Genomic DNA, 72,089 nt, shown 5'->3' on the forward strand with positions numbered 1-72,089 from the left:
TTGAACAGGAGTGGATAGTGAAGGCAAAGCTTATCAGGTGTCAGCCCCCCTGCCCGAGACCGCACCGAATCCCATGCTAACCAGGATGCTGGAGGTCGTGCTTTTGGCAGAAGGCGAAGGGGGGAACCAAGGAGCTACCGCACCCGTGAAGGAGGCTGTTAGGAAGGGAAGAATCGAAAATTCCCCCGACCAGGGAAAGAAAAGGACTACCTCTGAAGACCCGGAGGTGATGGCCTCAAAACGGGGGAAGAAATCTTCGCCAGAGGGTTCGGCACCGGAGAACACCCCGGCCGAATCGCCCCTAAAGGGGACCCGCTCTCCCCCGAGATGTAAGTGAAGGGAGGGGTTTCATAATGAATGACACTCCTGTTTTATTTCTGAGGAAGATAACCGAAACATTACCTTGCAGTTCGGATCTCAACCCTTCTCAGCAGAGCTCATCTTCAGGGGATCTTCGTCCGGAGATGATAGAGAGTGAAACGCCTCCCCTTGTTGCACCGTCTCACGAGGCAGGCAACCCCGAGGTGTCGTCTCGGAGGGTTTTTCCAAGTCCGGACCCTGGAAAAGGTCGTCAGGCTAGTCCGGCACCCTCTGGTGCGCGGTCGGAGGGGCTGAAGGATCTACTTGGGAGGGCGTCCATCTCATAAGAACACCGTATGTTGATGAATACGGTGATTGGAAGGATTTCATCCGCGGAAAGCGGATTGTACGAAGCTGCCAGGAGTTTACTAACAGGCTTTGAGGTACGTAAAAAGGTGTACCTTTTGGTAGAGCCGCATATTAAATGCGCCCTATATAAATAGTAGCCCCTGAGACTCTGTGTCTCGTCAAGAGTGACGGCGCACAGATGATCATAACCCCAGGTATAATATGTCACCTTTTATATGAAGGTCGCGAGGTGTTCGGTGGCTAGCCGGACTGATGAATCTGCCGAGCTAAAGCGGCAACTTGATGTAGCAGATGACGACATCGCGCTTGTAAATAAGCGGCTAGACGAGGCACAAGGTATGTTCCAAAGACACCTGGTAATAGGAGCTCGATGCTCGTGCCTTATAAGATATGTGCTTAATGTAGATGGTGCTGCTGTCGTGGAGAACCTTCGGGCGGAGCTTGCCCGAGCCAAGGAGCAAGCAAGGAGAAGTGATGCGGCTGCCGTTAAAGCGGCTGAAGAGCTAAAAGCCAAACAGGCTGCTCACTGCCAGAGCAAGAAGGTAATAGCCGAGATGGCCATAAAATTGAAGGATGCTACTGACCGCTATAAATTTCTTGAACAAGAAGATAGGGCGGCTCAGAAGGACCTTGAAAAGATCACTGCCGAGGCCAAGGATACTCGCTCTGCGATGAGAGCTATGAATGAGGAGCTGCGTCAGGCCAGAGATATCACGGCTGGAAAGCCCTATATGCTATGGATGAAGTTCGGAGACCCCAAGTATGCTCCGTTAGACTGGCAGTGGAGTGCGGAAAACACTTATCTGGATTTGGCAGCTAGTGCGGGGGACGCAACCGAACACTTCCGCGGCCGAGGTGACCATGGATTGAAAGAGCTTTTTTGATCGCAGTTCCACAATCCAGAACACCCACTTTCGGTATCCGACCGTTTGGCCGCCTGGGCGGAGCTAAACAGGTTATCCGGACTCGCCATGAGGTATGTTGCGAGTCGTCTGTGGCCGGAGAAGCCGGAGCCGAAGAGTTATTTTGGCTTGGTGCAGCAGTTCCTTCGTTCGGTGCCGCATGCTGATGCAATGAAGAGGTCGGCATCATAGAGGGCGCAAAGATGGCTCTTTCCCGTGTCAAAACATACTGAGCGGGTATGAAGGCCAGTGTTGTTGCATCCCGGGATTCAGACGAAAGCCGAGTACCTGCCAAGCACTACTTTGAGGAAGTTCTTCATGGCGCTCATTTAATAGAGTCGCAGTGCTCGAAGGATGTTGTGTTCGAATAGCGTGTACTATTGTAAAACGAATATTTTGATGGAATATAAAGGCTTTTTATACTTGTGCTTGCAAGAATTATGATGCCTCCTGTGCGACCGTTTAATGTATATATGTGTATATAACCTAAAAGATGGCAGTCGTTGGCTTCAGCCCCCACGCATAGAATGTGGGGCTGTTCGCAAAAAGGCACCTTTTCACACTTAATCCAATTTCTTGGTCCTATAAAGGAGGTGGTGGCGCGGCGAACTAGGCAACTAGACTATAATGCTTTATCACTTTCACTTAGCCATAGGAGTTTGACAGTGGAGCTACTGAATAGCCCTTGGGGGCACTGCGCTCACCCGAATTCGGGGCGCGAGTGTGCCTGACCGGGAAGCGGCCCTTCGTTAATGCGGAGGAATCCTAAAGATTCCGAAAGTCATCGAGTGGTTGACCAGTCTCTCGCTATATCATGATAGTTAGTTTTCGGCTTTCTCTACTGAGGTGCTCGCCTGGTCGAACCGGGGCACAATCGCAGTAGTTCTCCTGGTGCCGCGTTAGCCGATATAGCAGAACGTAAGGCAGAAAAATACAGGAGCCGGGCAAACCCAACATTTGACCAAAGACATGATTCAGAGCTGATGCATATAAGGCCAAACTCGCGACGCCGAACACTCCCTAAGGTATTCGGTCTTTATGAAGACGGGCCGAAATAGAGCCCTTGGTAAAAAAGCCCCTGGTGTCCAGGTACGCGCAAAAATTCTGGCGTGGCCACATGCCAAGACGCCAACCTCCTCCTCGGTTATAGCGAAAACCGGGGGATGTTGTCAACAAGAGACAGTAAAAAAGGTTTACGCAGGGTCTTAATCTGAAAAGAATCCTTGAAACGGGTCCCTGCTGCACGTCTGCGCCTGTGTCTCCGTTGTGCCATATCCTGGATGGGCGTAGCACGATGTTCGTCTGCGAAAGAGAGGAACTTAGTAAAAAAAATAAGCGTGCGAGAAATCTATATTAAAATAAACAAAATGTAGTTGTAGCAAGAATTGAGCTGTATTGTCTCCTGGCGTGAACACGCGGAGCCCCTTGTACAGGGTTATGCGGCTATTAAGCATATGTACGTTTACACCGGACTCGTCGAGCCATGTCCGGGATGGTAGGGCTAGATGAGTGGGCGGCTGTCCAGGCGGCCGCACCTTTGCCCGTACTTTGGGGGTCAATTTATATTCCCCTGTAACGAAATGATGCCTCGTGGGCCGGGCATTTTAAGTGTAAGGGATGCATAATGCGGTATTGCGTTAAAGCGGGCGAAAGCTTCACGTCCCAGTAGCGCTTGATTGTGACTTACGAATGGGGCGATGTGGAATGCTAGCTTTTCGCTTCGGAAGTTGTCGGGTGAGCCGAACGTGACTTCTAACGAAAGGGAACCCATACTCTGGGTATCTGGACCCGGCGTGACTCCTTGAAAGGAAGTGTTGCCATGGTGGATTATAGTTGGGTTTACCCCTAGTTTGCGGATTGTGTCCTGATATAACAGGTTCAAGTCACTGCCGCCGTCCATAAGGACTTTTGTAAATTGGAGTCCGTCAATAATCGGATTCAAGACCAAGGCAGTCCAGCCTGCGTTCCGGGCTCCTGTGGAGTAATCCTGATGATCAAAGGGGATTGGTTGTAACAACCAGTGGCGGTGCTCCTCTGGGGCTGGCCGTATGGCGCGTGTCTTTGTAAGCGCCGTTCTGTTTTTCCCTTTTGTTATCTGAAGTGAATTTACTGTCTTGACTTCTTGCGGGAACTTCTTTTGTTCTCCTATGTTCTGCTTGTGGGGTGCGTCGTCATCCTCGCTTGGTGTGTCGAGCCCCTTGTGTTCGGCGTTGAGTTTGCCGGACTGCTTGAAGACCCAACAATCTCTGTGGGTATGGTTTGCAGGTCTCCCGGGGGTACTGTGGATTTGACATATTTTGTCCAAGATTTTGTTGAGGTTGGATAGCTCGTCCCGGTCGTCTTTGGGGGGCGGCTTTTTCTAATTTTGCCGAGAGCTGTTGAATCCGGCGTTTACTGCCGTACTCATCGGGCTGTTATCCTTGATTCGGCGCTGTTCTTTGTTACGGCGTGGTTTCCCGTTTCCATCTCTGAGCTTGGATGTGCTCAGGTCGCTGGTACTGCTTCTTGCCAACCAGCTATCTTCTCCTGCGCAAAAGCGGGTCACGAGGCTTGTTAATGCGGCCATTGTTTTTGGCTTTTCTTGGCCGAGGTGTCTGGCGAGCCATTCGTCTCGGACGCTATGTTTGAAAGCTGCTAGGGCCTCGGCGTCCAGACAGTCGACTATCTGATTCTTTTTAGTAAGGAATCTGTTCTAGAGTTTCTGGGCTGACTCTCCGGGCTGCTGAGTTATATGACCCAGATCATCTGCATCCGGAGGTCGGACATAGGTCCCTTGAAAATTTGCCCGAAAAGCATCCTCGAGCGCTTCCCAACTTCCCATGGTGTTTTCGGGAAGGCTTTTAAGCCAATGCCGTGCAGGCCCTTTAAGCTTAAGGGGTAAGTATTTTATGGCGTGGAGGTCATCTCCTCTGGCCATGTGTATGTGGAGGATATAATCCTCGATCCAGACTCCAGGGTCTGTTGTTCCGTCGTATGCTTCTATGTTCACGGGCTTGAATCCTGCTGGAAATTCATGATCCAGCACCTCATCGGTAAAACATAGAGGATGTGCGGCGCCCCTGTAGGTAGGTGTGCCGCGATGTTCAGATATTTTTTGCATTGCATTGCTCACTGGAGCTTGCTTTCTTGGCCCATAGATGGATCTGGTTGGGCCAGTTTTTTGATGCGAATTCTTGGACGGGTCGCGCGCCGTATTGAGGGCGGTGCCCTTTGTCGCTTGAGATCGATCGAGGGGTCGTCTATCCAACCCTGTGGCTTCTTTATTTCTTGACTGTGGGGGCTCTATGGCCTCTTCATGAAATTCCGGTAGTAGTTTCCGGTTCGGATAGCTCTTTGTGTGACGACTATTGCCGTACTTGTGTGCGGTATTGAGTACTTTGCCCCATATGATCCTGAGTGCATCTTCTGCTGTTTTGAGCCTCCGCTTCTGCTTTTTCAGGCTACATGCAGTGGCAACAAGCCTTTGGTGGAGGTTCTGACGTTCCGGCAATTTGTCCGGCGTGAGGTCGTCCGAACTATTATCTTTCCCTGGAATGGGTTGTTCGGATTGTCTGTCCTATTTGGACGGTTGCTCGATGGCATGTTCGTCTTCCGTTGATTCGCCCTGCTCTATGGCTGGGTTTTTGTCGAGGTGGGGCTTGGCGTGGCGCTTACGCCGCCGCTTTGATTGTTTTTTGAGGGAGTGATCCCTGGTTGCACCCTTTTGATCCTCGCTGTTATTTTTGTTAGGTGTGTCCACCATGTATACATCATATGATGAGGTGGCTTTCCAGTGCCCTATAGGTGCTGGTTCTTGGTCGTCTCCTTCATCGGCGTCCATACCGTCGATGTTTTCGGAGTCGAAGTCGAGCATGTCGGTTAGATCGTCGACAGTGGCTACAAAATGGGTGGTGGGTGGGTTTCGAATTTCTTCGTTGTCCGCATCCCAACCCTGCTGACCATAGTCCGGCCAGGGCTCTCCTGACAAAGAGAGAGACTTTAGTAAATCTAGGATATCGCCAAAGGGCGAGTGCTGAAAGACGTCCGCGGCGGTGAACTCCAAGATCGGAGCCCAATCGGGTTCGATCGGAAGGGGTGCGGAATATACGGAGTCCGGAGCGGAGTCCGGCACCTTGGAGTCATGGGCCTTGTGAAGGACTAGGCTGGTATTCGGCTCTATCGCCGTAGAGATTGCGGCTCCCAGGGCAGCGTCCAACCGTCCATCCCCAACTAGCGCAGTCGGCTCCGAGCTAATGATCGGAGAGGACACCTGAGCGGCACTCTGGGCGCTGTCCGGTGGCAGAGTCAGATCGTGCCCATCGAGACAGTGCGGCACGCTCGGCCGTGGCTCGAATCCGTCGGAGATCAAGTCCCCGCGGATGTCGGCCGTGTAATTTAAGCTTCCAAACCTGACCTGATGGCCAGGGGCGTGGCTTTCGATCTGCTCCAGATGGCCAAGCGAGTTGGCCCGCAGTGCGAAGCCGCCGAATACGGAGATCTGTCCGGGAAGAAAGGTCTCACCCTGGACCGCGTCGTGGTTGATGATCGAAGAAGCCATCGGGCCTAAAGGTGACGACACAAAGGAACTCTTAATGAAAGCACCAATGTCGGTGTCAAAACTGGCGGATCTCGGGTAGGGGGTCCCGAACTGTGCGTCTAGGCGGATGGTAACAGGAGACAAGGGACACGACGTTTTTACCCAGGTTTGGGCCCTCTCGATGGAGGTAAAACCCTACTCCTGCTTGATTAATATTGATGATATGGGTAGTACAAGAGTGGATCTACCACGAGATCGGAGAGGCTAAACCCTAGAAGCTAGCCTATGGCATGATTGTTGTTCGTCCTACAGACTAAAACTCTCCGGTTTATATAGACACCGGAGAGGGCTAGGGTTACACAGAGTCGGTTACAATGGGAGGAGATCTTCATATCGTATCGCCAAGCTTGCCTTCCACGCAAAGGAGAGTCCCATCCGGACACGAGACGGAGTCTTCAATCTTGCATCTTCATAGTCTGGGAGTCCGGCCAAAGGTCATAGTCCGGCCATCCGGACACCCCCTAATCCAGGACTCCCTCACTCTCCATCATAGAAGGATGATCGAGTCTCTGGAATCCTCAAATCTGCAGCCAAACTCATCCTTTTGAATCTATATTCATACTCACAGTTTTGATTCTGTAGATCATAAATTTGGGCTTGGAGGTGCTCGATCTTCTCTTGCAGCTTAAAGATAGCCTCCTCGGTACTCTTGACATCCGGTTCGTAGTTGTTGGTGAACTCCGCGAGCATCTTGTGGCTAGCGTTGATTCCACGCTCCACCATTCCCTGACACTTGAAAACTTGTTGCTCCATTGCCTCGAGCCTCGACTCCACACTTCCGGTTCCCTTTGGTCCCTCAACATCACGGATGTGCAGCAACCCATCACTCAATAGTTTGAGGGTGCCGCAGCACCTCCGCGAGGTAAGGGTTAATCACCTTCTCGAAGAACTTGTCCTTGGAAGCACTTGGGGTCGTCATGATGATCTAGGCCTGTCAAAAAAACAGCTCGAAACAAGAACAGAGAATATTTGCGTGATAAAGTGGTCAAAACCTTCGGGAGTATATATAATGAATTTTTACCGACCAAAATACGTATCGTGCAAGGAAACGGAGTCCAGAGGGCACACGAGGTGCTCACGATGTAGGGGGGCGCGCCCAGGGGGGCAGGGCACGCCCTCCACCCTCGTGGAGGCCTCGTGTCCTCCCCGGACTGCTACTTATTTTTCTATTTTTCTAAATATTCCAAAACGGAGAAATATTGCCATAAAAATCGGTTTGGAGTCGGTTTACTTACCGTACCACATACCTATTCCTTTTCGGAGTCTGGAACATTCTGGAAAGTGTCCTTTATGTACTCCTCCGGGGTCACGGTTTCAATAATATTAGTTTCAACATTTATAGGATTACCTGAGATATAGTGTTTAATCCTTTGACCGTTTACCACCTTCGGATTTGTGCCTGTGAAGTTGTTGATTTTTATGGCACCGGAACGATGGACCTCCTCGATAACGTGGTGACCTTCCCATTTAGAGAGAAGTTTTCCTGCAAAAATTCTTAAACGAGAGTTGTATAGCAATACATAATCACCTACATTAAACTCACGCTTTTGTATCCTTTTGTCATGCCATCTTTTAACTTTTTCTTTAAACAACTTGGCATTTTCATAAGCTTGATCTCTCCATTCATGAAGTGAGCTAATATCAAATAACCTCTTCTCACTGGCAAGTTTGAAATCATAGTTGAGCTCTTTAATAGCCCAATATGCCTTATGTTCTAGTTCGAGAGGTAAGTGACAAGCTTTTCCATAGACCATTTTGTACGGAGACATACCCATAGGATTTTTATATGCAGTTCTATAGGCCCATAATGCATCATCAAGTTTCTTGGACCAATTCTTTCTAGACCTATTGACAGTCTTTTGCAAAATTAGTTTGAGTTCTCTATTGCTCAATTCTACTTGACCACTAGACTGAGGGTGATAAGGAGATGCAATCCTATGATTAACGTCATATTTAGCAAGCATCTTACGGAAAGCACCATGAATAAAATGTGAACCACCATCAGTCATTAAGTATCTAGGGACTCCAATCCTCGGAAAAATAACTTCCTTAAGCATTTTAATAGAAGTGTTGTGATCAGCACTACTAGTTGGAATAGCTTCTACCCACTTAGTAACGTAATCAACAGCAACTAAAATATGAGTGTAACCATTAGAGGCAGAAAAAGGTCCCATATAATCAAAGCACCAAACATCAAATGGCTCAACAACAAGTGAATAAGTCATAGGCATTTCTTGGCGTCTACTGATATTACCAATTCTTTGACATTCATCGCAAGACAAAACAAACTTACGGGCATCCTTGAAGAGAGTAGGCCAATAAAAATTGGATTGCAATACCTTATGTGCAGTTCTATCTCCGGCGTGATGTCCTCCATAAGCTTCGGAGTGACACTTGCGTAGGATCTGTTCCTGTTCATGCTCAGGTACACAACGTCTAATAACACCATCTACTCCTTCTTTATAAAGATGTGGGTCATCCCAAAAGTAATGTCGCAAGTCATAGAAAAACTTTTACTTTTGCTGGTATGGGAAGCTAGGCGGTATAAATTTAGCACAATATAATTAGCATAATCAGCATACCATGGCGTGCTACGAGAAGTACTTATGACATTTAATTGCTCATCAGGAAAGCTATCATTAATAGGTAGTGGGTCATCAAGAACATTCTCTAGCCTAGACAAGTTGTCTGCAACGGGGTTCTCAGCTCCCTTTCTATCAACAATATGCAAATCAAATTCTTGAAGCAGGAGAACCCATCTAATAAGTCTAGGTTTTGCATCCTTCTTTTCCATAAGATATTTAATAGCAGCATGATCAGTGTGAATAGTAACTTTGGAATCAACAACATAAGGTCTAAACTTATCACAAGCAAACACCACTGCTAAAAATTCCTTTTTGGTAGTAGCATAATTTCTTTGAGCACTATCTAGAGTCTTACTAGCATAATGGATAACATTTAATTTCTTATCAACTCTCTGCCCTAGAACCGCACCTATAACATATCACTAGCATCACACATAATTTCAAAGGGTAAATTCCATTCAGGTGGCTGAACAACAGGTGCAGAGACTAGTGCTTTCTTAAGTATTTCAAATGCTTCTACACAATCATCATCAAAGACAAATGGTACATCTTTTTGTAATAAATTAGTCAGAGGCCGAGAGATTTTTGAGAAGTCCTTAATGAACCTCCTATAAAATCCGGCGTGACCAAGGAAACTTCTTATACCTTTGATGTCCTTGGGACATGGCATCTTTTCAATAGCATCAACCTTGGCTTTATCAACTTCAATACCTCTTTCAAAAACTTTGTGCCCCAAGACAATACCTTCATTAACCATAAAGTGGCACTTTTCCCAATTCAAGACAAGATTAGTTTCTTCACATCTCTGCAAAACTCGATCAAGAATGCTCAAGCAATCATCAAAAGAGGAACCATAGACGAAAAAATCGTCCATGAAAACCTCACAATTTTTTTCACAAAAATCAGAGAATATAGCCATCATGCATCTTTGAAAGGCAGCAGGTGCATTACATAAACCGAAAGGCATACGTCTATAAGCAAAAGTACCAAAAGGGCATGTAAAAGTAGTCTTTGATTGATCTTTAGCCGACATAGGTATTTGAGAGAAACCAGAATAACCATCTAGAAAGCAATAATGTGTATGTTTGCATAATCTTTCTAGCATTTGATCAATAAAAGGTAAGGGGTAATGATCTTTCTTAGTAGCCTTATTTAATTTGTGGAAATCAATTACCATCCTATAACCTGTGATAATTCTTTGCGGAATCAATTCATCTTTATCATTAGGGACAACAGTAATACCTCCCTTCTTAGGGACACAATGGACAGGATTACCCACTCACTATCAGCAACGGGATAAATTATACCTGCCTCCAGAAGCTTGAGTATTTCTTTTCTTACCACTTCTTTCATTTTAGGATTCAAACGTCATTGAGGATCATGAACTGGTTTGGCATCCGCTTCCAAATTTATCTTATGTTGACATATAGTGGGACTAATGCCCTTAAGATCATCCAGAGTATATCCAATAGCAGCACGCTGCTTCTTCAGAGTTTTCAATAATCTTTCCTCTTCATGCTCTGAAAGGTTAGCGCTAATAATAACAGGAAATATTTTCTTTTCATCAAGATAAGCATATTTAAGATTATCAGGCAACGGTTTAAGCTCAAACACGGGATCACCCTTGGGTGGAGGGGGATCCCCTAGGATTTCAACAAGCAAATTGTGTTGCAGAATAGGTTCCTGTTTAAAGAATACTTCATCTATTTCCCTTCTTTCATTCATAAACATATCATTTTCATGGTCTAGCAAATAGTGTTCTAAAGGATCACTAGGAGGTACAACAATAGAGGCAAGACCAATAATTTCATCCTTACTAGGCAATTCTTCCTCACGATGTTGTTTACTAAATTTAGAGAAATTAAACTCATGAACCATATCATCCAAGCCAACAGTAACAACATTCTTTTGGCAATCTATTGTAGCATTAACAGTATGCAAGAAGGGTCTACCAAATATAATGGGACAAAAGCTATCTTGTGGAGAACCAAGAACAAGAAAATCAGCGGGATATTTGGTTTTCCCACACAAGACTTCAACATCTCTAACAATTCCCATTGGAGATATAGTATCTCTATTGGCAAGTTTAATTGTGACATCAATACCTTCTAACTCAGCAGGTGCAATATCATGCATTATTTCCTTGTATAAGTCAATGGGTATAGCACTAGCACTAGCACCCATATCACACAAGCCATGATAACAATGATCTCCTATTTTGACAGAAATAACAGGCACGCCTACCACAGGTCTATGTTTATCTTTATCACAAGGTTTAGCAATTCTAGCAGTTTCACCCTGGAATTGAATAACATGCCCATCGATATTATCAGACAAGAGATCTTTAACAATGGCAATATTAGGTTCTACTTTGACTTATTCAGGAGGTGTATAAGTCCTAATATTGCTTTTACGAACAATAGTTGAAGCTTTAGCATGATCCTTCATTCTAACAGGGAAAGGAGGTTTCTCAACATAAGAAGTAGGAACAATAGGATCATTATAAGTGACAATCTTTTCTTCAACTTTAATAGGTGCAGCTACTTTTACTTCTATGGGAGGATGATGTTTAAACCACTTCTCCTTGGGGAGATCAACATAAGTAGCAAAAGATTCACAGAGAGAAGCTACTATCTCAGAGTCAAGTCCATATTTAGTGCTAAACTTACGGAAAATATCGGTATCCATAAAAGATTTAACACAATCAAACTTATGTGTCATACCTGACTCCTTACCTTCGTCGAGGTCCCAATCTTCAGAGTTGCATTTAGTTCTGTCCAATAGATTCCATCCAAATTCAATAGACTTCATCATAAAAGAGCCAGCACAAGAAGTATCGAGCATGGTGCGATTATTATCCGAAAGCCGAGCATAAAAATTCTGGAGAATTGTCAATTTTGGGAGCTCATGATTGGGGCATGAATATAACATTGATTTAAGCCTCCCCAAAGCTTGAGCGATGCTTTCTCCTTCGCGAGGCCAAAAATTATATATATAATTGCGATCACAATGAACAAGATGCATAGGGTAATACTTTTGATGAAATTCCAATTTCACTCTTTTATAGTTCCATGATCTCGTATCATCACATAGCCTATACCTTGTCAATGCGTCTCCCTCCAAAGATAAAGGGAAAGCCTTCTTCTTAACAACATCATGGGGTATACCTGCAAGATTAAATAGTCCACAAATATCATCCACAAAGCGTAGATGTTCGTCAGGATGCTTTGTTCCATCTCCTGCGAAAGTGTTAGCTAGCAGTTTTTCCATCATACCCGAAGGAATCTGAAAAGCAGTTTCATCTTCAATAGATTCAGTAGGTTCAGTGGATTGAGGAGCAACTCTTGGCTCAACCGGACGGGGTGAAGATACCCCGAACAGGCCCCTCAAACAATTACTTTCCATAGTAACAAGTGACAGAAAATTTCAGCACAGTAAATAAATTTTTCCTTACCAAATTCCATCTACCAAAGGCACTTCACTCCCCGGCAATGGCGCCAAAAAAGAGTCTTGATGACCCACAAGTATAGGGGATCTATCGTAGTCCTTTCGATAAGTAAAAGTGTCGAACCCAACGAGGAGCAGAAGGAAATGATAAGCAGTTTTCAGCATGGTATTCTCTCCAAGTACTGAAATAAGTGGTAACAGATAGTTTTGTGATAAGATAAATTGTAACGAGCAACAAGTAACAAAAGTAAATAAAGTGCAGCAAGGTGGCCCAATCCTTTTTGTAGCAAAGGACAAGCCTGGACAAACTCTTATAATAGGAAAAGCGCTCCCGAGGACACATGGGAATATCGTCAAGCTAGTTTTCATCACGCTCATATGATTCGCGTTCGGTACTTTGATAATTTGATATGTGGGTGGACCAGTGCTTGGGTATTTCCCTTACTTGGACAAGCATCCCACTTATGATTAACCTCTATTGCAAGCATCCGCAACTACAACAAAAGTATTAAGGTAAACCTAACCATAGCATGAAACATGTGGATCCAAATCAGCCCCTTACGAAGCAACGCATAAACTAGGGTTTAAGCTTCTGTCACTCTAGCAACCCATCATCTACTTATTACTTCCCAATGCCTTACTCTAGGCCCAAATAATTGTGAAGTGTTATGTAGTCAATGTTCACATAACACCACTAGAGGTTAGACAACATACATCTCATCAAAATATCGAACGAATACCAAATTCACATGACTACTAATAGCAAGACTTCTCCCTTGTCCTCAGGAACAAACGTAACTACTCACAAAGCATATTCATGTTCATAATCAGAGGGGTAATAATGTGCATATAGGATCTGAACATATGATCTTCCACCAAATAAACCAACTAGAATCAACTACAAGGAGTAATCAACACTATTAGCAAACTACTAGCACCAATCCCGGACATGGAGACAAGAATTGGATACAAGAGATGAACTAGGGTTTGGAGATGAGATGGTGCTGGTGAAGATGTTGATGGAGATTGCCCTCTCCCGATGAGAGGAGCGTTGGTGATGATGATGGTGATGATTTCCCCCTCCCGGAGGGAAGTGTCCCCGGCAGAAGAGCTCTGCAGGAGCCCTAGATTGGTTCCTCCAAGGTTCCGCCTCGTGGCGGCGGAGTCTCGTCCCGAAAGGTTCTCCCTGATTTTTTTCTCATCGAAAGACTTCATATAGGAGAACATGGGCGTCGGAGAGCCACCAGGAGGCCCACGAGGTAGGGGGGCGCGCCCCAGGGGGGCACCCTCATGAGCAGGGTGTGGGCCCCCTGGCCTTCATCTTTGGTGACGATTTTTCTTTATTTATTTCAAGGTATTCCGTGGAGTTTCGGGACTTTTGGAGTTGCGCAGAATAGTCCTTCAATATTTGCTCCTTTTCCAGCCCAGAATTCCATCTACCGGCATTCTTCCTCTTCATGTAAACCTTGTAAAATAAGAGAGAATAGCCATAAGTATCGTGACATAACATGAAATAACAGCCCATAATGCAATAATTATTGACATAAAAGCATGATGCAAAATGGACGTATCATGGCCCGGCAAGGGTCTTGTCGCGGCACGCTGTCGTCCCCGGCAAGGACCTTGCCGGGTGTCTTGTGGGCTGCCTTGGCAAGAAACCTGCCGAGGATCGTTGGCTTCTAATCCTCATCTAATCTTGAAAATTCTTTGTCTTCACAAAGATCTGCATGCCACCACAGAGGTGCCTCCCGAGCCCTGTCCCAATGCATTTGCTTAGCGTTGGTGGGCTCGAAGGTGGCTCACTCCGTTGGTGTGGGGCGAGCTGCCCCGGCAAGGGTCTTGCCGGGGCCGCTGAGGTTCCCCCGGCAAGGGTCCTTGCCGGGGAAACCTGCTTCCTCCACCCGATCTTTGTGGCCTTGGCCCTTGTCGATGCTTTGTTCGTCTTGTGCCTTTGGTTTCTCTCCGACTTTCCTCTCCTGCCCTGTTATGCGTGGCCGTGGCAGGCAGCTCCGACTACCCATGCATAAGTAAAAGGGGTCAAAAGCAGAGCCCCTACTTTTGTACACCGACAGAAGCCCCCGAGCCTGGGCCATACATGAGCGCGATATGTTGTTGGGCCAGGCCCAGAACGGTGCGCGGGCAGGCGGGACGGATTTTCACCATGGTAACTATTCCGTCCACCGCGCTTCCCCACGACCAGCGTCGAACGCGTGACGTGGGGTCGTGCGGGCGTGTGTGACCGAAGCATGCTAGCGTCATCCTGCTGTGGACAGTAAAGAGGTGGCTAGCGTGTCTCTTCGAGACCGCAGGACTGCTGCTCATTTACTGCCCTTACCCGGGAACCACCGCCCCACGTGTCCCATTGCGCCCGTCCTTCGCGCCACATTCGCTACATGCATGATGCAGGGCGAATGACAGGCGCGCGGGATACAAGAAGTCATGCGCGTGCGGGTCGATTCCCACACGCCTTCAATTGTGTGGGAAGGGTGGTCGATGGCCCCGCCCGTGGTCACTTCAACAGCCGGATTGGTCGAGAGGGGCGGCCGAGCCTCGCCCTTGCCCCTTTATAAAGAGGGGAGCGGGAGGAACGGCGCCTCACAGTTCCCCGTCATCTGCTTCTTCCCATTCTTGCTTTCTCCTTCTTCCTGTCATGGCGAGGGGGCGTGGTGACGCTTCATCTGTGGTGGTGAGGGTCTCGGCTCGACAGCGCATTACTACCTCCCAAGAGCCCACGGCAGCGGAGCCGGCCGTGAGGGGAAGAGGAAGAGGGGGACGGGGCGGTGCGTCGGCCTCGCCTCCGCCAACAGCCCTTCCCCCATGGAGGGCCACGTCGGGGATAACCCCTTCGAATTCTTCGTCAGGCTGCGCCGGCCGGCACACCGTCGTCTCTGTCTCCCGACCCCGTTTGCTCGGGCCATGGAGCTGGATCCACCGCACGCATTGCGGCTGCATATGAGGGGCTGTGGGAACAACGACATATGGGCTGATATCAAGTTCCCTGCCCCTCATGTCATGTATCTCCATTGTGGGTGGAAGACTTTCGCCCGTGTCCACAGCCTGACATCGGGGCTCATTCTTCTCTTCAAGTTGATGGAGGACGGCCTGCTCTCCGTCAAGGTTTTTGGAGACCTTGGCACTCGTCTAAAGTGCTGCATGGAGAGCTCCCCCGACAATGAAGATTCCTCCTTGAGCGAGAGTGACAAGTAGGACAGCGGCAGCGATGACGAGGGTAGCGGGCGGCAGGATGATGGGTCCGACTAGGCGTTGGGCGCGTCGCTCCAGGGCGGCACTAGCGACTCCATCATCCGCGCCGCCGGCTCCTTAAACTTCTTGGGGTCGCCTCCTTGGGCGGCTGGCGTTGGGAGGCTGTGGAAGAGGAAGAGGGCGGGTGGCAAGGCCGTCAAGTCGGAGTACGCAGGCACCGACACCTTCGTAGCATATTGACGGTCCTGCCGCCTCGTCTTCCAGCTCTTCTACCATCATCATCATCACCAGCCTCCCTTCGGGTGGCCGCCGGGATGTTCTCCTGGTGCCTTCTGCTGCTCGTACCTTTCCTAGGCGCCCCTCTTGCCCCTTTGCCTTCTAGGTGCCCCTCTTGCCCCTTTGCCTTCTTGTTCCATTTTCTGAGGAGAGGGACAAGAAAGAGATCACGGGCACCTTATCTCTTTTTAGTCTTGTAAGCCTCTGTGCCTTTGTTAGATTGAGGACTTGTAATCCCCCTGTTCATGTTTTTCATTTCGTATGAACTGTACCTGTACGGGATGTTTTTAATGAAAAAGGGATGTTTGCCGGGTTTTTCGTTCGCGGGGGAAACCCACGACAAGGAACAAATCCTTGTTACTATTTAAGGTAAACGTCTTTCACCCGGCAACGGGCCCTGCTGTCCCCCCATTTCGCTCGACCTTTCTCACGCTCTTGGCGGAGGCAAGGATGAGATGGGGTTAGGCTCCATGTTCGATTCCCTCACTGCCGCGACTACGACCAACTCCGGACCTAGGAGATAATCCTTGGGTGCGGAAGAGGGGAGCATGGTAGCCTAGAGATTTAAACGAGGTTTCACATACCCCAGTCCATAACGAAATGCATGATAGAGGATAAAAGACTTATCTGGACTTGCAGCCCCCGGCAACCTTGGCTTGCCGTGGACAGATCCTTGCATTTGCAGCCCCCGGCAACCTTGGCTTCCCGGGGTCAGGGCACCGGTCCGTTCCTTTCTCCCAAATAGCTCGGCAGAAATACTTACGTGTCCTACGAACCAAACAGGACAGGGAAGAAACAAAGAGATGCACACTCGACCTCTAAGCTAGGCGTTAGCCGCTGCCAAGCACTATCAACCCTAACCAAGGAGGAGACTCGACCTAGCATGCATGCTATAACTTAGGGCGCCAGCGCTTCGTTTATTATTGCTTAGGGTCTGCGCCTGGCTTTGTACAAAGGGTTACATGCCTTGCTGGCAAGGCTTGTACAAAAGGGTGGATTGCCAGGAGGCCCGGCAGCCGCGCTTCATGGGTAAAACTTACGAAGATGCTCGATGTTCCAGGAGTTACTCACTGGAACGACATCTTCAGTCTCCAGGCGGACTGCGTCGGGCCTGGTGACTCGCGTTACCCGATAAGGGCCTTCCCACTTTGGCGTCAACTTGTTGGAATTCTTGGCCGACTGAATGTGCCGAAGAACAAGGTCGCCTTCCTCAAAGCTCCGAGCAGGAACCTTGCGGCTATGGTAGCGGCGCAAGGCTTGCTGGTAGCGTGCTGCTCTCACAGCCGCCCGGAGATGATCTTCCTCAAGGAGCGTTGCGTCATCCTGTCGCAGTTGCTCTTGCTCAAGCTCATCATAAGCGAGCACTCGAGGTGACCCGTATATGAGTTCCGTGGGGAGAACTGCTTCTACCCCATAAACCAGGGCAAAGGGTGTCTGGCCGGTGGATCGATTTGGCAGCGTCCTGATCGACCAAAGAACCGCCGGCAACTCATCAATCCAGCGCCTTCCACTTTTGCACAGCTTGTTGAAAGTCTTTGTTCTTAAGCCTCGCAGAACTTCAGCATTTGCCCTCTCTGCTTGGCCGTTGCTCCGTGGGTGTGCCACGGAAGCAAAACAGACCTTGCTGCCGAGATCCTCAATGTATTGCGTGAAGGCATGGCTTGTGAACTGTGTGATGTTGTCGGTGATGATCCTGTTGGGCACCCCAAAACGGCAAACTAGTCCCTTGAAGAACATGATGGCTGACTGCGCCATCACCTTCCTCACTGCCTCCACCTCCAGCCACTTTGTGAACTTGTCGATCGCAACGTACAAGTACTCAAAGCCCCCGACGGCATGGGGGAAGTGATGTCTACTACACAACCTTCTTCTTGTAGACGTGGTTGGGCCTGCAAGTGCACAGGTTTGTAGGACAGTAGCAAATTTCCCTCAAGTGGATGACCTAAGGTTTATCAATCCATAGGAGGCGTTGGATGAAGATGGTCTCTCTCAAGCAACCCTGCAACCAAATAACAAAGAGTCTCTTGTGTCCCCAACACACCCAATTCAATGGCAAATTGTATAGGTGCACTAGTTCGGCGAAGAGATGGTGATACAAGTGCAAAATAGATAGTAGATAAAGGTAATTGTAATCTGAAATTGTAAAAACAGCAAGGTAACGAATGGTAAAAGTGAGCGTAAATGGTATTGCAATGATAGGAAACAAGGCCTAGGGTTCATACTTTCACTAGTGCAAGTTCTCTCAACAATAATAACATAGATAGATCATATAACAAGCCCTCAACATGCAACAAAGAGTCACTCCAAATCCTAATAGCGTAGCACAAACATAGATATTATGGTAGGGTACGAAACTACCTCAAAGTTATTCTTTCGGATCAATCTATAAAAGAGTTCATACTAGAATAACACCTTAAGACACAAATCAACCAAAACCCTAATGTCACCTAGATACTCCATTGTCACCTCAAGTATCCGTGGGCATGATTATACGATATGCATCACACAATCTCAGATTCATCCAACCAACACAAAGTACTTCAAAGAGTGCCCCAAAGCTACTACTGGAGAGTCAAGAACGTGTGCCAACCCCTATGCATAGGTTCCCAATGTCACGAAACCCGCAAGTTGATCACCAAAACATACATCAAGTGTTCTCATAAAAGAGTCAATCCGATAAGATAACTTCAAAGGGGAAACTCAATTCATCAGAAGAGAGTAGAGGGGGAGAAACATCATAAGATCCAACTACAATAGCAAAGCTCGGGATACATCAAGATCGTGCCATAGAGGGAACATGAGAGAGAGAAAGATAAAACACATAGCTACTGGTACATACCCTCAACCCCGAGGGTGAACTACTCCCTCCTCGTCATGGATAGCGCCAGGATGATGAAGATGGCCACCGGTGATGGGTTCCCCCTCCGGCAGGGTGTCGGAACGGGCTCCCGAGAGGTTTTTGGTGGCTACAGAGGCTTGCAGCGGCCGAACTCCCGATCTATCTTCTGTTCTGGATGTTTTACGATACGTAGGTATATATGGGTGTAGGAGGTACGTCGGTGGACCGAAGAGGGGGGCCACGAGGCAGCGGGGCACGCCCTAGGGGGGTGGGCACGCCCCCCACCCTCGTGAGCACCTCCCTTCTTTCCTGACATGCACTCCAAGTCCATCAGGTGGCTTTCCTTCCAAAAATAACTTCTCCAGTTGATTTCGTTCCGTTTTGACTCCGTCTGATATTCCTTTTCCTCGAAACACTGAAATAGGCATAAAACATCAATATGGGCTGGGCCTCCGGTTAGTAGGTTAGTCCCAAAAGTAATATAAAAGTGTATAATAAAGCCCATAATCATTCAAAACAGATAATAATATAGCATGAATGCTTCATAAATTATAGATACGTTGGAGACGTATCAGCATCCCCAAGCTTAATTCCTACTCGTCCTCGAGTAGGTAAATGATAAAAGAAAGAATTTATGAAGTGTGAATGCTAGAAGGTGCACAAGTTTGATCAATGATAATTTCAATCACCCTTTCTAGCATGATAATATGTCATAACAGTAGTTCATCTCATAAAACTTTTCACGAACTAGTAACAAGCAATTCACATGTCAAAGCATAGACTATAAACTTTCTTGAAAGCTAGCAAACTTCATTCTTAGTCATCAAAACAATTGCAATTCATCTTACTTTCAGGAATAACAAACTCCACATACTCAACTATCATATAGTCTTCTACAATTGCTAACACTCACGCAATACTTGTGGTTATGAAGTTTTAATCAGACACAGAGAAAGATTGGGGCTTACAATGTTGCCTCCAAACGTATTCACCTTTGGCTGATGTCAACAATAATAGTTCATGCTAACGTACATCCAATTGGATATATATATCAGGATCACCCTAACACAGAGTGCTTGCCAAAGGATAAAATGAAAAAAGGGAAAGGTGAAGATCACCTTGACTCTTGCATAAAGTAAAAGACATAAAGTAAAAGATAGGCCCTTCGCAGAGGGAAGCAGAGGTTGTCATGCGCTTTTAGGGTTGGATACACAAAATCTTAATGCGAAAGAACATCACTTTATATTGCCCCTTGTGTATGGACCTTTATTATGCAGTCCGTCGCTTTTATTGCTTCCATAACAAGTTCGTACAAAGCTTATTTTCTCCACACTAATAAGTCATGCATATTTAGAGAGCAATTTTTATTGCTTGCACCGATGACAACTTACTTGAAGGATCTTACTCAATCCATAGGTAGGTATGGTGGACTCTCATGGAAAACTGGGTTTAAGGATATTTGGAAGGACAAGTAGTAACTCTACTTTGTGCTAGGAATTTTTGGCTAGCATGAGGGGGAAAGGCAAGCTCAACATGTTTGAATGATCCATGACAATATACTTTAACTGAGATGCGAGAAAACATAACCCATTACGTTGTCTTCCTTGTCCAACATCAACTCTTTAGCATGTCATACTTAATGAGTGCTCCCAATTATGAAAGATGTCTATGATAATATATTTATATGTGAAATCTCTCTTCCTTTAATATTCTTTCATGAATTGTTCAAATGACCAATACAATGCTTGCTAACCGTCAATAAATTTACAACCTCTACTTCTTAGATGTGAATTAATTACTCCCCATGGAATAAGCAAATGAAACATATATAATTTAAGATTTATGACAATCAACTCATTCAACAAGTTACTCATAGGATATAAGTGAACCACACGAGTAAATGAAAAGCTACTCCAAAAAGATATAAGTGAAGATCAATGACTAGCAAAATAATTATGTAACTAAATGAAGGCTCTCTCTCATTAAAGAATTCAGATCTTGGTATCTTATTCAAGCAGCAAGCAAAACAAAATAAAATGACATTGCAAGGATAGCACAACTCATGTGAAGAGGCAAAAACTTAGGCTCAACCGATACTAACCGATGATTGTCGAAGAAGAAAGGTGGGATGCCTACTGGGGCGTCCCCAAGCCTAGATGCTTGAGACTTATTGAAATATTATATTGGGGTGCCTTGGGCATCCCCAAGCTTGTACTTTTTATGTCTCCTTAATTCCTCTCATATCATGGTTTCTCTATTTCTTATCAAAAGCTTCATTCACAACAAACCCAACAAGAACTCGTGAGATAGGTTAGTATAAACCAATGCAAAACCTTATCATTTTCTACTGTAACATATTACTAACATTATTATTCAACATTGAATACTAAATGTCTCTGCATATTAATACTCCTATCCTCAAATAGAATTATTAAACAAGCAAAGATATGCAAACAATGCAAACATAACAGCAATCTGCCAAAACAGTACAGTCTGTAAAGAATGCAAGAGTATCAATACTTCCCTGACTCCAAAAATTATGAACTAAAATTCCCACTGTAATAAATTTATCAGAGCTTAATATGCAAAAAGATTCAACATTATACCATTCTATTACTTTTCTAGGGAATTTTTGCAACAGCGGTAAACTTTCTGTTTTCAAACAGCAACATGTATACTAGCAAAATAAGCATGGCAAAGGCTATTCTTGACTTTTTTATTGAAACTAAAGATGAAAAACATTATTCTAACTAACAGCAAGCAAAAACTAATAAAAGAAAATGACGCTTCAAGCAAAACACATATCATGTGGCGAATAAAAATATAGCTCCAAATAAAGTTACCGATGAACGAGGACGAAAGAGGGGATGCCTTCCGGGGCATCCCCAAGCTTAGGCTCTTGGTTGTCCTTGAATATTACCTTGGGGTGCCTTGGTCATCCCCAATCTTAGGCTCTTTCCAATCCTTATTCCAAAGTCCATCGAGTCTTTACCCAAAACTTGAAAACTTCAACCACACAAAACTCAAAAACAAAACTCGTAAGCTCCGTTAGTATAAGAAAATAAAAACACCACTTAGGTACTGTAATGAACTCATTATAAATTCATATTGGTGTAATATCTACTGCATTCTAACTTCTCTATGGTTCATACCACTTAATACTAGCCATAGATGCATCAAAATAAGCAAACAATACATAGAAAACAGAATCTGTCAAGAACAGAAAAGTATGTAGTAATCTATATCAAAAATATACTTCTAGAACCCCAAAAATTCTGAAATAAATTTCTGGACCTGAGTAATTTGTCTATTAATCATCTGCAAAAATAATCAACCTAAAATAGCTCTTAAGTAAAAAATGGCAGCTAATCTCGTGAGTGCAAAAGTTTCTGTTTTCTACAGCAAGATCACATAAACTTCACCCAAGTCTTCCCAAAGGTTCTACTTGGCACTTTATTGAAAAAAAAGATATAAAACATGATTACTACAGTAGCATAATCATGTGGACACACAAAAACAGTAAGGATAAATATTGGGTTGTCTCCCAACAAGTGCTTTTCTTTAATGCCTTTCTAGCTAGGCATGATGATGACAATGATGCTCACATAAAAGATAAGAATTGAAACATAACGGGAGCATCATGAAGAATATGGCTAGAACATTTAAGTCTAACCCACTTCCTATGCATATGGATTTTGTGAGCAAACAACTTATGGGAACAATAATCAACTAGCATAGGAAGGTAACACAAGCATAACTTCAAGAATTTAAGCACATAGGGAGGAAACTTGATATTATTGCAATTCCTACAAGCATATGTTCCTCTCTCATAATAATTTTCAGTAGCATCATGAATGAATTCAACAATATAACCAACACCTAAAGAATTATTTTCATGATCTACAAACATAGAATTTTTAATACTCTCCACATAAGCAAAATTCTTCTCATCAATAGTAGTGGGAGCAAACTCAACAAAATAATTATCATGTGAGGCATAATCCAATTGAAAACTAAAATCATGATGACAAGTTTCATGGTTATTATTATCCTTAATAGCATACAAGTCATCGCAATAATCATCATAGATAGCAACTTTGTTCTCATAATCAATTGGAACCTCTCCCGAAATAGTGGAATCATCACTAAATAAAGTTGACACTCTTCCAAATCCACTTTCATGTTCATCACAATAAGATTCAACATCCTCCAAAATAGTGGGATCACTACTTACTAAAGTTGACACTCTTCCAAACCCACTTTCATCAATATAGTCATCATAAATAGGAGGCATGCTTTCATCATAATAAATATTCTCATCAAAACTTGGGGGACAAAAAATATCATATTCATCAAACATAGCTTCCCCAAGCTTGTGGCTTTGCATATCATTAGCATCATGGATATTCAAGGAATTCATACTAACAACATTGCAATCATGCTCATCATTCACATATTTCATGCCAAGCATTCTATGTAATTCTTCTTCTAGCACTTGAGCACAATTTTCCTTTCCATCATACTCACGAAAGATATTAAAAAGACGAAGCATATGAGACAAACTTAACTCCATTTTTTTGTAGTTTTCTTTTATAACTAAACTAGTGATAAAACAAGAAACAAAAAGATTCGATTTCAAGATCTAAATATATACCTTCAAGCACTAGCCTCCCCGTCAACGGCGCCAGAAAAGAGCTTGATGTCTACTACACAACCTTCTTCTTGTAGACGTTGTTGGGCCTGCAAGTGCACATGTTTGTAGGACAGTAGCAAATTTCCCTCAAGTGGATGACCTAAGGTTTATCAATTCGTAGGAGGCATAGGATGAAGATGGTCTCTCTCAAGCAACCCTGCAAAAAAATAACAAAGAGTCTCTTGTGTCCCCAACACACCCAATACAATGGCAAATTGTATAGGTGCACTAGTTCGGCGAAGAGATGGTGCTACAAGTGCAAAATAGATAGTAGATATAGGTAATTGTAATCTGAAATTGTAAAAACAGCAAGGTAACGAGTGGTAAAAGTGAGCGTAAATGGTATTGCAATGATAGGAAACAAGGCCTAGGGTTCATACTTTCACTAGTGCAAGTTCTCTCAACAATAATAACATAGATAGATCATATAACAAGCCCTCAACATGCAAAAAAGAGTCACTCCAAAGCCACTAATAGCGGAGAACAAACGTAGAGATTATGGTAGGGTACTAAACCACCTCAAAGTTATTCTTTCAGATCAATCTATAAAAGAGTTCGTACTAGAATAACACCTTAAGACACAAATCAACCAAAACCCTAATGTCACCTAGATACTCCATTGTCACCTCAAGTATGCGTGGGCATGATTATACGATATGCATCACACAATCTCAGATTCATCCAACCAACACAAAGTACTTCAAAGAGTGCCCCAAAGCTACTACCAGATAGTCAAGAACGTGTGCCAACCCCTATGCATAGGTTCCCAATGTCACGAAACCCGCAAGTTGATCACCAAAACATACATCAAGTGTTCTCATAAAAGAGTCAATCCGATAAGATAACTTCAAAGGGGAAACTCAATTCATCACAAGAGAGTAGAGGGGGATAAACATCATAAGATCCAACTACAATAGCAAAGCTCGGGATACATCAAGATCGTGCCATAGAGGGAACTCGAGAGAGAACACGAGAGAGAGAGAGAGATCAAACACATAGCTACTGGTACATACCCTCAGCCCCGAGGGTGAACTACTCCCTCCTCATCATGGATAGCGCCAGGAGGATGAAGATGGCCACCGGTGATGGGTTCCCCCTCCAGCAGGGGGCCGGAACAGGCTCCCGAGAGGTTTTTGGTGGCTACAGAGTCTTGCGGCGGCGAAACTCCCGATCTATCTTCTGTTCTGGAAGTTTTACGATACGTCGGTATATATGGGTGCAGGGGGTACGTCGGTGGACCGAAGGGGGGCCACGAGGCACGGGGGTGCGCCCCAGGGGGGTGGGCGCGCCCCCCACCCTCATGAGCACCTCCCTTCTTTGCTGACATGCACTCCAAGTCCATCGGGTGGCTTTCCTTCCAAAAATAACTTCTCCAGTTGATTTCGTTCCGTTTTGACTCCGTCATTCATTTTCCTCGAAACACTGAAATAGGCATAAAACAACAATATGGGCTGGGCCTCCGGTTAGTAGGTTAGTCCCAAAAGTAATATAAAAGTGTATAATAAAGCCCATAATCATTCAAAACAGATAATAATATAGCATGAATGCTTCATAAATTATAGATACGTTGGAGACGTATCAGGAAGGGGCCCAATATATCGAGCCCGCAGACCGAGAAGGGCCAGGAGAGAGGGATGGTTTGAAGGGCTTGAGCTGGTTGATGAAGCTTCTTTGAATGGAACTGGCACGCTTCACACTTTGTTACTAGTGCCGTCACATCCTGGAGGGTGGTGGGCCAGAAGAAGCATTGCCGGAAAGCCTTGCCGGCAAGGGCCCTTGACCCAATGTGGGAGCCACATATGCCTCCATTTATCTCCGCCAACAGCTCTAGTCCTTCCTCTCGGGAGATGCACTTCAATTTCACCCCATTTGGTCTCCTTCTGTACAAAACGCTGACAACAAATTGATACAGAGCTGACCGGCAGGCTACTTTTTCCGCTTCTTCCTGCCCCTCAGGAAGCTCTCCTATTTGGAGGAATCGGACGGTATGATGCGCCCATGCCGGAGCCTGTGGCTAGGCGGCAAGGACTAAAGGCATTTCTTCTGCCGCGGGAGCGGCCGTCTCTACGGCCATGGCCTCAGGCCCTGCCAGAGTTGGCAAACCCGCGACAAGGCTAGCATCCGCGGCAGTACCTTTGCCAACGGCCCCGGGAGGCTCGGAGGGGAAGTACTTGCTGGGGCCTAGCTTCCTTCGCTTGTTCTGCCCGGCTGATGGTTCGACGGATGGTTGAGTCAGCTGAAGCACAAAAGTACCTGGTTCCATAGGTAGCTTAAGGGCAGCGCGCTTTGACAAGTAGTCAGCGATGTCGTTCTCCGCCCGAGGGACGTGCTCCGCTTGTATACCGTCAAAGCAGTCCTCTAGATTCCTCACTTCATCCACGTAGGCCTCCATCAATGGGCTTTGGTAATCTTTGTTGACCTGCCTGACAACGAGTTGCGAGTCGCCCCTAACGATGAGCTTGTTGACTCCGAGGTCCACCGCGATCCTAAGACCGGCAAGCAAACCCTCGTACCCGACGGTGTTATTGGTTGACATCTCCCGGGGAAAGTGCATTTGGATGACATACTTGAGGTGCTCTCCGGTGGGTGCAACAAGTAGTACACTAGCACCGGCGCCTTGCAGCGAAAAGGCCCCATCAAAGTAGATGATCCAGTTGCGGCTCGTTTCCTTGCCAGGGAGAGTGGTCTCCTGTACCTCTTAGTCAGGCGTCGAGCTCTATTCTGCAATAAACTCCGCCAAGACCCTGCTGTCAATCGTCGAGGTACTTTCAAACTTTAAACCGAAAGTCGACAGCTCCAGGGCCCATTCCACGATCCTCCCCGTGGCATCTGGGTTATGCAGTATCCGTTGCAATGGGAGGCGGATGACCGCGGTGATCTCGTGCGCTTGGAAGTAATGGCGCAGCTTCCTCGAGGCCATAAGGAGGCCGAAGAGCAATTTTTGCATACCTGAGTACCTCGACCTTGCTACCTGTAAAAAGGGAGCTGACGAATTAAACCAGGTGCTGCACCAGCTTCTTCCTTTGCGCCACTTCATCTGGCCGTGCGGGCCCTGCCGCACCGGCATCAGCCCCTGCCGGGGACTCAGTCTTGCCGGGACCGAGCCCTGTCGGGGACTCAGTCTCGCCGGGACCGAGCCCTGCCGGGGAGGGTTCTGGCCTGCTAACCATTGACTCTGCCGCTGCTATTGTCTCTTCGTCGACCTCTCTTTGCGCCACTAGTGTGGCGCTAACCACTTGATTTGTTGCCGCTAGATATAGTAGCAACAGCTCTTGTGGTTTAGGCGCAACCAGCACCGGGGTAGAGGAGAGGTACTTCTTCAAGTCCTACAACGCCACCTCGGCCTCTGGGCTCCACTCCACTGGGCCCGTCTTCTTCAGGATCTTGAAAAAGGGGACGGCACGTTTCGCGGATTTGGAGATGAATATGCTCATGGCGACAATGCAGCCAGTGAGCCGACGCACGTCCTTGATCCGTTTGGGTGCCTCAATCTGCTCAATGGCCCTAATCTTGTCTGGGTTTGCTTCAATCCCGCGCTGTGACACAAAGAACCTAAGAAGTTTGCCAGACGGGACACCGAAGACACACTTCTCAAGGTTCAATTTGTGGTTGATCTTGCGCAGGTTTCCAAATGTTTCCTCCAGATCTTGCACAAGTGTTGCTTTGTCCTTGGTTTTGGCCACTATGTCATCCATATAAGATTCCATATTTCTATGTAGATGAGGTTCTAAACCAATTTGGACTGCTCTTGCAAAGGATGAGCCAGCACTCTTCAACCCGAAAGGCATCCGTAAAAAGCTATACGTACCACATGGGGTGATGAATGCTGTCTTTTTTCGTCTTCTTTTGTCATGAAGATCTGGTGGTATCTTGAGTAGGCGTCGAGGAATGATAACAGGTCACACCCAGCTGTGGAGTCAACAATCTGGTCGAGACGCGGTAACGGGAAGGGATCCTTTGGACAAGCCTTATTGATGTCTGTGTAATCAATACACAACCTCCACTTCCCGTTTGCATGGCGCACCACTACCGGATTGGCCAAGCACGTCGCATGGAGTACTCCTCTTACCAATCCTGCCGCTTCTAGCTTCCTGATTTCCTCCGTGATGAACTCTTGCCTCTCCAGAGCATGCTTCCTGACCTTCTGCTTGACGGGCCGCGCATGAGGACAGACAGCAAGATGGTGCTCAATCACTTCCCTGGGAACGCCGGGGATGTCGGAGGCTTGCCATGCAAACACATCGACATTCGCCCGCAGGAAAGTGACGAGCTCGCTTTCCTATTTGCTGTCGAGGGTGGAGCTTATGGTAAAAGCCCCACCCGTGCCGTCCTCCTTGATGGGCACCTTCTTGGTCTCCGATGGTGCAGCTCTGGACTTCTTGCTCTTGCCGGCGGAGCTCTCTGGCACATCCTCAACGGGGGCGCAACACCCCGAAGAGGTGCGCTTGCCGGAGTGGGTGCAAGGGGTCTCGCCGGTCTTCTTACCTCCCGGGGCTACGTCGGCACGAGCAGGTGCCCTAGTGGTAGCTGCTGCAACTGCCTCCCGGTAGAGTTGGTCGACGCAAATCAACGCATCTTTCTTGTCGGAGGGGACGGTGATGATGTTCATTGGCCCGGGCATCTTCAGCATGTTGTAGGCGTAGTGTGAAGCCGCCATGAACTTGGCTAGCGCCGGGCGGCTGAGAATCCTGTTGTAAGGCAAGGGGATCTCGGCTACATCAAAAACAATTCTCTCCGTCCTGTGGTTCAGCTCGCCTCCGAAGGTCACGGGCAGCATGACCTTTCCCTTTGGCTGGCTCCTCCCCGGGTTAACTCCTTGGAATGTGCCCGTCTCCTCGAGGTCTTCATCAGGGATCTGCAGCCTCTTGACCACAACAGGCGAGATCAAGTTCAGGCCAGCCCCGCCGTCAACAAACATCTTTGTCACCTTGAGGTTGCGGATCATTGGTGAAACCAACAACGGCAAGCACCCGACCGCAGTAGTGCGGTCAAGGTGGTCCTCGGTGTCGAAGATGATGGGCGTGCTGGACCATTTCAGCGGCTTTTGTGCATCGAATGATGGCTCCACCGCTGTGATCTCACGCGCCCACTGCTTGAGCCGGTGGTGGGATGTATGCAGCGAGGCGCCACCATCAACGCACATGGCCTTTGTGGCTTTCTGGAACTCGTGGTCGCCGGACTCGTCGTCCCCGTCATGATCATCGTCTTCCTGCTTCTTGTCGCGGCCCCGAGCGGGCCTCTCCTGCTGACTATCTTTGCCGCGGCGGCCTCCCTGGCCGCCATGTTTCTTGCAGGACCCTTCAGCACCATCTTGGCCCTTCTCCTTGTCCCGCTGCTCATACTCGGCCTTCTGCTTCTCAGCGAGCAACTCTACTTGCCGACCATTTTGGAGGTCATGGCCCTTGGTGCGGTGGATCTTGCAATACTGCTTGTCGGAGCCTCCTAGGTTGTCGGCAGCCGCCAAGGCCCGACAAGCGACACACGCGGCAACCTCCTTGCCGGGGTCACTCGCCTTGGTTTTCTTGGTGGCACCGGTGTCATCGGATCCCTCGACGGCAAGCACGGCCTTGCCCTTGCGCTTCCTGTTACAGCGCCAGCCCTTCTTCGCCGGGGCGGCGGTATCGCTAGTGGAGTCAGTTTCCGCGCCGGCATCTTCGCCGGGGTACTTCCTTCCCTCTTCAGCGCGAGCGCACCAATCGGCCAGAACATAAAGCTCGGCCACATCCTTGACCTTGTTCATTGCCAGCTCCTCGCGCATCTTGCGGTTGCGCACATTCTAGTGGAACGCACTGATCACAACGTCGGGATGAACATCGGGGATGTTGTACTGCACCTGGCTGAACCTTTGGATGTACTTGCGCAAGTTTTCTCCTTCCTTCTAGGGAATGATGTGTAAATCACTCGCCTGGCCATGAGCTTGGTGACCTCCGGTAATGGCGCCAACAAACTCATGGCACAGATCCGCCCAAGAAGAGATGGAGTCCATCGGCAAGTGCATCAACCATGACATAACAATAGGCTTGAGTGCCAACGGGAAGTAGTTGGCAAGCATCGTATCATCGCGGCCCCCAGCAGCTTGCATACCGATGGTGTACATGCTGAGGAACTTTGACGGGTGAGTCTTGGCGTTGTACTTCTTGCCAACGTCGGGCTTGAACGTGCGGTGGGAGGGCCACTGGAACTGCCGCAGCTCACGGGTGAAAGCCGGACAACCCACCTCATAGGGTAGGCCACCGTAGCCTCCCGGTGCTGGGTGGTCCGTAGCGGGCCCTGCTCGCCTTTCCGACTGGTGGCGCGCATCACGTCGGCGTTCAATGGTGGTTCGAGCGTCCTCATGAGCCTGCTCCCAAAGGACCTGGCGCTAATCGCGGTTGGTTTGCGGGTCGTACAACGCAATGGAGATATCATCACGAGCATCGTCACAACGGGTCGTCGCCCACGGTGGCCGGTGCAGAGGAGGGGAGTACACCGTGGCCGCATCACCTCCGACTCGGCCCCCGCTGGCAGGCAGTGGCTCGATGGAGCGATGGCCCACGGGTCCCGCTGGTCGCAACTCATCTTTGTTGGCGATGACGATGAGGCTCTGGACGGCGGCCCTCCATTCGTCAAGCTTCTTTGTAGTGGGAGGGAAGTCGAGAAGGAGCTGCACGCGTGCCAGGGCTTCTGCTGGCGTGGGCGGCAGCGAGAGCTGGGTGGACCGCTATGCACTTCGACTTCTAACCACGTTAGAAGGAGCCTCACCACGGCTCCGCGGCCGTCCGCCACCCTTGTCGGCGCCTCGGCACGCACGCTGGCCTCCCTCATCCTGCGAAGGGCACATGGGGCTCTTCCCAGGGCGGCGCCCTGGGTCACCAGCGTGCGGTGCTGCTCATCGCGCACGATCTGAGAAGAGCGCGTCGTGGGCGCTGGCGTTGGTGTCTTGGAGGTCACCGCGCCGTCGGTTGGCGGTTCAATGATGCCCCTGGAGGGCCCAGCGCCGCCTGCGGGGGGCCCGACTCCGTCTTTGGGGCCGGCGCCGCGCGGCTCGTCGCCCATCGTACAAACGACGCCGCCCGCCGGGCCTGGACTTCCAAGGCGATGTGGGTGTTCACGGGCCGCGCCATGGGTTCTCTCCGTGACTGGCCCGCTACTAGCCCGCACCGATGATGGCAGTCCGGTTCCGGATGAACCGATTGCCGTGGTCGTCTTCTTCTTAGGAGCCATGGCGATGATGAACTGTTGGGCCAAATACTAGACCATATTCTCACAATTTGCGCCCCCTACCTGGCGCGCCAAAGATGTCGGTGGGAAACAACACCTATGGGATCACAAGAATCCCTACTACGGTTGTGGGGCGCGGGATCGTGAGAAGAGCAGGACTAGTAGACAACACAAGGGGGATTTTACCCAGGTTCGGGCCGCAAAGATGCGTAAAACCCTACGATCCTACTTTGGTTGATGTATTTAGTGTTCTTAACCTCTTGAACCAGCTTTGGGCGTTGCCAGGTTTCCAAGAGCCGAATCCCTCTCCCAAGCGCCATGGGCCTCCTTTTATAGGCAAAAGGGGGCTGCCACAGTGGCACACAAGAGGTAGAAAGCACTACAGTGTTGCGAGATTATCGCTGGTATTACAGGAAGCGCATTTAATGCGAGGCTGAGGCATCTCTTCACTTTATCGGGGACGGGGGTGAGGCCCATCCTGTCCGTCGACGCCCCTCCTTGCTTTGACACGTGCCCTGGCTAGCGATGCATGCGGTGCCATGTAGGCAGGCATGCAGCTGAGGTGGCGCGGTGGTGAAGCCTCCATGAAGGGCGGCATGCTGCCACGCAGGCGCCTGCCCAACCGGTTGGATCGGCGGCTCCATGCGAATGGCGGCGGAGACTTGGCTGGCATGGGCCTGGCAGTGGCCCTGCTGGCACCCTTGGCGAGGGTCTTGCCGGGTGGCCTGGCAAGGGTCTTGCTGCGGCAAGTTGTCGTCCCCAGCAAGGACCTTGCTGGGGGTCTTCTGGGCTTCCTCGGCAAGAAACCTGCTGGGGATCGTTGCCTTCTAATCCTCATCTGATCTTGAATATTCTTTGTCTTCACAAAGATCTGCATGCCACCACGGAGGTGCCTCCCGAGCCCTGTCCCAATGCATTTGCTTAGCATTGGTGGGCTCGAAGGTGGCTCACTCCGTTGGTGTGGGGCGAGCTGCACCGGCAAGGGTCTTGCCGGGGCCGCTGAGGTTCCCCCGGCAAGGGTCCTTGCCGGGGAAACCTGCTTTGTCCACCCGATCTTCGTGGCCTTGGCCCTTGTCGTTGCTTTGTTCGTCTTGTGCCTTTGGCTTCTCTCCGGCTTTCCTCTCCTGCCCTGTTATTCGTGGCCATGGCAGGCGGCTCCGACTACCCGTGCACAAGTAAAAGGGGTCAAAAGCAGAGCCCCTACTTTTGTACACCGACAGGATGACTCCGTGGAACCTCATGTTTCTCTCGCTAAGTTTGGACATCGGAATGCCCATCCCCTTAAGAGCTTCGGCATATAGAATATTGAGGCCACTGCCACCATCCATCAGAACCTTGGTCAGTCTGCCCCCAACAACTAGGTCGACCATCAGCGCCTGCCGCCCAGGGGTAGCTACTCGCGGTGGGTGGTCCGACTGGTCGAATGTTATAGGGGTTTTTGACCACTTCAGAAATTTCTGTGTTGCTAGAGCAACCATGTTCACCTCTCCATTAATGACTTTCAGTCGACTTCTGCTCTCGACATCAGCAAAAATCACCAGGGTGGCATTAACATGGGGATATCCTTCTTTCTCGTCCTCCTTGTCTTCCTCCTCAGAATCTTTATCCTTCTCGTTGGGCTAACCCTTCTTCTGGAAGCTCTGGATCAGGAGTCGACACTGTCGAGTGGTATGCTTGGGGAGGATCAGATTCCCCTCTTCATCTTTCTTATTGTGAATATGACACAACAAATACATCACATCATTTCCATCTTTATCTTTTACTTTCTTGGTATTCCAGGGCCCTTTGGGCTTTCCTTTGAACATTCCTTGATTCAACACTGCTGCCTTGGCAGGCCCTGCTGCCTCAGCCTTTCACTTCTGCTTCCGACTGGAATTTCCTCCTCCGGTGTCTTAGGCGACTGTTTTGTGCTTACCACTCCGGAGTCGGTCTTCTTCTTTGCCGTCAGCATACTTGGTGGCAATCTCCATCATCCGATCTAGAGTAATATCTGCCGTCCGACCGAACTTCAGATTGAGCTCTCTATAGCGAATGCCCTTTTTGAAGGCACATACTGCTTGGTGATCTGACACATTCTCCACTGTGTGGTGCAGAGTGATCCATCTCTGGATATAGTATCTCAAGGTTTCATTCAGTTTCTGCACACAATGGTGCAACTCTGGTAGACCGGCAGGTCTCTTGCAGGTACCCTCGAATGTTTTGGTAAACACTCGGGCTAACTCATCCCAACTCAAAATGCTCCCAGGGGCCAACTAATTGAGCCAATCTCTGGCAGAACCTTCAAGCATCAGAGGGAGGTGCTTCATGGCCACCTCATCGTTGCCGCCGTCAATGTGCACAGCCACTCGGTAATCTTCAAGCCAAGTGTCGGGCTTCGAATCTCCCGTGAACTTGCTGACACCAGTCGCTAATCTGAAGTTGTCGGGGATCTCGGTGGCCCTGATGGCTCTCCCGAAGCACTCAGGGCCAGATATGTGGACCCTGCTCCTGCTGGGCCTGTCTCTGTCTAGCCCTTCTCTGTATGCTCTGTTCTGGTCGACCAAGCCCTGAACAAGGACTGACCTCGCATCGAACCCAGGCTCTCTTGGGTCGACTGGAACTCTGCAGTGATTACCATATGGACGCCTGTCGTCATACCGCCGGGGCGTGTACGACCCGCCCCTCGGAAGGGGTGAAGGCACTCGACGGTAGTTGTCACGGGGGAACTCACAATCATCATCTCCATGAACTATTCCCAAATGCCGATCCTGACGATGCTCGCAATCTCTTTGCCTCAACGGTGACCTAGGACTGTGTGCCGACTGAACGGTATCTGTCCTTACTGATCGACTGTGAATTCAGTTCTGTGATTGGGACACGGCGGAGTTCTGATCTCCTGCTGCCCGGAGTAGTGCTCTGATCTATTCCAGGCCCCTTCCGGCCTCCGAGTGAGATGGCTGAATGGACTCCGCAATACGCGCAGTAGCTGCGAGATTCTGAATTGGCATGCGGAATACCTGAGTTTCTGGTGGAAACATTTGTCGTGTATGCCGACTGGATCCGGGGATCAATCGACGGGCACGCTCATCGAGAGAATGTTGGAGATTCTCCAAACGAGTGCGCTTGGCCAGCATGGCCAGGTGCTCGTCCTCCAAAGCCCGGGCCTCGGTGGTTTCCCCTATGATGGGGGTATGGAGAGCCTCCTCGTTGCAGCGACGCAGCTCCTCCCTCTGCTACGAACTAAGAGGTTGGGGCTGGTACTCCTCATGGCCGAGCGACGTACCGTCGCCTTCCCTGTTCTCGCCGCTACGGCGGAAACCGGGCGGGCCTTGATGAGAGTCGACCATGAGGACTTCTGCCGCGGGGTCACAACTCCCGCTCTCAGAAAGTGTGTCTGCGAAGTCAGTCGATGGGTCGACTGGACCGCGGTGATATACGTCAGGCTCGATCGCCGCGACCTTGGGGGTGAACATCTGCCGAGCCACCACTTGCTTCACCCACCGCTGGAACCGTGAACGGCCCGACCGCTTGCGGGGGCCTCCAGCGGAGCGAGAGGTCGACACGGGCATCGACTGGTATGGAGTCGACGGCTGCCGGAGGAGGACGTCACAGGCACTCACGCGGAAGTGCGACGAACCCCGGATCGGCAGTGCCTCGACGTCAAGCGGGGCCTCCTGGAGCCAGGCCGAATCGTCGGCAACGAAAGTGAGCGCCCAAAGTCGGAACTCATGGCCCATGATCAAACTGCCACTGGAAACCATGTTGATGAAGACTGAAGAAAATGCAACCTCGCCGGAAGTCGCTAAGACGCTTTGCCCTAAGGTGGGCGCCAACTGTCGTGGTACTAAGACTGACAGTAAGAGTAGGGGTAAGTATGAGGAGGCAAGGTCCTAGCTACAGTGAGGTTGTACGCAAGTGTTTACGAGTTCAGGCCCCTCTGGAGGAGGTAAAAACCCTATGTTTCGGTGCCCGGAGGCGGTCGACTGGATTATGGTATATGGGTATGTGCTACAGGGGGTGCGAACCCTTGTCCTAGAGGAGGGGGGTGGCTTATATAGAGTGTGTGAGGACCCCAGCCATCCCCCGTTACAGAGAGTTCAATGTACATAAAGAGAGGGCGTTACTGATAATGCCAGCTATAAAGTGTTATTAATGCCTTTGAAGACTGCAGAGTGAATGCTTGACCGTTGCTGTTCTGTGCGACTCCTGGTCTTCATTGGTCGAGTGGTTTCTTGTATGGTCGAATGGTCTAGGGAAGGAGGGGTACCCGAGTGATATGACTGGTCGAGTGGATTGCACTCGACGTCTTCATTGGGCGCTCCCTATTGTCTCTTGAGCTCCTTTGCTTCTAGGGTAGTAACCTTGGGTAGGGTATATAGGTCAGGCCTATGACCCTACCCTAGGTCTATATCCTCATCAGTGAGCGCGTGTTTCGCCTATGTCGCCCCACATCCCCCCCCCCCCCGAGCCAAGAAGGCAAATTCAATATCTCATGTGCTATTGGCACCGTGTCCATTATTAACTCGTGAAGCAAGCAACCAATACATGTACCCTTCTATCCTAACGAAAAAATTGTATGACTTGACGGAAAAAGATATGAGCCGCTCCTCATGAGATTTGCTATAAAACCATATCTAATTAAATGTAATTTTCCACATTTTCCAAGGTAGGGAAAGTATTCAGTAAAACTGATTCAAAACATGAAAAATGCATGCATGGGCACACCAGTATTTTTTTCAAAAAGTTGGCAATATGATAAGATGGAGTCTCAAACGAGAAATGGTTATCTGAAGAAAACTTAAATGAACTGAAAGCATATACTGTCATCCCCCCAGTCAGTAAACAACATTAATCTTCTCAAGAGACTCAATCTTACATCTGATGGTGCGAGATCACAAAGCCATGTTTAATGCTCGTGGAAATATCTGATTTTTTTCTGCTGACCAAGTCCAGTTTACAGCTTCTTCACAATTGAATACTCCAATTCATCCATCTGGAACAAGTCACCCCCCGCGGTTTATCCCTGCAAATTTATTGGCACAAACTTATACAACAAGCGAGATTTGATTAAAATCAAACACCACCCAAAGAAAATGCCTACAGAATAGATCACTTGACATATACACCACCTCCACTTATAGTCGTAGCCTCTCCATACTATGATGGCAACATGTGCAGCATTTCGATACTACGATGATGACTATGAATCTCTTTCATTGAACACCTTCACCTGGATATCTACATTGCACATCACTACGTCGATCTTCTTCAGGTAGTGAACCTTCGTGCCGTCCTCAAGGAGATGGTTCCCAACCCTGCTCATCATGTTCTTCTACTTTGAGTAGAGCATCATGTTCAAGCTAAGAATGGGGCCTTCAATCTAACCAAAGGAATATCTGAAATACCGTCAATATAACCAAAGTAAAACTATGCTCTTGCTAGGAACATATGCGCACATGCAAGGCAAGAGGCAAGGTCGCATGGAGAGAAGTTTTGATAAAAATAGTACTAACCATGACAATTTCCCCCAGTTCATCCTCTATGCATTTATTGTGCTTTGACTTCAAGTTCAGGTCCTTCACTATCATAGTGTGTTGTGCTTGTAAAGCGGCACAACTTCCCCAACTTTACTATTCTCATGGCCTGTGATGACTTGAACTGTGTCACTGACCCTGACATGCATCTTGTAGGGCATAGGACAATTATTTGGTTTACAGTACTTCCGTTCCCACTGCTTAAGCTGGAATGGGAAAGGAATTCTGACATTTAACAATGGTTAGCTAATAAAGTGTGGGATGTTAAACCCAGATTGGTACTCTCCCTCATTTCAATTAGGCTTGTCTTGACCATTAATCTGACCTACATACCAAATTTATGTACAACTTGTGTTGACACATTCATGTTTGCCCTTTGCATCAGAAACAACTAAAGTTAGCTGACACACCTAGTAGAGATGCACCAAGACCGATGCCTTCCCAGTGAAACAACACTTGCCGATGATTCTTGCAGCATCTCTCGGTGCTAATTTTCCGTAATCACCAGAGCCTGAAGCGCCCATGGTGGACCAGTGGAAGCTGGGCATGAGGGGTAAAGTGTTCTGCTGTCGTCAACACGCATAGTGGCTCCTCTAGTAAAAAAATACAGTTGGGCCCCTTGTCGATCCCTGATGACCCACAAGTATATGGGGTCAATTGTAGCCTTTTCGATAAGTAAGAGTGTCGAACCCAATGAGGAGAAGAAGAAAATGACAAGTGGTTTTCAGCAAGGTAATGTCTGCAAGTGCTAAAATTTTAAGTAGCGGAGTAGTTTGATAGCAAGATAATTTGTAACGAGCAAGTAACGGTAGTAGTAACAAAAGTGCAGCAAGGTAGCCCAATCCTTTTGAGGCAAAGGACAGGCCAAAATGGTTTGTTATGATAAGCAAGGTGATCTTGAGGGTACACGGGAATGTCATCTAGCCACTTTCACTATGGTTGTTTGATTCGTGTTTGCTACTTTGATAATTTGGTATGTGGGTGGACCGGTGCTTAGGTGTTGTTCTTACTTGAACAAACCTCCTACTTATGATTAACCCCCTCGCAAGCATCCGCAACTACGAGAAAATTATTAAGAATAAATTCTAGCCATAGCATTAAACTTTTGGATCTAATCGGTCCCTTACAGAATAGTGCATAAACTAGGGTTTAAGCTTCTATCACTCTCGCAACCCATCATCTAATAACTACTCCACAATGCAATCCCTTAGGCCCAAATATGGTGAAGTGTCATGTAGTCGACGTTCACATGACACCACTAAGGGAATCACAACATACATACCATCAAAATGTCGAACACATATCAAGTTCACATGATTACTTGCAACACGATTTCTCCCGTGACCTCAAGAACAAAAGTAACTACTCACAAATGATAATCATGCTCAAGATCATAGGGGTATTAAATACATAATGGATCTGAACATATAATCTTCAACCAAATAAACCATATAGTAATCAACTACAAGATGTAATCAACACTACTTGTCACCCACAAGCACCAATCTATAGTTCCGGTACAAAGATTGAACTCAAGAGATGAACTAGGGTTTGAAAGGAGATGGTGTTGTTGAAGATGTTGATGGAGATAGCCGTCCCCAATATGGGAGAGTTGTTGGTGATGATGATGATGATGATTTCCCCCTCCGGGAGGGAAGTTCCTCTAGCAGAATCGCTCCACTGGAGGGAAAAAGTGCTCCTGCCTAGGTTCCGCCTCAAGACGGCGGCGCTTCATCCCGAAAGTCCTCTCCTTATTTTTTATAGGTCAAAATTACTTATGTACCAGAAGGGGGGCACTAGCAAAGGGCCTGGGTGAGCACAACCCACCAGGCGCGCCTGGGCTCCCTCGCGCGCCCAGGTGGGTTGTGCCCACCTGGTGGGCCCCCTTTGGTACTTATTGACTCCAAAATTCTTATTTATTTCATAAAAAATCCTCGTAAAGTTTCAGCTCATTTGGAGTTGTGCAGAATAGGTAGCCTGACGTAGCTTTTTCAGGTCCAGATTTCCAGCTGCCAGAATTCTCCCCCTTTTTGTGTACCTTGCATATTATGAGATAAAAGGCATTAGAATTACTCCAAAAAGCATTGTTATGCAACAAAACAACATAAATAACAGTGGGTAAACATGATGCTAACTGGACGTATCAACTCCCCCAAGCTTAGACCTCGCTTGTCCTCAAGCGAAAACCATAATCAAAAAACATGTCCACATGCTTAGAGGGAGAGGTGTCGATAAAAACAAAAATACGGACATAGCAGCATCGTGTAATTTATTATAACAGCAACAAACTTTAACATAAAGCTTTTATCATAGAACTTTTATCATAGACTTCTCATGAAAAAGTAACAATTCATCACAACATCAAAGTATAAAGCATAAACTCTATTGGAAACCAACAAACTATGTTCTCAGTCAACTTTGTAACTACAATTCTTCATCTTTTCAGGATGGGTCACGTATCAAAGCATTTGGGCAAGTTCACATACTCAACCATCATTTAGTCTTCTATGATTGCTAACACTCACCGCGTACAGATGAGCAAAACGTTTCAACTGGACACATAGAAAGATAGGGGCTTATAGTTTCGTCTCCCAACGTATTCACCTCAAGGGTGATGTCAACAATAATAACTCATGCTACCCATATTCAACTGGATATATGTGTGTAGATCTTTCCTCACCACATGACGCTTCCCAAAGGAGAAAATAAAAAGAAATAGAGAGAAAAACTTTGACTCTTGCATGAAAGTAAATACATAAAAGTAAAAGATAGGCCCTTCATAGAGGGAAGCAGAGGTTGTCATGCGCTTTTTGTTTGTATGCTCAACCCCTTAGTGGAAGAGAATGTCACGTTATATTGCCCCTTGTGATGGCAACCTTTATTATGCAGTCTGACGCTTTTATTCTTCACCATCACAAATTCGTACAACACTCAATCCCTTACACGAAATGATATCGCACTTTTAGAAGCAATTTTTATTGGCTTATTGCACCGATGACAACTTACTTGAAGGATCTTACCCAATCCATAGGTAGGTATGGTGGACTCTCAAACAATATTTGGGTTTAAGTGTTTTGGATCCACAAGTAGTATCTCTACTTAATGCGGAACTTTTGGCTAGCAAAGATAGGGGCAAGCACCACATGTTGAAGGATCTATGACAATATAACTTCTATTTGAATATGAACAAACATAAATCATTACATTGTCTTCCTTGTCCAACGTCAACAATTTTGGCATATAATATTTTGGTGGGTGCTCACAATCACAAATGATTTCCAGGATAGTGTATTTGCATGTGAATCTTCTCTTCCCTTATTAGTTCTTTCATGAGTTGCATCATTGACCAATGCTATGTTTGTCAATCTATAATAAAATTTACTACTTATACTTTTCCTTATGTAATATCATCACTTACCATAAGATTAGCATATGATCTTTTTCATTTATTTCCTTTCTTTTTATTGAAACAAGAAATTAAAGAAAGCAAAACTCAAACTAAACTTTATTATATATATCGCACACGGTTACAAAGATAGATCACTAAGCAAACTATCGAAAAGAAAGGATCGAACTAAACTTTTATTTACCTAAGCAAGAGATAACTATGGATTGAACTAAGAAAAGCAAAGGCAAAAGATAGTGGAGATGATACGATATCGGGGCACCTCCCCCAAGCTTGGCGAAAGCCAAGGGGGGTGCCCATACCCGATACTCAATTCTCCTTTGGTGATGAAGAAGGAGGTAGTGGTGATGAAATAGAGGGTTGGTCTTTCTTCCTTAGCTTACGCTTGAGGACGGAATTCTCAACTTTCAATTCACTTATCTCCCACTCAAGCTCCAACACCTTTTTGCACAAATCTTGCTTGTTTTCCTGCAAAAGACGAAAGGGGATAAACTGCATCTTAGGCTTCTTTGATTTGTTGACTTCTTAGATTCAACGTGCATGTCCCGAGGTTGGGGCAATGGAACTTCATCTTCCTCTGAGCTCGTCTCCTCCTCCCTCTTAGGATCATAGTCTTCTTCTTCCTCCGAAGTCCAGCTATAGTGCTCCACATCCCCATAGAGCTTGTGGTTTGCGACATAGTCTGCAACGTAGCTCTCACCCTCCGAGTCTTGGGACGACATAATTTTAGATCTGTTAGAAAACAGCGAGAAAAGAAAATAGGAGATTTCTCCGCGATACGGAGGTCAACAGGTTTGGGGGGTATATAAAGATTTTTTTATCTTGGGAAACAAGCAAAACAGAAGAAAAACGGAGTCCAAAAAGTACCCAAGGTGGGCACAACCCATCTGGGCGCGCCTGGCTGCCAGGCGTGCCCTGGTGTCTTGTGCCCACCAGGGTCACTTTCCTGGTAGTTTCTTATTTTCCTAATTTTTTAAATATTCCAAAACTGACAAAAAATATTTTTGCGGATTTTTCGGAGTCCGTTTACTTACCGTATCACGTACCTCCCTTTTTTCACGATTCTGGAGTGTTCCGAAAGGTTTCTTTTATGTGCTCTTCCAGCGTCATAGTTTGGATAATATTGCTTTCAACAATAATGGGTGTACCTGAGATATAATGTTTTATTCGTTGCCCATTAACAACCTTCCGGTTAGTACCTTCAGCATTATTTATTTTGATAGCTCCAAATCGATAAACCTCCTTGATAACTTAGGGTCCTTCCCATTTGGATAGGAGTTTTCCTGCAAAGAATCTGAAACGAGAGTTGTACAAAAGAAAATATTCTCCAACCTTGAACTCATGCTTTTGGATTAGGGTACAAAAGAATATATTCTCCAAACTTCCAGAAACGAGAGTTGTACAAAAGAATATATCATGACATATTTTAACCTTTTCTATGAATAATTTTGCATTTTCATAAGCTTGTGTTCTCCATTCATCTAATGAGCTAATATCAAATAACCTCTTTTCACCAGCAAGTTTGAAATCATAGTTGAGTTCTTTAATTGCCCAATATGCTTTATGTTCTAACTCAAGACGCAAATGACAAGATTTTCCATAAACCATTTTATAAGAAGACATACCCATAGGATTTTTATATGCTGTTCTATAAGCCCAAAGTGCATCATCTAGATTCTTAGACCAATTCTTCCGGGACCTATTGACAGTCTTTTGTAGGATTAGTTCTATTTCTCTATTGCTAAGTTCAACTTGACCACTAGACTGAGGATGATAAGGTGATGCAATTCTATGGTTAACATCATATTTAGCAAGCATTTTACAGAAAGCACCATGAGTAAAGTGTGAACCACCATCAATCATTAAATATCTAGGGACTCCAAACCTTGGGAAAATAACTTCCTTAAGCATTTTAATAGAGGTGTTGTGATCAACACTACTAGTTGGAATAGCTTCTACCCACTTAATGACATAATCAACATCAACCAAAATATGAGTATACCCATTAGAGAAAGGAAAATGTCCCATGAAATCAAATCCCCAAACATCAAATGGTTTAACAGCAAGTGAATAATTCATAGGAATTTCTTGACGCTTACCGATATTACCTATTCTTTGACATTCATCACAAGATAAGACGAACTTATGGGCATCCTTGAAGAGAGTAGGCCAATAAAAACCAGATTGCAATACCTTATGATCGATTTTGTCTCCCGCGTGATGTCCTCCATAAGCTTCAGAGTGACATTTCCGTAGGATTTGTTCATGTTCATGCTCAGGTACACAACGTCTAATAATACCATCTACTCCTTCTCTATAAAGATGTGGGTCATCCCAAAGTAATGTCTTAAATCATAGAAGAATTTTTTCTTTTGTTGGTATGTAAAGGTAGGTGGTTTGTATTTGGCAACAATATAATTAGCATAGTCAGCATACTGTTAGAAACATTTATTACAGTTAATTGTTCATCAGGAAAGCTATCATTAATAGGTTGTGGGTCATCAAGAATATTTTCAAGCCCAGACAAGTTATCAGCTATGGGGTTCTCTGCTCCTTTTCTATCAGTGACATGCAAATCAAATTCTTGTAGCAAAAGAACCCACCTAATGAGTCTAGGTTTAGCATCTTTCTTTTCAATAAGATATTTTATAGCAGCATGATCGGTGTGAATAGTCACTTTGGAATCAACAATGTAGGATCTAAATTTATCACAAGCAAACACCACTGCTAAGAATTCTTTTTCAGTAGTAGCATAATTTCGTTGAACATTGTCTAGAGTTTTACTAGCATAATGGATAACATTTAATTTCTTATCAACTCTTTGTCCTAGAACAGCACAAACAACATAATCACTAGCATCACACATAATCTCAAAAGGCAAGTTCCAATCAGATGGTTGAACAACAGGTGCAGAAATTAAGGCTTTCTTGAGTGTTTCGAAGGCTTCCAAGCAATCATCATAAAAAAGAAAAGGAATATCCTTTTGCAAAAGATTTTTAAGAGGCCTGGAAACTTTATGAAAGTCTTTGATAAATCTCCTATAGAAACCAGCATGACCAAGGAAACTACAAATACCTTTGATATCTTTAGGACATGGCATTTTCTCAATTGCATCAACCTTGGCTTTGTCCACCTCAATGCCCTTTTCAGAAATTTGATGGCCCAAAACAATACCTTCATTAATCATAAAGTGGCACTTCTCCCAATTCAAGACAAGATTTGTTTGTTCACATCTCCGCAAAACTTGATCAAGATTGCTTAAACAATCATCAAAAGACTTTGCATAAACAGAAAAGTCATCCATGGAAACCTCAACAATCTTTTCACAAAAATCAGAGAATATAGCAGTCATACATCTTTGGAAGGTAGCAGGTGCATTACATAGACCAAAAGGCATACGTCTATAAGCATAGGTTCCAAAAGGACAAGCAAAAGTGGTCTTTTCTTGATCAGGTTGTGAAACAAGTATTTGTGAAAAACTAGAATATCCATCAAGGAAGCAAAAATGTGTGTGCTTAGATAGTCTTTCAAGCATTTGATCAATAAAAGGCAGAGGGTAATGATATTTTCTAGTTGCTTTGTTTAATTTTCTATAATCAATTACTATTCTATAGCCCATGACAATTCTTTGTGGAATAAGTTCATTCTTATCATCGGTAACAATAGTTATACCTCCCTTCTTAAGGACACAATGAACAGGACTTACCCATCTACTATGAGACATAGGATAGATTATACTTGCTTCCAGAAGTTTCAATATTTCCGTTCTTACCACTTCTTTCATTTTCGGATTGAATCGACGTTGGTGGTCAACAACGGGTTTACATCAGGTTCCATATTAATATTGTGTTGACATAGAGTGGGACTAAAGCCCTTAAGATCATCAAGAGTATATCCAATAGACACTACAAAAAAAAAGACACATCCGTGACATTTTGGAAAGAAGTAAAAAAATATGTCATACTTATGACACTTCTATGACGATAGTTGTGACAAAACCCGGTATCATCATAGATGTGGTGGGCTCCTACTTCTATGACAAAAAATCATGACAGAAAATGGGCTTTTCGTCCTGGGCAGGCCGGAGATGCAGCTGCATGACATTCTTTGGGCCGTCCATGATGGAAAAAACTGTGGTAGCAGCGAGGGCGAGGAAAATTTCGGGGAGTTCCCGGTTATGGTGGGTGGTCGGGGGCCGAGTGATGCGCGTTTCTCTCGTACACGTATGCCCGTGTGTGCGAGGCATTGGCTCTAACTAAACCCGAGCAAGGCGTTGGGCTCTAACTGAACCCGAGCGATTGCACTGCACGCTACGCGTTACTGAACCCGAGCGATCGATCGATGGCTGTTAACTGAACCCGATCGAGCGATTCCTTCGCTACTGCTGCTAATTGAAGCCGATCGATGCTGCCTCTGGATGAATAGTGAGCGTTGCGGGGGGGTGTTGGATGAACAGTGAGCGGTGGGGGGTGGATGAACATGACCCCGTGGCGTTGCCTCTAGATGAGCAGGACCCCGATCAATCGAGCCGGTTGGGGCTGGATGAACAGGACCATGTGGAGGGCTGGATGAGCAGGATGACCCCGTGGAGGGCTGGATGAATAGTAGACTGTGGAGGGGTGGATGAACAGTAGCCCGTGGAGGGGTGGTTGAACAGGAGCCTGTGGAGAGGGGTGGTTGAACAGTAGCCGGTGGAGTAGCGTGCGGTGGAGGCTGGATGAATAGGAGCCCGTGGATGAAAAGTCGCAGGTGGAGGCTGGAGGAAGTCGACGGTGGATGAACAGTAGCCCGTGGAGGCTGGAGGAGGTCGACGGTGGAGATGAACAGTATCCAGTGGAGTCCCGTTTTGCGGTACGCCACACCCCTCCCGATGAACAGGACCCCCGTTTCGACCGTAGCGCTCCAACACAAGTTTGTTTCGTCTGTTTTGCGGTACGCCACACCCCTCCCGATCAACAGGACCCGCATTTGAACTGCAGGAGGTCCGTTTCCTCCGTTTTGCGGTATGCCAGACCCCTCCCGATGAACAGGATCCTATTTCGAACATGGCCGGTCAAACACAAGGCTGTTTCCTCCGTTCTGCGGTATGCCATGCCTTGTTTCCATCTCATGTTCCGTCCAAGCTGGTTGGCTCCCACGTGTTCTGTTGCCTCCCGGTGAACACGACGCATCTTGTTGCCTCCCCATAAACACGACGCATTCTGTTGCCTCCCCATGAACACCATGATGATGCAGTTTCTCCGTTCTGACCCAGCCATGTACACGAGCCCTGGCCGTACATATATATATGCGCGAGTAGGCGTTCGAGACCCTGCTCGTATGTATGTACGTGGCCGTATTTTCTTTCTTGCACACTGGCCGTTGTACGTACGTGTACATGCTACGTGCACGCCTCTACTACGACACGTGCGCGCCTCTACATCGACTAGTATATATGTACGTACACGTTCGCGACCAGAATGACAATGCTACGTACGCTTCGACCAGGTGGGTTCCGACTGTCAGGCACTTCCTTGCGTGCGAAGATGTAGCTGGTGGGTCCCAGCAGTCAGGGGGGCGAATCATTTTTTTTGCCCGAACGCACTTCCTTGCGTGCGAAGATGTAGCTGGTGGGTCCCAACAGTCAGTGGGGAAACATTTTTTTCGCGAAATACAGTGGCCCGTCCAGTGGGTCCCTATTGTCAGGTGGAGGTATCATTATTTTCCGCGTAATAAGGAGGCACTTCCTTGCTGCGGCCGTGGACCCAGCTGTCAGCCTCTCCATGTACAGTCCACGTCCGATGGAAGTCGTTCCTTGACCACATTGACCACGCCGCGCCAAGAGCACCACGGCGGTGGACGACGGTGAGGCCTAGGAAGGGGATGACGCAGAGCTGGGGAAGATGCGGCAGTGGATGCCCACACGGAGAGGAGTATGAGAGTTCACTGATTTGGTTGCGGTGTGAGGCTGCCGTCACCGCAGAAGAACATGGGGTGTGGGTGAATAGAGGGATGGCCTGGCTAGCAATGGGAGTACTATGGGGGCGATGAGGCCTCTGCGGCAGCACAGCCGGCCACGGGAGGCATGAGCAAGCGGCACGACCGGCGCTGCTTTGGGCGGCTGGAGCAAGAAGACCAGAGGTTGAAGAAGCACTATGGCCGTTGGATGGACATCGTACGGTCACTGGAGTATTGACTAAGTTGACAAAGCCCTCCGTCCCTATCAACTTAGTAGGCCCGCAAGTCAGCCAATGGTGGGTCCCAGCTAGTTAGGAGGGGTATTCATTTTTTTGTGCGTAATAAGGAGACACTTCCTTGCGTGCGAAGATATAGCTGGTGGGTCTGACCTGTCAGCAGGGGGAACGTTTTTTTCGTGAAATACAGAGGCCCTTCCGGTGGGTCCTAGATGTTAGCTGGAGGAATCTTTATTTTGCGCGTAATAAGGAGGCATTTCCTTATGTGCGGCCATGGACCTAGTTGTCAGCCTCTCCACGTACAGTCCACGTCTGATGGAAGTCGTTCCATGACCACGTTGACCACGCCGCGCCGAGAGCACCAGGGCGGTGGACGACAGCGAGGCCTAGGAAGGGGACGATGCAGAGCTGGGGGAAGACGCGACAGTGGATGCCCACGCGGAGAGGAGTACGAGGGTTCACTGGTTCGGCTGCGATGTGAGGCTGCCGTCGTCGCAGGGCCTGGCTAGCAGTGGGAGTAGTAGGGGCGGTGAGGCCTCAACGGCAACACAGCCGGCCACTAGAGGCAGGAGCAGGCGGTCTCGCCGGCGCTGGTTTGGGCGGCTGGTGCAAGAAGAGCAGCACTTGAAGAAGCAGTAGGACCGTTTGATTCAAATCCAACGGTTACTGCTGCTACAATCATTTGTTGACTAAGTTGACAAGCCCTGCGTACGCGTCAACTTAGTAGGCCCACAGGTCAGCCTCCCAACCAGTGCGCCCCAGATCTTAGTGGGAGAAATCATTTTTTCGCGTAATAAGGAGGCAGTTGATTGCGTGCGGCCAGGCCAGCGGAGGGAGTAGGGTGGGCCGGGGAAGCCTGCGCGGCATCATAGTGGGCCACAAGAGGAGGGAGCAGGCGGACCCGCCGGCGCTAGTTTAGGCGGCTGGAGTAGGAAGATCAGTGATTGAAGAAGCACGTCCGCCGTTGGATGGACATCCAACAGTCACTGCTGCTAGAATCGTGTGTTGACTGACAAAGCCTTGCGTAAACAGGTCAGCCTCGAAATCTGTGGCGTGTACAGCCCATTTGCTATTATTTTTTTATATTTTACTCATTTTCTAATACATATGGAAATTATTGCAGCCCGTTTTCCATTTTTAGAATTGCTGCCCATTTTCTGGTCAGTATCAGGGTTAAAAAAATTAACTAAATATGTGCGTAATTTTGAAAATTCGCAAATTTTGGCTGGGGAACAAAATATTCTTCATCCAAAAGTTAGTAGTTATACTAAAACAAATTTAAAAATAAATTAGTACTATGTCATGTTAAATCCAATGAAATACTATAAAATATCAGTGAAGAACAAAAACAAAAAAAGAAACTAATATCCCATTTGCTATAATTTTTTTGGAATTTTCAACCCCTTTGATATTACTTTTAACAGACACTGGCCATACTATTTGGCCAGGCCGGAATGCATCCCTCCTCGTCTTGAAAGATTTGCAGCCCAGTAAGTCGAAGAAAACAAATATGCCTAGATTGGGTATTCTTCAAAAATAAATACTGGGCTACGTATTTTCTCAAAGAAAAACCTGCTGGGCTGGTCATGTTGTTGGATGGGCCACAGAGACCGCACAACCCAGTTTGTAGCCTGCTCCTCCGAATTACCACTCAAAAAAAGTTGTGCAATTCTGTCGTTAATTGACTATCCGTTAAAAATGATGTGGGTCCCGGATATCACCAGGGTGAATTAGAGTAAAAAACGAGGGTTGCATCTGAGTAGTAAAAGAGGCGCTTGCTTGTGTTCGGGAGTGGACCTGGTGGGTCCGTACTGTCATACTCACAACTACAGTTCTCTCCCGATTCACTATGTTGACAGGGACCATTTCGAGAAAAAAAACTATGTTGACACGGCCGGACGGCGGCACCGCGGCGAGTGCACCAAGGCGGAGGATAAAGTGTTGTCGCCAATGTGCTGGGCTGGGTTGGACATTCTTATTGAAAAATAAATATGGGGTAAATTACTGGGGAGGGAAGGGGTGGAAATATTGCTGGTCACAATGGATTGGACGAGCGTGGGGGGAGGACAGTCATGCATGCAGAGTTTTTCCACACGGGGTGGAGTGGTGGGACCGCCGGAGGGAGAAGGAGAGTCTGGCAGGCATATTGTTTCCACACATGGAGAGGAAAAGATTTGGAGACGGACGGGCTTCCTGCAGGTATGGGGAGCGGTGCATAATAAGTCATCTTGCATGCCGGGCTAGGTATAGTCTCAAGTCATTAAAAACATACACGCCCCACACATGTTCATATTTCAAGGTGCACTAAATTATTGCATGTGATGATTAAGGTTGGCCATAATGGTGGTATCTTAGCTGGTATCATGCACACGGGAATAGCAAACATGCTGATGTGGCAAAGAATTAAAGAAGAGAGGGGGGGTAAGAGTAACTAGTGTTCATGCATGCATTGGTGAACACATTTTTTGTGAAGAATGACAACATTAGTTGAGTACTTTTGCAGACTTCAAAAACTATTCCACCGCCTCTACTATCTTGCTAAGAGTAGGTGAAATTTTTGATCGAGCCCTTTAAACTAGAAGGGAGGTAGTAGTACTCTAATAGCTAACCTTGTTGTGATGACAAGATAGGACATGGCACGCACCTGGATGGAGGAAGTAGTCTGTATTGTGCATTTAAGTTTTGTCTGAAGTCAATGTACCTCTACTTTGACCAAACTTATAGAAAAATGTATCAACATTCACAATGTCAAATCAATATTTTTACACTCATTATAAAACATAGTTCTTATACTCATTATAATCAGTATTGTAGATATTGATATTTTTAGTATAATTTGGTCAAACACTTTGTAAACGGTTGACGGGAGTAAAAAGGACCAGAGGGAGTATCATGCATGCGGAGTAGGCAAAAATAAATTGCTCATTTATAGTCGGTCGAAGTCTCAAAGGGTGCGACGATTGACGGAATTAAGTGAAGTTACATCCACGCGCCAACATGGCGTGCGAACAGGAAGAAGCTATACTGTCAGGCCTACGATATGGGTCTAGTAGACATGACATCTAGTGGGTCTCGCATAGTTCTCGAGAACTCTTTGGGGGCTTGCAGCCATTTATCCACCGGGCAATCCAGCAACCCCACGCCGTTCGCATGCCCTACTCGTCCCCGTCTTCTACCTTACAACAGTTCGCTCCCAGTCGTCCCGTCCTTTCACATTAGTTCGCTCCCAGTTTTTTTTGCGGGGTACAATAGTTCAACTTCTCCTAACCCTCCTCCAAAATCCATGGCCTCCCAAATCTCCATGGTCGCCGCTGAGTACCAGGTTAGAGCCATCACCGGCGATGAGTTCATCTTCATCTACACACGTGGATCCGCGATGGTGAAAGCATGGCTTGCTCGTTTCCTATGCATGTTCAACATATCAACGGATGAGTGGGTCGCTGGGCTAGATGTTGAGTACACCATGGTCCTGGAAAGAGAGAAGATTCTAAAGGAGGTAGAGAGGAAGAAGCCCGCCGTGATCCAGGTTTGCGTACATAAAGTTTGCTTGGTCTACCACATATGCCATGCCAACGTTGAGTGCCAATATTTTAAGAACTTCCTCAAGGACAAAAGAGTGAAATTCGTTACTGTAGACTTTAGGGATGACAAGGATGTCCTGCATCGGATAGGTCTCGTTGTAGGCCAGCCCTCCGATCTCTAGAAGGCAAGCCTGGTGTCCTCCTCTCAACCTTCAATGCTGACCCTGGCAGCAGCCATGATTGATCATTCGTACGTTAAACTGAAGAAACCCCATCACGATTTTCATCATGCATGGGAGTCGAATACATTAGATGAAGATCACATCCTGTACGCAGCAATGGATGCCTACCTTTATTTAAATATCTACAAGGGTTGGATGAAGAAGCGGAGCCCAGTGTCCGGTTCAAGCAAAGAAGCGTCGGCGAAGAGGAAGAGGAACAGGGACGAGGACGAAGTCGAGGACATGGACTCGGACTCCGAGTAGGTGGCAGTGTCGTCACTCATGCTGGTTCTAATGCAGTGTCAAGTGGACTAGTTGCTTTGTTTATTTTCAAGGGTGTGTTGTGCTGAGGCCCCAGCAGAACTATGTTTATGTTCTTTCTCGTTATTTGAACTCTTTAGTACGTACAGTAGTACTAGTACTATGTCTTACTACTGTTATTCTTGCAGTTGGTACTACTGCTCGTATCTTTGTGTTCCTACTGTACTTAATACGTTCGTACTAGTAGTATAATTTGGGTCAGTCGATTTGTGAAAGAAGTTCGACGGAGCGAATGAAGAAGACGACAGAAGAGGTGGAAGAAGCCCTTCTAGCCATCCATGTTGCATCAAACGGCTCACAAGAGTCGACTGACCCAAATTGCTCCTTCGGATTGCAGGATCCACGTGGCATTCATGGTCTCGAAGGTAGATTCCGTGTCCGCACCCGGTTTGCGGGCTTGACGCGCGTGCAACCGGCTTCCGTCGCGACTGCCACCATGCGCACCTCCTTCGCACGAGCGGAGACGACAATGACATGCTAGTTCCTCCTCGCTGGCGTGCTGGAGCACGAGCTCGTCCTCCTCTTCGTACGCTACGTGCATAGACGCGGCTCCACCAGCTGCTCGCATGCTTGGCAGCGTGGCGGCATCGCGAGGAAGGACTGCAGACGATGTGAGCGGACGAGCCTTCGGCTTCATGGCACAGGGATGGCGGCGACATGGCGGTGAGGGGCGAGAAATTGTTAGCCGGAGCAGGAGGGCACCGGCATGCGCAACAACGGCGGCGACATATTGATGAGTGCGCATATGGGAGCTTACTTTAGTTTTATATACGGTTGGTTAGAATTAAAAGAAAACCGTACTAGTACACGTAAACATTAGACTTAGGCAACGCTTTTATTAGTTAGTACCACAGCCACGATACGGAATCATGTGCAAGCGCGTGAACCACGGCCACACGGTCGATCGAACGATGCGTCACCGTGTCGCGCTCAAAGGACATCCACCGAACCTTTTTGTGTGTGTGAAAAAAATCCCCGAATATTACTAAACTTTTTTTTCCCGAAAAAGTTCTTGACACTCCAATATTTCCATATATTTGAATTTAGCTCCAGTTCGTGTTTATTTGGATTTGGACGTTTTAGGTGCGCCCTAGTTTTTTTTAATACTGATTTTGTGTGTGTGACTGAGAGAGAACGTGTGTATGTGTCCATATGTGTGTTGTGGCGGAAGGGCAATGTGGAGACGGTGTGTGTGTGATACAGACATAGAGAGGTTTGAAGGTGCAAATGATCATGCATGAGTGAGACATAGACAGATGCCGATACATTGTGTATACATGAGAGAACGGTCTTCTAGTTTACTTGTGTGTGTGTGTATGAGAGAGAGAGAGAGAGAGACAGAGAGAGAAGAGAGAGGAGCATCCGTAACACAACAACCATCTCTCTCGATCCGTCCGTCCCTCGCACGATCGCATGTAACACATGCATCAATGCACACATTTTGACACCCTCACCCGGCCCCTGCCCACCTCAAGGCCCGCACAATCTCTTCGTGAATACCCATTTCTCTCCTTAGGTTTGTTTTCTCTCAATATCTGACACACACACAATCACACAACACAACACACACACACCCTCCCCCGAGCACACAATTCATCCCCATCCAAGGTTATACGACGACCACTCTCACTTGTGCTTCTTTGCAGCCGAACATGCACAACACCTCAATCTTCAAAGAGGGCATCGAGGAGATCGAAGACGACGACCACACCGTGCTAGAGAATGCGGGGCCATTTGGAAGCAGGATGATGTGACGACGGCTGACTGACTCCTCCCCCCACCCTCTCTCTCTCACACACAAAATTACCAATCCCTCTCTCCCCCGCACAAAATTATCAATCCCTCAACCCATGAGATCCTTCCCCTCTCGTCCATGTTTTTCCAGCTCTCTCATAAAATATGTCGTCTCTTCTCCTTCCACATATACAGAATCCGGATGCACACGCATCTCACGTATATTACATGTCTTGATCTTTCTCACAGACCTAACTTCTTCCTCTCTCTCTCTCTCTCTCTCTCTCTCTGTCTCATTATGTTTGTCTCCTACTCTCTCGTCCACATACATACAATCTTTCCTGCCCTATCTGCTCCATCTTCGCAAGCTCTCTCTTCATGTTTCATTCACACATTGGGATATGTTCAAAATGTTGCTTCTATAATGGCTGATGTAGAGTTATGGTTGGTTTTGTTGCATCCTACAAAGAAATAACTATGAAATGCATTTAGATTCTCATTTGACTGGGATTCTGTGAGTTTGAGCATGTCGTGAAGTACTATAGACCTTGTATACATCTTGGGATTCGACAATGATTGTAACTATTGAATTGTATAGACCATTACATTCAAAGTCAATAGCCTAATATATTTATTTCACAATTTCAACAAATGATTTGTTCACTACAAACTAAGAAAACAAATGTGTACTCCCTTCATTTTTATTTAAGTCTGCGTATTAGCATTGGTCAAAGTCAAGTTTTGTAAACTCTCAGAAAGCTTATAACAAAAAATATTATCATATACAATAACAAATAAATACCATTAGATTCATTATTGAATGTACTTTCACATCATACATATTTGTTATGGTAAATGTTTATATTTTTCTATAAACTTGGTCAAACTTTAGGAAGTTTGACTTTGGTCAAACCTAATATGCAGAGTTTACTAGTACTACTCGCTAGTTGCTTAGCCGAATCACTCAACACGCCACACGGGGAGTTCAGTGTCACAAAATTTTGAGGTCGGCGGGAAAATCTCCCGCGACCCTGATTCGAGCAGTGGGAAGTTACCATCATAGCCTTCGGAACAGGCCTACGTATGACGCTTGGTAGGGGGCTGTTTTTGTAACTTCAGGTTCACCCTACCCAGCCAACCCCACCCCGACACCCAGAGTAGTACATCTGAATACTCCCCATTTTCTATCCCCATCGCAAAATAGATTTCTCCACGGCACCGCAGCCTTCGTGCTCATCCCCGTTACATAAGTGCACTCGTCCACCGCAGCGCATCTGCCTCATCGACGACCTCGTACGCCGCACTGGAGCCGGTCCACTGTCGTCATCGTACACAGAGCCTCTTCCCCGGCATCGTCTTCCACAGTCTCGGATCTGCTTCCCGGAAGCCGACGCCAAGCGCAGAAGCAGCACCGTCATGGACAATGAACTGACTCCTGTTGCCGACCATGACCCACAGAGGCCGCCGCGACCACCGTTCTCCTCCTCGATTGGTAATGTGTGTATTGAATCACTTAGAAGTACATGTGCAGTTCCAATTTTGTTCATACCTACCCTTAAAATTTCCTGGGTGCTATTGTTCTTGTAAAAGTAATTGGTTATAGCCTCCATTGTCCAACAGAATATCAGCTTGTAATTGTGCGTCGCTCCTGTATCACGCTATGCTTGGGTAGGTTTTTCATCTGCAACCAGTAGTGTGGCAAATGATGAAAAGTTTTTTAGAACTAGCAAGATGTGCATGCGTTGCATGCATCAAGATGCATTTGTATGAGTTGTTTATCTTGTGGGACAAAAGGATGAACGAGGGAAGGCCTTATTTGCAAATCTGGAGAGGGGTATGGGTATCTTTTTGCAAAATTCACATTGTTTCCTTCCTATCTGTCAGATATAAATCGGACGACCTATATTGCAGGATGGCCGGCACACCATCATCACCAACTCTGTTTTTTATAAGAAAAAAAAGTATAGAGAAAAAAAGTAGATAGTAGAGAAGTAGAGACAAATATTAAATATAAAATAAATATAACAGTAGAGAAGAGAGTAGAGATAGCAGAGACGCCGGGAAAGGATCGCGTGCGCGCGGGAAAAAGCGGTCGGACGTGCGCTAGTTTTGGCGCGCGGCGTCCGGCGCGCCCTCCCACCGCTCTGTGCCTTGCCACCGCTCTCTCCCCAGTTTGTGCCTCGCCACTGCTCTCTCCCTACTCTTTCTCGCCTCGCCGCTGCCGCGCCACCATGCCGCCGCGTCGCCGGGAAACTTGGGGATACCGCGGTGTCCGCGCGCGCCCCCTTCGGCGGCTTCTGTGCCGAGATCCGGTTCCGCGAGATGCGCCTTGGCCTCGGCAATTTCGACACCGCCAATGAGGCCGCCCGCGCGTATGATGCAGCGGCATGGCGCCTCCGATGGCCTCATAGAACATTGAACTTCCCCAACGTGCCGACACGGGAGCGGGCGCAGGAGCTTGCGCCTCTGCCGCGGCTTAGCACCGACGAGGATCGTCGCGACAACCAGAGGCGGGAGCACCGTCTCGGCATCGCCGAGATGGACGAGGAAGCCATGGCGCTGTGGAGCCAACACTTCCCGCAGGACATCATCAACGAGCGCGAGTTCTACGTGCAAAGGAGGGTGGAGAGGGATAAGAGGAGGGCGGAGCGAGCCGCCTATCGCGAGGACAAGCGTAGGCAAAAAGCGGACGCTCAATTCAACATGACGCTAGGAGCAGCGTCACCCTGGGAATTCGACGATGATCAGTATCTTCACGCCTATAGTCAAACGTCGGAGGAGGACATCACCGAGGAGGATTCGGACGACAAGGAGTAGTTGAATTATCTATGTTTTTATCTATCAATGTTGAGAACTGTCCTCTACTCTCTAGTCTCTCTACTTCTCAATCTCAGCACTGTAAACGCTTTTTTAAAAGCACGGCGCGTTGCGATTCTATTGGAGATGCTCTAAGATGGCAGACGAGTGCTTTAATGTTGCCCACAAGATGTGCGAGTATTACTAGTAGTATATTTTTCTTGTCATGTTGAGATTTTAAAATCACGAGTGCGAACATGCAGAGTAGCAATGAAGACCAAACAAGGGATATTGGGGACATCTTCAAGGAGCGTGGCAAGTTAAAGAGGAGTTGCACCAAACTGTAAACGAGCTTTGGTAAGTAACACCCTTTCAATTACTTTCGTTTAGCCTCGTGTTCTTCGATGTGTATATGTTGTAGTTTCTGTTTCTCTTAAGCCTGGTGTTCTTTGATGTGTAATAAGAAGAGTCTTAATCGTCCTAATGCTTTCGTTTTTAGCTTGATGTAGGAGGTGGGTGTTCTCACCTTGTAGTCTGTTTTTATATATTTTTTCCTTTTGAATTCACTTCTCTGAGTTCTGTTTATCTGGCTTCTACTAAATGGATCTGGGTTGCTCTGAGTATTGATCTAAAAAAAAGTAACTTCATGTCAGGATGCAGTTCCTGCGAGGAGGGAAGTATGGTCAACCTCAAGATCATGTTTCCAAAATGAGGCTGGATTACACACAAGGTGCTAGTTCCCTAATGATGCTGGATTAGACACAAGGTGCAAATTCCCAGATGATGCTGGATTACACACAAGCCAGGTGGAGTCGTCAGCTGTTCGTGTCCTCGTGGCTCTAGTAAAGGCTGAAAGAAAGCGTGCAACAGCCCCTGAGAATGTAGATGAGTTCCTGAAGAAGCGAAAAGAGCAATCAGATGCTCTCTTCACCCAAGCCAAAGACGAGATGGAAGAAGCCAGAAATAAGCTAGCAGAGGCAGAGCAGGCTAGGCGCCTCCTGCTACCTAAAACTGTTGTCAATACAAAATTTCCTTCATAAGAGCTAGGTTCAAATGTTTATCCAGTCAGCATGCCTGTTGTGATGTCCATGCATCTACTGATGTGGCGCAAAATATTTTTTTGGGTCATGTAATAACATCAATTACTTTCCAAACAATAACAAACGAAGCATTGTACATGGTATAGTTCACACGCAAGCCCGACATTCCAAGTTCAACTTCCACATCAAACTCATGTTCACAGATATCTGCACATTCATACATAATATCCACAACCATGATTCACTTCAAAGCCAAAAAAAGTGAGGAGAGTTATAAATAAAGAAAAACCTCTACTAGTTCCTACTACCAGTGCGAGCACAACAAGTCAAGACCATGCGTAAATTAATTATATTTTAGTCATTTTTTGTGTCCTAAAATGCCTGCCGGCTCGCGGAAGGACGTGTTGCCGGCACACACGCGGATTCAATGAAGGCAGGCAGGGCAGTCTTAAGCTGGTTGCACGCGGCGAGGAGGCGTGCTCAGCCGGGCCTGCAGCGAGTGGGGCCATCTTGGCCAGCGTGCCGGTTCAATGCCCGCGCTATGAGAGGTCGCATCCATGTCAGAGCAATCACTCCCTCCAGTCCTTTTTTGTTTGGGTATAACAAAATCTCGTTTTCCATTCACATTTTACAAGTAAAATTCGTGGAAAAACTTTGACCCAAAATACGATGGGGACTAGTAAACCAGAATGGAGGTAGTAGTTTTTTTAATCAAAGAAGGGTTTCCCCTTCCGATTTTCATTACTGAAAACCAGCATCTAAATCTAAACCATAGTATTTGCCCTAGAACTACCAGGTTCAACATCTCGCAACATAAACCCATACAACCATACGCCACGGAGGTACGTAGTACTATGAATTCCATTTTCGCTCCATACCAATCGTTCTAAAAACTACTTAGTACTTATAACGCGCCATTGAAAATTGAAACTCTTAACCCCGCTAAAAAAATGATATTTTAAACGTGGCTACTCGATCGGTGGCAATTGGCGAGCCACCGCCTCCAAGTCATTCACCTATGGTCCCGACCATCAACTCCTACGGATCAAATTATCACGCGAGCTGACTATTCCTACAAAGGTGCTCCACCACGTACCCGGTACCCGCGAATGCAGCAATCGTGCACCTAGGGTTTTAGGGTTTATTTGTTAACGTTGCCTTTACGTAACACTCATGTGTGCGAGACAGCGATAGGCCGACTGCGTGCGTGCGCCTCTTCTCTTCGCATATGTACTCCACCGTTTGTCTGGTGTCCAAAAAATTATAATAACTACTAGCAATGTGCCAATGCGTTGCCACACGATCAAAGTAGATTAATACATATTCATCGATTTGATAGAAAAAAAGTCTAGTTTTGAAATACGTATATCACTACAAATATGTTATGTTTCACTCAAAATATATTCCTTTGGTGGTTTTGATGAGATAAGGGAGGAATGTTGTTGGTTTCAAGATTCGAGAAGTGGTATATGTCTAATTTCTACTCTTACTAGCAAGATGCACGTGCGTTGCACGGAACATCAAGATCTTATGGGAGAAAAGGATGAACAAGGGAAGGCCTATCTGCAAATGTGGTTATGAGTGCGGGTAAATTGCCATATTTTCCTTCCTATCCATCAGATATAAATCGGATGACCTACATTGCAGGATGGCAGGCCCACCATCATCACCAACTCTGTTTTTTATCCCTACTCTTATAAAAAGCATTGTCGGTGATGATCGTGTGTCTGCCATCCTGCAATATAGGCCGTCCGATCAATATCTGACGGATAGGAAAGAAACTATGGCAATTTTGCAAAAATATACCCACACCCCTCTCCACATTGCAAAGAAGGCCTTCCCTCGTTCATCCTTTCCCACCACAAGATAAACTACTCATATAAATGCATTTTGATGTTACGTGCAACGCATGAGCATCTTGCTAGTTGTTGCAAAAAGCCCATGTGTGTGAGAGAGAGAGGGAGACTGGAGGAGGACATAGTGCATGTGTGACAAAGACACAAGGAGTGTGTGTGCGATAGGTATCAGCTTAAAATGAGGCGATAGTGTGTGTGTGCACGATCGAGAGGGCGTGTCTCAAGAAGGGAAGAAAAATCTACATAGATACAAGGAGCGGGAGAGAGACATGTATGCGATAGTGGAAGCACGAGTGTGCGGGTGTATAAACCTGTCTAGAGGCTAGTCGATAAATGTTTGTGAGAGAAATATGAGTCGGGGTGTGAAAGCGAGAGTTTTGCGTGTGAGATAGAGAGACGGTAGTCGGGAAGGGGAGTGGAAGCACGAGTGTGCGGGTGTATAAACCTATCTAGAGGCTAGTCGATAAATGTTTGTGAGAGAAATACGAGTCGAGGTGCAAAAGCGAGAGTTTTGTGTGTGAGAGAGATAGATGGTAGTCGGGAATGGGAGTGGAAGCACGAGTGTGCGGGTGTATAAACCCATCTAGAGGCTAGTCGATAAATGTTTGTGAGAGAAATACGAGTCGGTTTGCGAAAGAAAGAGTTTTGTGTGTGTGTGTGAGAGAGAGACGGTTGTCGGGAAGGGGAGTGGAAGCATGAGTGTGCAGGTGTATAAACCTATCTAGAGGCTAGTCGATAAATGTTTGTGAGAGAAATACGAGTCGGGGTGTGAAAGCGAGAGTTTTGTGTGTGAGAGAGAGAGAGAGAGAGACGGTAGTCAGGAAGGGGAGTGGAAGCAGGAGTTGTGTGTGTGTGTCTGTGAGAGAGAGAGGGGGGTGTCTGATCGGTAAACAAATGAATAATGTCAGTCTGGGATGGAGACGAAAAGGAGACTACAACAAATGTTGTGTCTACATGAGAGAGAGAAAGAGTAATTTTAGTGGTATGAGTCATATCTAGAGACATATAGGGTGTGTGAGACAATCCCATAGAGAGAAAGACAAAGTGAAAGATGAGTGGAGACTGTGTGTGTGGCAGTGAAAAAGAAAGCTTAGGTACCGAGTGATACCAGAGAACAGTAGAGACGTGAGAGATAATGAAAACCGTGTAATGTATAATGATAGGGAGAGTGTGACACTTCTCAAGGGAGACGTCGAGAGACCATGTTTGCGAGGATAGGAGAAACATGAAGTGAGCGTGCGGGTGAGCTGGAGAAAAGAGAGTGATAGCTACTTGAAGGAGCATGCATGCGAGAGAGATGGGCGTGAAAGGAGTGAACATAAAAGGGATTCAAATATTTGAATTCGAGATGATGATACATGTAATCCATACTCGAACCAAAATTGATCTATCAAACATCCATACTCATATGAATTCACGCACATATATGTTATTTAATATGTAGATATTACTGAACCATACATTTTAGTAGAACATAATTTGGTTAATTTTTTTTGAATTCAACCTTAAGATTTTGTTATCATTGTATTTGTAAATCATATTATACATATAAAGGAGCAGAATTCTTTGTTGTGCTTTTGAAAGTATATATAAAAATGATGTATATAGAATTTAATTCCAATGGAAAATGGATCCCGCCCGAAAAAAATAGAATACAAACGGGATTCGAATTGAGTTGGCATGGTAAACGTGCACTCTGCAAAATTTGAACGAAGCGGGGAAATTCGTAGTAACCGCCCAAAACCAAAATCTGCGAGATGGAAATTACTATTGCCTATCCCTGCCACGCAAAGCCTATATGCTGGATTTCTATAGGTTTCGATAAGGGTAGGTTTGTAATTTCACTCAAACGTGACGTAACCGCCTCTCACCCGGATTCATACACGGTGGGCGCCAAAACACAGTGTGTCCTCAGCCGAAATCGAGTCCCTCCCCGATTCATATTCATACACGGTGGGCGCCAAAAACAAACTCTCGTCGGCAAATATTCGGTGTATGCGAGATTACCGTCCTATCCCCAACCGACTAATATTGTAGTGATGTAGGCAATTTGAAACGGGGGCTAAGTTTGTAAATTTCCTCGCATTTGAGACAAGCGCGCCCTAAATACATGGTTCCCCCCTCCCTCTCTACCTCCCTTTTCCCCATTCATACTCCGTGGGCACCAAAACACCCTATCCACCCCAGCCTCCTCCGTTCGCCGACGTCCGCCACCCCATCCACCGCCGTCCTCCTCCACCATGCCGGAGCTGATACCCCGATGCCGTTGTCCATTATAAGAGATCGACCTCTCTCATCCACGGCTTCGGACCGGGATCCTTGCATCCCGTCCTCTCGCTTCATCCCCGCCATCGTCCACCTTGCCGGCGCTGCTCCTACGACCGTCTCGTCCACCGCGCCCAGCCGCCACCGTCTACCCTCCTAGATCTGCTTCCACGCCGCCGACAGCCATCGCTACCGCAACACCGTCAAATTCTCAGCAGATGCATACACGGCGCCACACCAGAGGCGGTACTCTTTCGTATCTGCTCAACTTATTTATTGCAGCAAGAAAAAAGATCGCCACTGCTTTACTCTAATTTCATGTCTTGGTTGTGAAGTTGCCTTTGTCCGGTTTGCACCTTCAGATCCGCCATGGCACACTCAACACTATACTCCCAATGCTTATGGTTTTCCCCTTTTATATTCCACACTAGTTAAATCACAGTAGACTAAATTTCAAAATTGGGTCAGTCGATTTTTCAGAGCTCGGCGGAGTTGGCCGGTGCGAATGAAGGGGCTCGGGTGGTTGTAGGGCCTCTCCAAACGAAGAAAACTCGACGCGGGTGGGGGTGGGGGTGGGGGTCGGGGTGGGGCTGGCAGAGGAACACATGCGGTGAGGGCGGTGGTCCGGCCGGCGGCCCGTGCGGTGTTCTGTATGGGAAGAATTAGAGACGAGGGAGAAGAAGGGTTAGGAGATGTAGGATCTTCATCCAACCGCCTGAAATGGTCGAGAGACAGATGGGAGTTGCATTCTTAATGCGCTCTGGTTCATCATGTGTGGGCACTGCGCAACCAACATTTTATTATCCAAAATCTGCTTGCTCGTCTTTACCATGTTCCTCTTCCGTTCCTAAATAAAAATCTTTGTATAGATTCCACCATGGACTACATATGGAGCAAAATGAGTGAATCTACACTCTAAAATGTATCTGGATACATCTGTATGTGATCCATAGTGGAAATCTCTACCAAGACCTATATTTTGGAACGGAGGGAGTATGATAGTAGTATAGGATGTTCCTTATACTAAAGATGAGCAGGGACATTTGCAGTGTAGAGGTCTATACGGTCGGTTGTGATGGACACTTTGAGCCTCTTTGATTCGTAGGATTTTGTAAACATAGGAATAGGATTTGTTGTGACCTGCCCACTTGAATCCTATAAGAATAGCAAGGAAATGCCGGGAGTTGTATCGCCTTTGAGAGTTACACTGATATTAATAGTACCGCACCTTCAGTTGAAGAGAACTGGTATCCGAAGCCTTTCTAGCCATATCGGTAGTACTAGCACATATATTCCAGCAAGTTCCACTTTGCTGATTTTACTATGATGCTTACGGTTTTCCCCATTATATCTACAATATGATATGTGTAGCTGCTTTGTGTCGCACTAGCAGCAGTCCACTCTTGAAGCTAAACACTTCAATGACTTACAAAATTGGCACCAAGGCATTGAGTGCCATTCTGGATGCAATGAAACTCATATGCTCCCCACCTGTTGATTCTTGTTCAGAATATGATCCTAATGACTATTCTAACCTCGAGGAGTCAAAGGCAGATGGCCTGTCCTGTTCACCCATCAAGGTGCATGTTCTAATTTGGCGAGGTTTTATTGAATGCACGTATCTTGCATATGTTGTCTTGCATTTCTTCTACTTTGTTGCACCGCTCTGCTTAGTTTACTCATCATGTATGTCGAGATGCCATGCCCATCCATTATCAATACATATTCCATTTGTCATCATACCATGTTTTACACTCAAATGTTGTTCTTGTGCATCAGATATCAAAAAGGAAGAGAGTGATTTCCGAACCTGAAGGAGCACCAGCAAAGTCCTTGAAAAACGTGGTGGTGCCGGAGAAATCAGACAACACCCCACTTATATTGGCTGTACAACCAGTGACACAAAACATAGGACCGACTCCAGCAGACTGTACCCATACTTCTCTCACCACACCACTAGCCCACCACACAGTACCTGTACTCCAGCAAAAGGTATGCCGATTTCATTTGCCATAGCACCAGTCGTACCACAGAAAAACCCCACTCCAGCAAAAAGTACAGCAAGTCCACCGGCCGAAGACCTATCCCAACTGCAGAGATGGCCAATTACTGCAGATTGGAACCACATTCCATTTATTCCTAGTTTAAAAGACAATGCTTTCAATGTTGTTAGGGACTACATGCATATATTCCCATCATGGGAAGATTATAGTGAAGACAAACACCATTTTCACATCTTCCTGTCCAACTTACGTGAAGTGCTATTATTCATGGTTATTATTTTCCTGTTTTCTGCTGATTGAACACATCAATGATTTACATTACATTGTTGTAAGTAGGCCGGGGTCAATTTGGATAGTCATGACGAGCAAATCTTGCTTGTGCTTTTCAAGGAAGCATTGCAGCAGTATCGGTGTTACCTGAGGAAATCACACTTTGATGGCAATTCTATAAACGAATTTCCGGTGAAGTCTCATGTGCTAAATTTAGAAGACATTGAATGGAAAAACCTTGTTATGCACTGGTCTCGTTCCCAGGATGAGGTACTGTCTATGAAATCACATGACAATTTGAACTTCTACTTTTTCGCATGTGCCTTACAGATCTTTTTTGCAGGAAATCTGCTCGAAGAAGAATTCTGGTTTGAAAAGAACGACATGATATCGCAAATATGCTGCCCGCTGCTTTGCTCTTGTTAGTACCTGTTGTCCTGTATCACTTTACTTGCATACATACCTGGTTCATTATGTGATAGCAGTATGCATGATAGCTTGATTATCAATTGTTCGCTCCAAATTATCTGATATGTATGAATGGTTACATTAGTGTAGAATATATCCAATGCCAATGAATTTTTTTAGCTCCGCATTGTTCTTGTAAGTACATGTTGTCCTTTATCAGTGTACTTATATTGACAGGTAGTTGTTCATGTACCATCACTCTGCACTTATTTTCCTTTGCCCTCCATTTTTCTACACATCAGATCTATATTTACTCTTACCATAAGGTTGGTACTAAAAAAGTTTAGCTGTGCATTGCTCTTGGCCGTACCTTTTGCCTATATTGCTGCACTTACATTTATAGCTACTTGGTTATGTAGCATCACTCTTCATTTTATCTTAAATATTCTCCATTTTTCGTATATTATCACATCTATATTTACTCTTAACAAAATTTAGAATAAAGGCAATGCTTATGAAGAAGATTTTGTGGTAAACTTCTTGAATTGCCCCCCCCCCCATCAGCATGGACAAGGGCTTTATAGAGCCTGACTTCACCAATAATGTAAGTTTGTCCTTCTCAAGCCTTCAAACTTTGTTGTGTATATTTGGTTAGGCATGACTGCAACAACTGTTTATTTTTTGTGTTTGCATCAAATTGCATGTTTAAAGTTTATTATGTAGCTCATAAAAAAAGTTTGTCCTTCTCAATTTAAGTTTTCAGTTGTACAACCAAGCTCCTTCTTCATACCATGTAAATTAAACTATACAGAGCAAGTGATCTTCTTTTGCACTGCATGTATGCTTCTGTTCTTGATCCGTAATCCAGTGGTGTGGTGAACCTACCCACTACAGCACAATGTCATATTCTGCAATGTCTTAACTACGAACAATGTCATATCATTCTACTATTATTTAAATTGTCTCTTTATTGGCCAATCTGAAATGGGATAAATTGACAGCACACTAACCATTGAAACTTATGATTTCTTGATCTGTAATCCAATGGTGTCGTGAAGCTGCCAACTCCTTCACAGTGTCATTTCCTGCCATGTCTTGACCTAAACAATACCATATTGTGTTAATGCAATTTTAAACTGTGTCACTTTATTCGTCAGTAAGAAATTTGATGAATTGTCAGCACTGATACTTTTATGTGCAAAACATGTCATCTCTCTGCTTGTTTATCTTTCAGAGTGAGGAAGATATAAGTGTTGAACAAGCGCAGTCTCATCAGCTTGCTCAGCTGCTTGCGCTGCAGCTTCCCAGCAGCAGGGCTAACCTTTCTTGAACTCTATTGAAGTGCTGTCGGTTTTGTATATTATTTTGTTGGCATGTTTATTTGCACTGGTGGCGATCTTTGATGCCCAATGTATGTAATCTGCTGTCTGCTTGTGCTTTATTATCATAGTGGCGTACTTTGATGCCTAGTGGATGTAATATGCCGTAATTTCTTTATTGTCTAGTCTAGGTTTTTTCTTATTCATGATGCTGCAGTTATTTTACTATATATATATCCTGTCTTCGCAGTTAACCGGCCAAACCATAAAATTACGGTACATAATCAGGCCGTCATGCAATCACGATGTATGATCCGCATCATGGGCCCCGTCATCCTGGTCCGCTAAAAGGCCAAAAGTAAACCCGGACACTAGTAGATTCGGGCCTTTAATAGGCCGAGTAACCCCCGACCCTCTTTTTGCAAGAAAACTCAATGGGCTTTTAGGAGGCTGAGAAGTAGGTTGGGCCTGAAATGTGCCGAACAGCTTATGGGCCGGCAGCAGCCCGAAATGGACTCCGGCCCATGATTGTGCAAATCAAATCACAGGCTTTTAACAGGCCAAAATTGTCTCGGTCCTTGTTTGGCCCAATCATATATAGGCTGCGAGTAGGCCGGATGCAAACCGGGTCGTAGTTAGGCCTAACTATATGACGGGCTTTTAACAGGCCAAAATTAATATAGGGCCGAAATGTTAAACGGGCCCTTAACAGGCCGAAACTAATATCAGGCCGAATTACTAAATGGGCCTTTAGCAAGTGGGACCAAAAGCATAGCGTCCAGTTGACGGGCTGAATCTAATATGGGCCATAATTTAGCCCAAAGCCTCTTAAAGGGCTGGACTAGATCTGGGCCGTAATTTGGCCCAGAACATGGTAGGCTTTTAACGGGCCGGATCTCATATGGGCCATTATTAGGACCAGAACTTGGCAGGCCATTAATGGACTGGATCAAATATGGGCCAACATTTGGCCCAAAACATGGTAGCCAGTTAATGAGCCGGCCTACTAGGGTCCTCAAAATCTTGTGGGCCTACAACTGGGCTGGCCCATTAATGTCGGCAAAATCTCGTGGGCCTTTAGCTGGGCCGGCCATTTATGATCCGCAAGAATCTTGTGGGCCTTTACCTGGGCCGGCCCATTATGGCACACAAAAATCTTGTGGGCCTTTACATGGGCCGGCTCATTATGGCCCACAAAATCTTGTCGGCCTTTAGCTGGGCTAACCCATTATGGTACGCAAAATCTCGTGGGCCTTTAGTTGGGCCGACCATTATGGTCCGCAATCTTGTGGGCCTTTAGTTGGGCCGGCCCATTTAAACTTGATGGGCCGATCCATGTGTCAACATATCATAGGCGTCTCTCGCCCATTGGATGAGTGACACTTGTGCCAACGCGGAGCTGACACGTGTCTCCTCCAGCCAATGATGATTTTACATGTGGAAAATCCCCATTGGTCGGGGCTGTTAACGGGTTATCGGATCCAAAACCCGACCCGATAGCTTAACGGTGTTCCGTTACGGTGGATGCCACGTGTCGGTCACCCTTGACGAAAGCACTTTTGTGACGCGCGATTTATTGTCATGGAAGTGGACACTTCCGTGATGATAATTTTGGTAATGTCATGGAACACTTGTATGACAACATAGGTATGACTATCTTGATTTTGTCATAAAATCGTCATGGATGTACATGCATGACAAAAAACACAACCTACTGTGACAAACACGTATCATCACGAAAGTGTATTTTTTTGTAGTGAGCTGCTCGATGCTTCCTTAGAACTTTCAATCATCTTTCTTCTTCATGTTTTGAAAGGTTAGGACTAATACTAACATGATATATCTTTTTCTCATCAAGATAAGCATAGTTCAAAGTGTTTGGCAATTGTTTTAATTCAAACACAGGATCACCCTTGGGTGGAGGAGGACCTCCTAGAGTTTCAATATGTAGATTGTGTTTAAGCAGAGATTGTTGTTCGAACAAGATTCTATCTATTTCATTTCTTTCACGCATATGCAAATCTAGCAAATATTGTTCCAAAGGATCATTAGGAGGTATAGCAATAGAAGCAAGACCAATAATTTCATCCTTACTAGGAAAATCTTTCTTATGAGGAATTCTACTAAACTTGGAAAAAATAAATTCATGAGATTCATCACCAAAGCTAACACCGACAGTTTGTTTCTCACAATCTATTCTAGTATTGACAGTGCTCAAGAAAGGTATACCAAATATAATGGGACAAAAGTCATCTTATGGGGAACCAAGAATAAGAAAATTAGTAGGGTATTTTATTTTCCCACACAAGACTTCAACATCTCTAAGAATCCCAATTGGTGTATAGTATCTCTATTGGCAAGTTTAATAGTAACATCTATGTCTTCTATTTCAGCGGGTGCTATTTAATTCTTAATTTATTCATATAAGGAAAAAGGAATAGCACTCACGCCAGCACCTATATCACATAAACCATGATAACAGTGATCTCCTATCTTAACTGAGACAACATGCATGCCAATAACTGGTATATGTTTATATTTTTCATCGGGTTTGGCAATTCTAGCAGCTTCATCACAGAAGTAAATAACATGCCCATCAGTATTATCGACCAAGAGATCCTTAACCATAGCAACACTAGGTTCCACTTTGATTTGTTCAGCTGGTTTAGGTGTTCTAATGTAACTTTTGTTGACCACAGTTGAAACTTTAGCATGTTCCTTCATCCTAACAGGGAAAGGTGGTTTTTCAATATAAGCAGTAGGAACAACTGGATCAACATTGTAAATGATAGTTTCTTCTTTAGCTTTTATCGGTTCTTTAATTTCTTCTTTAATAGGTGGGTGATATTTAAACCACTTCTCCTTAGGAAGATCAACATGATCAGCAAAAGATTCACCGAAGGAAGCTACTATCTCGGAGTCAAGTCCATATTTAGTGCTAAACTTTTGAAAATCATCAGTATTCATAAAAGATTTAACACAATCAAAATTAGGTACGATACCTGACTCTTTACCTTCTCGAGTTCCCAATGTTCATAGTTGCATTTAATTCTTTCTAAAAGATCCCACCGGAATTCAATAGTCTTCTTCATAAAAGAACCAGTACAAGAAGTATCGAGCATGGATTGATCATTACGAGAAAGCTGAGCTTAAAAATTCTGAATAATAATTTCTCTTGAGAGCTGATGATTGGGGCATGAATATAACATTGACTTAAGCCTCCCCCAAGATAGAGCGATACTTTATCCTTCATGAGGCCAAAAATTATATATATAATTCTGATCACGATGAACTAGATGCATATGATAATTTTTTGATGGAATTCCAATTTCAACCAATTCTAGTTCCAAGATACAATATCATGGCATAGCCTATACCATGTAATTGCTTTCCCTTCAAAGATAAAGGGAAAACCTTCTTCTTAGCTTCATCTCCGGTCAAACCTGCAAGCTTAAACAATCAACATATTTCATCCACATATATCAAGTGCATATTGATTACCCACAGGTATATGGCGTCAATTGTAGCCCACCATCTAATAACTACTCCACAATGCATTCCCTTAGGCCCAAATATGGTGAAGTGTCATGTAGTCGACGTTCACATGACACCACTAAGAGAATGGCAACATACATATCATCAAAATATCGAACACATATCAAGTTCACATGATTACTTGCAACATGATTTATCCCGTGACCTCAAGAACGAAAGTGAGTACTCACAAATGATAAACATGCTCCAGATCAGAGGGGTATTAAATAGCATAATGGATCTGAACATATAATTTTCCACCAAATAAACCATATAGTAATCAACTACAAGATGTAATCAACACTACTAGTCACCCACGAGCACCAATCTATAGTTTTGATACAAAGATTGAACACATGAGATGAACTAGGGTTTGAGAGGAGTTGATACTGTGAAGATGTTGATGAAGATAGCCCTCCCCAAGATGGGAGAGTTGTTGGTGGTGATGATGATGATGATTTCCCCCTCCGGGAGGGAAGTTCCCTCAGCGGGATCGCTCCGCTGGAGGGCAAAAGTGCTCCTTCCCAAGTTCTTCCTGAAGGCGGCGGCACTTCGTCCCGAATGTCCTCCTATGATTTCTTCTAGGTCAAAATGATTTATATACTAGAAGATAGGCACCGGAGGTGGGCCGAGGAGGGCAACACCCACCAGGGCGCGCTTGGGCCTCCTCGCATGCCCAGGTGGGTTGTGCCCACCTGGTGGCCCTCCTTTGGTACTTATTTGCTCCAATATTTATTAAATATTCCATAAAAAATCCTCGGGGAGTTTCAGCTCATTTGGAGTTGTGCATAATAGGTAGCTTGACGTAGCTTTTTCAGGTCCAGATTTCCAACTGCCAGAATTCTCCCCCTTGGTGCATACCTTGCATATTATCAGGGAAAAGGCATTAGAATTACTCCAAAAAGCATTATTATACAATAAAAGAACATAAATAACAGTAGGAAAACATGATGCAAAATGGACGTATCACATATCAGGATGTTCGGTTCCATCTCCTGCATAAGGATTAGCTAGCGGTTGTTCTACCATACCCGAAGGAATGTCATATTCAATATTTTCAGTAGGTGCAGTAGGTTGAGGGGAAACTAATTGTGATTCCGATCGAGGTGAAGATACCCCGAACAAACCCCTCAAAGGATTGTTTTCCATAGTAGCAAGTGGCAATAAATTTAAGCACATGGTAATAGTTTTCCTTACCAAAAGCGCTTCACTCCCCGGCAACGGCGCCAGAAAATAGCCTTGATGACCCACAAGTATATGAGGTCAATTGTAGCCTTTCCTATAAGTAAGAGTGTCGAACCCAACGAGGATCAAAAGAAAATGACAAGTGGTTTCAGCAAGGTAATGTCTGCAAGTGCTAAAATTGTAAGAAGCGGAGTAGTTTGATAGCAAGATAATTTGTAACGATCAAGTAACGACAGTAGTAACAAAAGTGCAGCAAGGTAGCCCAATCCTTTTGAGGCAAAGGACAGGCCAAAACGGTCTCTTATGACAAGCTATGTGTTCTTGAGGGTACACGGTAATTTCATCTAGTCACTTTCACCATGTTGGTTTGATTCGTGTTCGCTACTTGGATAATTTGGTATGTGGGTGGAACGGTGCTTAGGTGTTGTTCTTACTTTAACAAACCTCCTACTTATGACTAACCCCCTCGCAAGCATCCGCAACTACGATAAAAGTATTAAGAATAAATTCTAACCATAGCATTAAACTTTTGGACCCAATCGGCCCCTTACGGAATAGCTCATAAACTAGGGTTTAAGCTTCTATCACTCTCACAACCTAGCATCTAATCACTACTCCACAATGCATTCCCTTGGGCCCAAATATGGTGAAGTGTCATGTAGTCGATGTCCATATGACACCACTAACGGAATCACAACATACATATCATCAAAATTATCGAACACATATCAAGTTCACATGATTACTTGCAACATGATTTCTCCTGTGACCTCAAGAACAAAAGTAACTACTCACAAATGATAACCATGCTCAAGATCAGAGGGGTATTAAATAGCATAATGGATCTGAACATATAATCTTCCATCAACTAAACCATATAGTAATCAACTACAAGATGTAATCAACACTAGTAGTCACCCACAAGCACCAATCTATAGTTCTGGTACAAAGATTGAACTCAAGAGATGAACTAGGGTTTGAAAGGAGATGGTGCTGTTGAACATATTGATGGAGATAACTCTCTCCAAGATGGGAGAGTTGTTGGTGATGATGATGACGATGATTTCCCCCTCCGGGAGGGAAGTTCCTCTGACGGAATCGCTCCGCCGGAGGGCAAAAGTGCTCCTACCCAGGTTCCGCCTCGAGACGGCGGCGCCTCGTCCCGAAATTCCTCTCCATATTTTTCTAGGTCAAAATGACTTATGTACCAGAAGGGGCACCGGAGGTGGGCCTAGGTGAACACAAGCCACCAGGGCGCGCCTGGGCTCCCTGGCGCGCCAAGGTGGGTTGTGCCCACCTGGTGGGCCCCCTATGGTACTTGTTGACTCCAAAAATTCTTATTTATTCCATAAAAAAATCCTCGTAAAGTTTCAGCTCATTTGGAGTTGTGCAGAATAGGTAGCATGACGTAGCTTTTTCTGGTCCAGATTTCCAGCTGCCAGAACTATCCCCCTTTTGTGTACCTTGCATATTATGAGAGAAAAGGTGTTAGAATTACTCCAAAAAGCATTGTTATGCAACAAAACAACATAAATAACAGTACGTAAACATGATGCAAACTGGACGTATCAATCCCTCACGATCGATAGTGCCATGTGCACAGACCATTTTCTGTCTTTATCATCACCTGCAATCACAAAATGATCAAAACCAAGAAAAGAATAACAAAACCAAAGAACACCAAAGTATAGTGTATCCAATAAAGCAACACAACGATGCAACAATAATTAGACATACAACACCAACACTGAATGAGTTCATAACACCTACTTGTTTTATGTGGGTATATATAAGCTCTCACATTTTCATTACAAGTAAGAAAGCAAAAAATGATTATTTGTTTCCATATCCATTTTGCAAGAAATAAGCTTATATAAAACTGCCTATTATCATATTTTATTTTTCTCTCCGAGCAAGAATACATGAACAGGAAGAATATGTCTGCTTATTATAACTGCTTTTGTTTTCTGTTCCAACAAGACTATGCATAAATGTGAAGAGAATCTAGCTTACAGGAATATGTGCGATCGTTGTTCCATGTACATACTTAAGAGGACAAACAACGAATACCACCTATAATTTTGTTTCGTACAACAAATATGTAGTGCAAGATAATTAAAGAGGATAATACTCATAGTGCAATGAGGCACACAGTGACAGTGACAATTGTGGTATTTGAAAGAACTCGCTCACAGTGCCTAGCCTCCATCCCTAAACATTCATTCACTTATAGTCACTTCTATGCAGTCAAAAGTCAAATGCCTGGAAAAAAATACTGGACAATCAGTGTAATATTTGTGAGAAAGGTGTATCACTGGTTCTGTATTTTGTTGGAATTATGACAATGTACTAATCTAACACGTGTTGCAATAGGGGCATATATAATCTAATAGTTCAAACATGCTTTCGATTTTCTTTGACCATTAAATCACTCTTTTTTTTCTTCTGTCCCCTGTCGAAGTTGGTAGCGAGCTTATGCCTTCTTTTGCTCCCTACCATGGTCATCTCTCTCGTCCTCGTTGAAAAACTTGATCAACAGTTTGTTCATCTTCTTTTCAAGGATGCACCAACGCTCCTGTAGCTACCTCACAAGCTCATAACTGTTGTTGGTGGCAGAAATGAAGATCCTGGTCAAGAGGTTGTTGATCCATTTGATCTCCTCACCTCAGTTACCATAATATCATCAGCATGTTCGCCTCCTTGACCGCATCTTCCGTGAGCATCACATCGCCCTTCTTGCTCGATCAAGATTACACCGCAAGTTTACCTCGATCACTCACATCCTCAAGCACTTAGGAATATTGTATGTAATTGTGATCACAATACTTGCTCCGGAATGTATGAATTCTTTACAATTGCAGACCATGGATAAAAATAAATTGTGCTCCAACTGAGCTTGAAAAAAATAACAATATGCTTGATTTGCTCAAACTTGTTCTCAAAACTATTAACAGTGACATAGAATACCTCATATGATATCAACATTTTTTGCGAGATATATGATATCAATGTTGAAAAGGGATAGGCACATACATAAGGCAGAAGGTTTACCTACCATGAACTTGAGTTATATCATGATATTGTTCACTCATACATGAGGGCAGGAGGAAAATTGTGCAATTTCATTTGCATAAGGAACTTGGGAAGTGCATATTTATTGAACTGGTTAGTGTTCTGCTTCACACCATAGCATAGATGTTACTTCTGCTGCTCCCATGAAATGGCACGAGATGATTGTGCCATTTCTCATTACAGGAATATAAACTGACTAAGTGCTAGTGAGTAAGATATATGTAGCACGTAGAAAACCCCCTACAATATACATTCCTTCTTTACATCACAATACAAAAATAATAGTGCAAAATAAATAAATGAATAGAAACTTATGTAACATTTGGATTGCATCCGCAACTATTCTTGTAACTTAACAAGAAAGTATAAGACATTTGGATATTGCCTTTCTGAAAAGTATTGAAAAGAGAAAACCATCTTTGCTCTATCGAAATAACTACTAATGACATGAATCAAGAGGTCACCAAAACTATGAATGAACATCTCCGAAAATAAAATTTCATCAGAAAAGATATCTCACCATGTGTTGGATGCTTCAGTGCGGAGCTTGCATGGGAGGAGAACATGACCGGCCGCGGCCTTGGTCTTGCTCAGCCATGTAGGTCAGGTATGAGCAGAGCACTGACAAGAGATTAGGCATGTATGTCACCATGGCAATACGAATCAAGTGAAGAAAACGGGGGCAAGGCCAGCTCAGACCTGCTCTGGATGCATCCGTCTAATGCTCAACCTTCAGACGCCGCAGCCACACTAATCAAGATCAGGTGCGAGCACCTGATCTCGATGTGTCCGTCCTCGTATTGGCTTCCATAGGTGCACCCAGCCCCGACAACCCCCTCTTGCTCTTCCTTCTGCCATCATCACTACAAAAAAAATACACTTCCGTGATGATAAGTGTTTGTCACAATAGGTCGCCTTTTTTGTCATGCATATACATCCATGATGATTTTATGACAGAATCAAGATAGTCATACCTGTGTTGTCGTAGAAGTGTGCCATGACATTACCAAAATTATCATCCTGGTAGTGTCCACTGCCATGATGATAAATCGCGCGTCATA

The sequence above is a fragment of the Triticum dicoccoides genome, chromosome 1B (assembly GCF_002162155.2).
Source record: "Triticum dicoccoides isolate Atlit2015 ecotype Zavitan chromosome 1B, WEW_v2.0, whole genome shotgun sequence".
NCBI lineage: Eukaryota > Viridiplantae > Streptophyta > Magnoliopsida > Poales > Poaceae > Triticum > Triticum dicoccoides.